Source organism: Ictidomys tridecemlineatus, chromosome 15 (genome assembly GCF_052094955.1).
Source record: "Ictidomys tridecemlineatus isolate mIctTri1 chromosome 15, mIctTri1.hap1, whole genome shotgun sequence".
Taxonomy (NCBI): domain Eukaryota; kingdom Metazoa; phylum Chordata; class Mammalia; order Rodentia; family Sciuridae; genus Ictidomys; species Ictidomys tridecemlineatus.
In genome coordinates, this window is record NC_135491.1 from 43,646,389 (window position 1) to 43,699,345 (window position 52,957).

General features: G+C 47.8%; 2 protein-coding genes across 2 annotated transcripts; both read left to right on the plus strand.

Moving 5' to 3' along the window:
* The first annotated feature begins 19,889 nt into the window (after positions 1-19,889).
* Positions 19,890-28,847, plus strand: LOC144364677 (cocaine esterase-like). The gene is made up of 12 exons (XM_005318280.4): positions 19,890-20,034; positions 22,441-22,645; positions 23,631-23,772; positions 24,492-24,625; positions 24,709-24,967; positions 25,371-25,469; positions 25,749-25,889; positions 25,999-26,079; positions 26,309-26,456; positions 26,839-26,976; positions 27,454-27,526; positions 27,963-28,847. The coding sequence occupies exons 1-12, from the start codon at positions 19,959-19,961 to the stop codon at positions 28,147-28,149; spliced, it is 1,683 nt and encodes a 560-aa protein (XP_005318337.1). The 5' UTR covers positions 19,890-19,958; the 3' UTR covers positions 28,150-28,847.
* A 2,628-nt stretch (positions 28,848-31,475) lies between these two features.
* On the plus strand, positions 31,476-40,294 carry LOC144370885 (cocaine esterase-like). Its single transcript, XM_078032448.1, has 12 exons — positions 31,476-31,587; positions 33,859-34,063; positions 35,053-35,194; positions 35,900-36,033; positions 36,114-36,372; positions 36,805-36,903; positions 37,175-37,315; positions 37,423-37,503; positions 37,734-37,881; positions 38,269-38,406; positions 38,873-38,945; positions 39,373-40,294. Exons 1-12 carry the CDS (start codon positions 31,512-31,514, stop codon positions 39,557-39,559), a joined length of 1,683 nt encoding a protein of 560 aa, XP_077888574.1. The 5' UTR covers positions 31,476-31,511; the 3' UTR covers positions 39,560-40,294.
* Positions 40,295-52,957: the final 12,663 nt, after the last annotated feature.

Sequence of the window (52,957 nt, forward strand, 5' to 3'; positions counted from 1 at the left end):
CTGCTTCCTGGTATGATGTCTTGAGCAACTCTCCTCCACTACACCCTTCCACCATGATAATCAGCCTCTCCATGAGACCTAAGCAATGGACCTGCTCTCTTTGGACTGAGCCCTCTGAAACCATGAGCCCCAAATGAACTTTTCCTTCTCTATGTTGTTCTTGTCAGGTCTTTGGTCACACAGCAAAAAGAAAAAGAACAAAAGAGCCAGTGGCTACTAGCACAGTAAACTAGTGACTCTAGGGGTGAGGAGTGGGTTCCTGAGATCTCAGAGCAGCTCAGAGGGGCACAGCCTTGTCCTGCCCAGTACCCTCTGGCTCTGGGACTTCTGCATGTTAAGAGTAGCTCTCCTGTAGTGCCCAGGTTGCAGGATATCACTCGTTGCTGTGCCTCCTCCCTGTAGGGTCCAAACTTTACCTGGGCCCAGGTCCTTTTCTGTGTGGACATCTGAAGCAGAACCACCACAACAGCACAGAAACAGCCCTGGGAGCTGACTATGTGGCTGCACAGACTTCATGGGTAGCTGGGCATCATGGCCTGGGGGGTCCTGCTGCTCCTCCTCCATAGCAGGGTGAGGCTTCAGTTTGAGTTTGGTGGGACCCAGTCTGAGTCCCATCAGCCATAGGGTGCAGAGGAAGAGACAGAGGCTGCAGGGGGGAGGCAACAGGGAGGAGGAGGCTGGTGGAAATAATAGAGAAGAGAGGGGAATGTGCAGCCACCCAAGGCTCCCCCAAATGTCCAAGGTGACTCCCCTGAATGACAGACAGGATCAGAATTTCTGATGTCAGCAGCACCAAGGAGAAGGCAGGGTATGAGGGGAGACTGAGGAACCCAGAAGAGCAGGGCCACCTTCCCTGTCTCTGGACGGGCATTCAGGACACTGAGTGCTGGCTGTGTGGAGCTCCAGCTGCCAATGGGAAAACAGCCACTTAGGAACCCCTTCCTGCTGCCATTTGGCTCTAGTTTATGCCTTGGCCAAAGGGGTGACCTGGCCCTCTCAAAGGGGCTCCAGGCAAGGTTACATATATTTGGGAGAAATACAGAAGGCCCAGGCACTGTGTCCTAAAGGGGATCTGGGATGTCACTGGGCTCCTGTCACTTTATGCACCTGAACTAAAAAGGATATGGTTTGGCCATTAGGGCAAAGGTGAAGAGGCTCTGAGCCTACAGGCAGCATCCAGGCCCTCATCAGAAGTTAGGCAAGGTTGGCAGGATGCCTGGGCTGTCCTTGGCCCTTGATACCCTCCATAAAAAGCTTCTACTATGGGGTCCCCTTATCTCCTGATACTCCTCCCCACTGTGCCCAGGAGGAGTTCACACTCACCTCTCCCCCATGGCACACCCACAGAGGGTCTTTCCCACTTCCCTCTGTTGACCAGGCTCCTCTCAAAAGTCACTAGGACTTTTTAGACAAGGAAAACTGTCCAGCATCAATGATAGCTGCCATTATAAAAATTGTCTTGGCTTCACCCATTCAGAAGAATTCATTAACAAGTTACAACAGAGCATGATTTGGGTTCCATTTTCTTCTGTCCCCACCAGTCCTGGCTCCTTCACAGGAACCATCAAGGTCTCAGGGTCTTACACACAATGTCCAGGACGTTGTGTGTGTGTGTGTGTGTGTGTGTGTGTGTGTGTGTGTGTGTGTGTGTGTGAGAGAGAGAGAGAGAGAGAGAGAGAGAGAGAGAGAGAGAGAGAGAGATTTTTCTCATGCCTAGTTTCCTCTAAATGACCACAGCTCACCCTCTGGGGCACCATGCTTTCCCCTTCCTAATACAGGAGGCACCTCACACTCTTACATGGTGCAGCTTCCTCCACCATCCAGTGGAAAGGATGATGTGCTGTTGACTTAACAAGTCTCTGATCAGGGACATTTTAGCAGACTTTGTCCATGGCTGTCACAATATAAACCTGAGGCATCTGGGATGCTGTCTGTGTACATTACATGAAAAGAAATTTCACCTAGTAAGGAATTCTGTGTAGGCAGCCTGTTCCTGGGAAGAGGTGCGTACCATTCATGCCTGCTTTTTGGTACTAAGTGAAACCCCAGGTTGCTTTACCACTGAGCCATGTCCCCAGCCCTTTTCATTGCATTTTGATACAGCATCTCACTAAGTTGCTTAGGGCCTTGCTAATATGCTGAGGCTGGCTTCAGCCTCCTGAGTCACTGGAATTACAGACATGCGTGTGCCTTTTGACTTGGAACATATCACAGTTCATTTTGGGGTGCTAAAACAATAGAACTGACCTGACACTGGATGATGTATAAAGAAAATAGATTTATTTACCTCTGCCCGGGTGACCCTCTCTGGTTTGGTCTTGGTTAACAACTTTTGGCTCTGTCATAACTTGGTAAAGGCATGATATCATAGGACTTTGTGGAAGACAGACCACATGATGAGAGAGGCAGCAATAGAAAGTGAAGAGGAAGACTTGCTTTTTTTAAAAAAAATTATTAGTTATTAATGGACTCTTATTTGTTTGTTTATATGTGGTGCTGAGAATCGAACCCAGTGCCTCAAACACACTAGGCAAGTGCTCAACACTGAGCCACAATCCCAGCCCCAGACTTGCTCTTTTAGAAAATACACACTCACCTCAAAGGAATTAATCCACTCAAAAGACTAGCATTGTCTCTTCACAGGGCAGTCCAGAGCCAATCACTAGGTCCTACTTCTGAAAGGTGCCACCTCACTGGGGACCAGTATTTCATGATAGGAACCTTTGGGGGGCAAGCCATACCCAAATCGTACCATTCTGACCCCCACACACACAAGGTTCAGGACCTTCTTTCAATGCAAAATGCAGTCATTCCATGCCCATAGTCCTCAAAGGCTGAAGTCTTGCCAGCATGGCTCCAAAGTACAAAGTCCCAAGTCCCATCTGAAACTCAAGGCAAATGATCTCCAACAAGTTACATGGTTTCAGGAAACAGCCTTGAAACAGGCACAGGGCAAATATTCCTGTTCCGAAAAGAAGGAATAGCAAATAGAAAGGGCTCCCAGACCCCCAGAAAGGCTGAAAACAACGAAAGAAGACACTAGCACTCCAAACTCCAAGTCCAGCCTCCTAGACACAGGGCAGGGTACTCCCCATGGCCTTGGGCAGTCCTGCCCCTCTGGTGATGCTGGTTGCAGCCCACATGGCAGCTCTCCTGGGCTGCATGCCATGGTCTGTGGCTTTCCTAGGCTGGCATTGACAATACCAGTGGCTCTACACTTCTGGGCTCTCAAGAACAGTGGTCCCACTCTCATGGCCTCACTAGGCAGTGAATCCACTCCAACAGCAGGGCCTCTAGAACTTTCCTTTGAAACTCCAGGAGAAGCTGTTGTGACAGCAGAACCCTTGGATTCTCTGAACCTGCAAAATAGCTCCACTTGGGCATCACCAAGGTCTGTTGCTTGCTCCCTTTGGAGCAGCATCAGGAGTCATGTCTGGGCTTACTTGAACCATGGTTGGAGAGACCCAGAGCATTTTGCTAGAAAACAAGGAGCAGAATCCTGAGACAATGCTGGGGCCCCTTCCTTGGTCTTCAGGGCTCCTGATGAAAGGGCACCTGGAATATTATGTGTAGGCCTCAGGCCTTCTCTCCCATGGTTTTGAAGCAGAGAGCCTGGCTCCTTCCCACCCATGGTACTCTCTTTCTCATCCCCTAAATTCTCACCCAATCTCCCATTTTGCTCTTTCTGTGGGCAGACTGTGCATTCCCAGTGTTTTAGGGTATGCTTGCCTTTGTCAAGTATCATTGTAAATCTCAATGAAAATGACCAAAAATAGCCACACAACTCCTTCCATATTTTACTTAGAAATGTTGTTCCCTGAATTCTCTAGGTCTTCAATCTTATATTTAGCCTTCCATGGCATCTTTAGGCATGAATACAGTGTAGTCAAGTGTTTGCAGTGATCAAAGGAAGCCTTTCTTCTAATTTCCACAGTTGGCTCCCACTTCCTCCTGAAGCCTCCTTAGGATGGCCTTTACTAAGCACATTGCTATCAGCATTCTGAAGATGACCACTTAACCAATCCCTAGGAGGTTCTAGCTCCTTCCTAGTCTCTTTGTCGTCTGAACTCTCACCAGGATTTCTGACAATTCTCCATGTACAGCAGAACAAGACTTTTCTTTCTTTTTCATTCTTCAACTTCTTTTGTTGTTGTTGTCCAGGGGATTTAACTCCAGGGCACTGAACCACTGAGCCAGATCCCCAATCCTTTTTATTTTTATTTTTTATTTATTTATGCTTTTTTTTTTAAAGAGAGAGTGAGAGAGCAGAGAGGGAGCAAGAGAGAGAGAGAGATAATTTTTTTTAATATTTATTTTTTAGTTCTCGGCAGACACAACATCTTTGTTGGTATGTGGTCCTGAGGATCGAACCCAGGCCGCACACATGCCAGGCGAGTGCGCTACCGCTTGAGCCAAATCCCCAGCCCTATTTATGCTTTTTCTAAAAATAATATGTTTGTTATATATGACCACAGAATGTGTTACAAGTCATATGACACATACAGAGCACAGTATTTCCTGTCTCTGGTTATACACAAAGTACAGTCACACATTGCTTTCCTAAATCAGGGAATTTTACTAATGCTCCTGCCGTCCTGGCCACTAGGCCTAACCAAATGGGTAGGTTAGGGTAAGGGTGATGGTAAGTCGGAGCTTAGCAGGGTTCAGAGTGACCCTCGCCCCACACTGCTGGAAAGGTGTGTGCATAGGAACCTCAATGGTGAAGGCCTGCACCACTGGCCACTGTCCAGCTGTATCTGCATCTGGCCATCCAGCCTGCTGTGGACCTGACCCTGAAGGCCTACAGATGGCTGTTCTGGACGAAGACCCTGCCACAGAAGATCCAGGAGCTAAAGGGGGCTGAGGACAAGCCCACAGAGCTCCTAGCTCCCTGTTCAGGGAGGAAGTGATGGGCTACGTGTAGGTGGGTCTGCCTGTGTTATCCTCTGTTTCTCACCCAGGAGCCAGGATTGGCCCTCTCGTTCCCAGAGCCATTCATCTATGCTTCATTTGTTCATTCAGTCAACACTGGTGAAGAACTAAGCTCATGATGTTCATTGCCCAGACTGCAATGTGTCTTCTCTCATTAGACACACTCAGTCAATCCCCCCAAAAAGCTGTGGATGAGTAAGCCCAGTGGATGCCCACCTTCCTCCACTGGACCTGAATATACTCCCAACCGGGCCTGAGTATAATCCTCCCTTCCTCACCTCACCTCCCCAGTACCTTCTGACTCCTCTCCTCCGACCACCTAGACACTCTTCAAAGGAAGGCTATGCTGTGAGATTGTTGCCCACACCTGAGTGTCAAAAATCCCACTTCTACTTCTCAGCAAGTCTCAGGTATTCTCATCTCTGACATTGACCACTAGACAGACTAGACTAGAAAATCTATTTACCTAAAGCCCAAGTATCTTCATACATTCAGACTGCTGTAACAAATAGCATCACAAAGTGGGTAGCTTATAAACCATAGAAAATTATTCAGAGTTTGCAAAGTTATTTCCAACTCAAGATGCCCAGCCTAACATGGTTACACACACCTGCATTCCCAGCAACTCAGGAGTCTGAGGAAGGAGGATCACGAGTACAAGGGCAGGTTCAGCAACTTAGTGAGACCCCCCCCCGCCCAAAAGGACACTTGCAAAGTCTAAGGACCATACCACACATCGGAATCCCACCTGAGAGATTTACTGTCAGTAGTATGGAGAAAAGACACAAGGCTGTCTTTCCTAGGACAGCAGCAACAAGAATGCTTAGGGGTTGCGTCATGGGCTAGGGTGGGGTTAAGTTTTGAGCAGGCACATTCAGAATCAAAGCCTGGGAATCCCTAGATAAAATGGCTCCTAAATCAAAACTCGGGAGTCCCTATGTAAAAATGACTCCTGATCTAAAGTGGCAGATTTGGTGTCAATATCTCATACCAATTATTCTTCCATTGTTATTTTCATAGATGTGGGGTTGTGGGGGGACACAATGGTGTTTCTTCTGTAGTTTCTTCAGCTGGTTAAGGGCACAGAGTCTCATTCCTATGAAGGGGATCAGGGAGGGTTTTAGGTGGAGCCAGAATTCCTGGAGTTGGAGCAATTGACCATGAGTCATAGGGCTCCATCTTGGGAGTCAGGGGCTGGTATTCTTGAAGGAGAAGATGTTGATTGACCAACTGTTGGTGAATTTGTGTATCTGATCTTGCAGGAACTTCTGTAGGCAACTTAACAGACATGGTCAGAAAGGAACATACAAAGGACTAATAGTGGTCCTGCAGGATGGAGAAGCCAAGACTGCACATTCCCCAAGAGGACTGTTGTCGTACTTGCTGTTTCCTCTTTTCTAGCTGCTCTTGTAGTTGTTTTTTTCTTCTTCTTCCTACCCCTGACTGGTGGACATAAAACAGCACTGCTCCTGTAGGAATAGGCAGAGGCCTCCTTTCTCTGCTCTTAATACGTCCAGTCCACAGTGGTTTTATAGGACCACAGAGGCTAAGGAGTCCAGTTGATTCTGGAGAGTTAGTATAGACTCAGCTACCTGCTGGTTATCCCCTTTCTGCTGATTGGAGAGCTGATGAAAGTGGGAGATGGATGTGGTTATTCCTGCCCTTCCTGTGGCTAGGCCTGCTGTAACCCCAGGCTGGCTGGTAGGGAAACAAATAGAATAGCCCATTTGTGTCAAGGGCTCATATGAGCACAGACTTACCAACTAGCTCTTTAGGCCTAGAAGACCTGCTATTAAATGATAGAAGCCAAAAAATCTCTCTCCAGGAAGTATGAGGGCTGAGAAATTGTCCCCATAACAAGGTTGGAGATGACAAGGCTTTTATTTGGGAATATAAATCTTTAACATAGCCAGAGTTATCAGAAATGTAAACGCAACATTTAAATTTTTTAAAAAACTTTTTTTAGTCCTAATTAGGCACAATATCTTTATTTCATTCATATATATTTTTTTATGTGATGCTGAGAATCGAACTCATATTATCGCACATGCTAGGCAAGCTCTCTACCACTGAGCCCAAGCCCCAACCCAACATTTAACTTTAATGTCATGGATGTCCATCCTCTCAAGATGTAGTTAAGCTATTTAATGTCATCTGATTCTGTAAAATATCTATGTTTTTTACTTAGGGCTGGATACTCACACTAGTGAACTTCAAGCCTACATGTTTAGGTTAAGAATACCTGTAGGCCTTAAAACTAAAAACTTGGGGCTTTGGAAGTTTCTCTAGATTTTTATTAGGCATTCTTGCCTAATGATCTCTCTTTTTCAACCTGCAGTCTTATATGTTCTTGGGGGCTAACAGAGGCGTATATCTTAGGTGAAGTGTTCTAGCTCTTAAACTGATCTTTGCCTCTTTCTTAAATATCATTTTACAAATTCAGCATACATTGTCTCTTTTTAAAGTCCATTTTGTAAGGTCAGACATCAGTGACCAATAGGAGGTAAATTTAAAAGGCTGCTGAAGGAGGATTTTTTGAGATTTCTGTGCAAGACCCTCAGATCAACTGGGCAGGTCCGAGCAGAAGTGAGCGGGGCTGGACAAGACTGAAATTATTATTGGGCTTATGGCAGGAAGGGAGGACTTGGGACAGGAAAAGGGGGTTTTTAGAGTCTCTTGTCCTGCTGGGGTTGGCTGAGGGAGCTTGCTAAGATCTAGGATTGGTCTGGAAAACTCGCTTATTGACAGTTCTGTCAGTGCCTGATTGGTGGTTCTTTGGTGCAAGCAGGTTGCTTAACCACCTCAAACTGACCTTACATCTTGGCCTTTTTGATGATATAGGGCATCAGTGTCCAATTAGCTACTTACTGCTAATTAGGGGCACTTGGGGGAAGGGGATGGTTCAGGTGTTGGTTCAGTAAAGAGGCTACTATAATGGTACAGGGGCATCAGGTTGTAGGTCACTCTGGCAATTTCACCCATGCACCTTGGGGAAAACCTGAGGAGGCAGGGAGCAATCATTAATAGAAGTCCTATTACTAATATAGGAGTGAGAATGGGAGTCAGCTACATAATGAGTGTTGAGTTTAGCCAACCTGGACAAGGGTCGTTTGATTGTTGCTGCTAAGCCTTTCACCCAAACGAAAGGAGGGTGTCGACATTCTTCTTGATCAATCCAGTTTCACTAATATCATATCAGCATTCTGCTTTCAGGAATAGACAGATTTCTCCTTTGTCTGCCATCAGGAGATCTAGGGCTCGAAGGTTCTGTAATGAAACTTGAGCAATAGATGTGATTTGACTTTGTAGGGAAGCGAGAGAGGCAAACGATACCTCTACCACTTCCCAAAGTTGTTGTTCAAGCTTCTGAGTAGCAGTTACTGCATAACCAAGTCCTCCTGCCCCCAGTCTGAAGGCAGTAAATGAGGAGGCAAGAGAGAGTCCAACAACTACTATTAGAAAGACAGCCCATCTTGTCCTGGAAAGGGAAATAGTAACAAGTCATATTAGTTCAGCCTCACTGTACAGAGTTAATTAAGGGACCAAGATGGAATGAACATTAAAAGCAAAGGGCATGTTGAAGATTAGATTTTTTTGTTAGGGTACCATTGCACCAGAAAAACAATGCCGTCAGAGGAAATATTGAAAAAGGGATTTGAATGATCTGGTCACAGGGTGTTGAACCAGAGGCAATGTAGCAGTTGGGGAAATTACCTGATGAGTTATGAAAAAGAGGGACTTCCTCAAAAGATGAAGAGGGGGCCCTTGGGGTATGGTTGAGGTATTGAGAGGAAGATGAATGAAGATCGCACTTAATGGAGTACAATGCAAACCTGTGCAGAGGAAACACTCTGAAATTTTATTAACTTTGGATAAATTGAGAAGCTGAAGGCCCTGACATATTAGGGCCATCCCTGAGAAAGGGTCACCTTTAGGATGGGCAACTGCATCCAGCTGGTGTTGGAGTTCCTTCTCTTGCTCCTGGATGGTTTTGTGAATTTGAGGAAACACTTGTATATAAGTTCTGCATATTCTGATAGAGGCTGAGGGGTGCTTGGAAAGCCCTAAGAATAAAATTTACCATCAAACCAGAAGCCCAATTTGGGTCCCATGGTTCCCAAAGAGTTAATTTGGTGTATGCTTGCTTCTCATAGCAAGGCTGATCTAGAAAGTGTTTCTTGCATGAATTATAAGGACACCCGCCATAGGTGTCAGGCCAGCCCTTACCAGATTCCTCAGTTTGGTCTGATATGAAGCATAGCATTGCTGCACATAGGTGGGACAAGGAGGCTCAGTTGAATCCAGTAATGTTAAAGGTGACCACTCTATTACAGCCAATGGAAGAACAATCACGTTGACCCATAAACTGAGAGTGGATGGTGCCATCCTGGTGCCATGTCTCTTGGATGTAGAAGAACCATCTATGGTTTATAGAAGCTTGAAAGGAGTAATAATTACTAAAAGAAAAAGAGAGTTGGCAAGAAATCTTGAGTTTGGGGGCCCCAGCGTGCTGGAAGTCCAGGAGTGAACAATTGGAACAGGCACTTTTTTTTAAGGCAGGAGACATGGTACCAGGGGGAGTGACTCAAAACCTTGGCCACCATTGGGGTAGTAAGTATGACTGTATGGGGTCCCGTCCAGCGAAGTTCCAACGATTGAGGATGCAGTTACCAAAGTAAGACTGTGTCATCCTGTAGAAGAGGGTTTGATTCAGTTTGTGGCTGTACTGGAATTGAGGCAATGGATGACCCAGGAAGGCACCAGTCTGCATGTTCCCTTAGGAGTTTGTGTAGAAGTATGAAATAGGGCAGGAAGGACACAAGGGGAGAAGGAATGAGTGGACAGCTTTGGTTGATTCAGAAAGGGCACCCACAATGTAGCTCAAAGGGGCTCAGACCTGAGGGGGCTCTAGGGCTACCCAAATTTGGGTGAGGGCCAATGGCAGGAGATTGGGCCAAGACAGCCTGAGTTCAATAGCAAGTTTAGTGAGATGATCCTTGAGAATGCCTTTAGTTCTCTCAACCTGACCCAAGAATTGGAGCCTCCAAGTGATGTTGAGGGCTTTGGAGACTAGTTGAACCACCTGAGAAGTGAAGGCTGGATTGTTGTCTGACTGGATGGAGGCGGGAAGTCTGAACCTGGGAATGATCTGCATGATGAGGATGGAGGAGATGGAGTCAGCTGTTTCCCTGGAGGTAGGGAAGGCTTCTATCCAACTATAAGAGAGTGCTATCCCCCAAGTGACAAGCAGTTAGATCCTGTGCCAAGGCTTGCCCAAAGAGGTGGGGACTATCTCTGAAGCTTTGGTGTAGGATTGTCCATGTCAGCTGTTGAGACCTAAAGGATGTAGGGTCTTCCCATATGAAGTCAAAGAGGTAATAAAAGTCAGGATGGAGAGGCACTGTAAAGAAGGCTTCTTTAAGATCCATGACAATATAGTGAGTGGTTGAAGGGGGAACATGCGAAAGAAGAGTGTGATGGTTGGGAACCACCGGGTGGATGGGAATAACTGCTTCATTAATTAGGCGGAGGTCCTGGACTAAGTGATAGGCTCCTGAGGGTTTGCGTACTGGCAATATGGGAGTGTTGCAGGGGGAGACAGAAGGGATGAGGAGTCCCTGGACAAGTCACCAGTCTATGATGGGTTTAAGTCCTTTCATGTGGGTTTTGGAGATGGTAATTTGGGAAAGCAAAGGAAATTTAATTTGGGGTTTCAGCTAGATATGGACTGGCCTGTGGTGGAAGGCTATGGCTGGCTTGGAGGTGACCCAGACCTGGGGATCCACTAGGTCAGTGGGAAATGATAAGGTAATGTCGGGTTATTAGAGAGGGTAAGGATTAAAGGCAGAAGAAGATGGGTGGTAGTACTCTAGGAGTATAGTTGGAGGGTGGCTCCTAGAAGTTGTAGAACATCTCTGTCTAGGAGAGAACCTGGACAGGCTGGAGTGACCAGAGAAGAGTGTGTGAAAGGGTGTCTGTCCCTCCAGGGCACAGATCAGCTTAGCAGTTCTGTTTGGGAATTAGGGTTTGCCGTCGATCCCCATAACCGAGACCTGGGAAGGAAACAGAGACCCAGTATGGGCAGGCAAGACAGAATAGGTAGTTCCTACGTCCACAATGAAGGTTATGGACTTACCCACTATCTGCAGTGTTACCCTGGGCTCAGGGACAGTGATAGGAGTCCTCGAGTCTGGGCTTCTTGAGTCTTCTGCGAACCCCAATAGTTCAAGAAAAGGGGCAGCCAGGCTGGTCATACCCATGCGTGGAGGTGCCAAGGAAATGCCAGCCATGGGGCACTTGCTCTTCCAGTGTCCTGTCTGCTTACTGGGGTACCAGGTCTGGAGTGGGGGGCCATGGGTTTGGGCATTGGCAAGCCCAGGGAGCATTGCATCTACATTTGAAGCAAGGCTCTGGTGGAGAGGAATCCTGGTTCCCCTGTGAAGCTCTCACTGGAGCCATAGTCCTCAGGGCCACCACCAAGATATAGGTTTGGAGTGTTACCTTTTCTACATTTAAGCCTGTCTGGCTACTTCAGCCAACTCTTCCCGGGCATTATAGACTTTAGAGGCCATTTTGACCAGATCTCAGGTAGGAGTCTGAGGGCCCTCCTCAGCTCCTTTGAGCCTTTTTCTAGTATCAAGGGCTGACTGAGTAATGAAACGGGTTGCTAACACTGTAGCCCCGGAGGGAGACTCAGGATCCAGCTTTAGTATATTTGGTGAGGGCCTCTGTAAGGCGCTTGAGAAATAAGGCTAGATTCTCTTCTGGGTCCTGGGTGATTTGTCTCAGCTTATCAAAGTTAACCACCTTATTGAAACTGCATGCATGACTGTATAAGATATTGGACCATGTGAGTGCTGTAACGGCGACCTCGTTGGCCATCTTGATAGTCCCAGGTGGTTTCAGTTAGGGGAGTAGTGCTTTACCTGTGGGGAGAGTCATATCTGTTAGGCAAATTTGATAGACATGATCTCATGTGTCCTTCTGGATGCTGGCTCACTCATCAGATAGGGTGGAGGAAAGAATGACATAAAGTCATGCCAGGTAAAATCATAAGTCTGAGAGAGTTATCAAAGTTTCTTAATATAAGTAAATGAGTCAGCAAATAAGGACCCAAGGTGCTATTGAATCTGGGAAAGATCTTGAAGTGATAATGGGACGTGTACTGGACAATCCCTTTGGTACCTGCCACTTCCCTGAGAGGACAAAGGAGCTTTGGGTTAGCTGGTGAGAAGGCCTGTTGAGACCAGGTGTGGGTACTGACAGGAGAAGAGAGGAGTGAGTGGGAAGAGAAGGGAGGGTTGTATCAGCAGTAGAGTTGGGTAGAGGATCCATGGCTGCAGGAGAGGAAGAGGGTCAGGAGGGGGAGAGGGATGGAGGGGGAGGTCCTGGAATGGGGGAGGAGGAACTGTGGTAGCAGCAGAAGAGGGAGGGGTACAGGTGCGGGAGGGGAGGGGGAAGACAGGAAGGTGGGGCTGAGAGCAGCTCCTGTGGATCTGAGAATGAGGAAGGGGCTGTAGAACAATGGGAAAGGGGTTTGGGATTTTCCCTAGCAAGGAAATCTTGAGCAGTAGAACAGGTAGAGCAGAAGGGAGGACAGGAGAGAGTCTCAAAGAGCCTGAATGTGCCTCCAGATGTAAGGGACTTCTGCCTACTTTCCTGACCAGTGACAGAAATTGTCCAATTCAGTGAGGATTTTTAAAGCAAAAGTTCCTTCTGGGGGTCATTGTGACTCACTGTCTAAGTCACCCTGGGGCCAGACAGTAAAGACGAGGGGTTTTTGGCATGGGTCTTGAGTGAGTCCAAATTTGGCAAAAGACATACCAAAGGAGATTTGGGGTCTAAGGAGGACTGGGTGTTTCCCATGATCTTCTGAAACCCTCAGGGGTGGGTGGGAGCAGAAAAAGGTGTCCCAAATTCTGATTGCACTCACCCAAGGAACAGATAAGATTGAGGCATTTCTGCAACCCACCAGGGGCCCAAATGAATCGGAAGGGGTAACACAGGACTGCGACATCTCCACAGTTCCTGGGGCCTTGAATGGAACCGGTGGAGGTCTATGGTATCTTCGGGACTTACCAATAGCCTCCTACCCCCAGATACAAAGGGGCTGGAAGGTCATGGGAAACAAGGGAACTTACTCCAATCCTGTTGGCCTGGATGAAGGGAGAGGGAAAGGAGCAGCTTAGGAATTTCCTGGTTCCTTTGAAGTGGGGAGAGTGGACCTCAATCCCTTAAGGGAGAGGCCAGAAAATCCCTCCCAGATTTCAGCTCCAGATGTAGGTTCAGACAGCAGCTACCAAAGGAGGCAGATTGAAAAGGCTGCTGAATAAGGCTTTATTGAGATTTTGCTCCCAAGTGAGACCCTCAGACCAACATGGCAGGCTGAGGAGAAGCGAAAAGGGCTGGACCAGCCTGAAATTTTTCTTGGGCTTAGGGCTGGAAGGGTGGACTTGGGACAGGAAAAGGGTTTTTGGAGTCCATTGTCCTACTGGGGTTGGTCAGGGAAGCTTGCTAAGATCCTGGATTGGTGAGGAGACCTCACTGATGGGCACCTGATTGGTGGTTCTTACAGGGACGCAGGTTGATTAATCACCTCAAACCCACTAACCCATATGAATGTTAGCTAATACAATATGATATTACATTTAAAACACGAGTTAAAGAAAGGCTGAGAGAATTTAGCTTTTTGGTGGAAAAGTAGAAAAATGCATTTGTGTTTTACAATAATAAACTCTTAATAGATTAGGCAATCATTAACTTAAAAATACATTTAAATTGTATCCCACTGTAAAAAGGAACAAAATACTTCACATATCTTATTGATAACAGGTCCAGTTGTCAAGCATTAAATGATATAAATAAATCCCCAATTAAATTTGTTATCCTTAAGAATCTAAAATTACCATACAACTTTAGTTTGGAGAATATCAGCTTGATATAATGTTCTTTTAAACCCTCTATCTTAAAGACTTGTATACCTGAAAGATATGAACACATTTAATATATAAAGAAGAGAAATAGCACCATAATTCCATTGATGTTTTTATATTAACCAAGTTTTGCTTTTAAAAGAAAATTTAGACTTTGGAACAGTTGTTGTTTAACACTTGTATAAACCTAAATTACTTCAAGATTATTTGCTCTAAAAAGTAAAACATAATAAACACAATGTTATCGGTAAATTAACGTTTTAAGAAATGCTTGTAATTTTAATATGTAGATTAAATTTTGGTTTATATTGGTACATTAATGTTTGACCTTAAGTAAAACCTTCAATAGCTTTCACTAATTCTTTTATATATATATATATATATATATATATATATATATATATAATAGATATCTTTAACCAGATATCTTTAACCTATACAGATCTCTTTATCACTTATTTTAACCCTCTCATTTGCTTCATCAAATAAAGTCTTTTTTATCCATAATCATTTTCTTTTCCTACTATTAAATATGGTCCCATGCCTAGAACCTTCTAATTTTCCTTTCCCATCTGTTATTCCCTTTTTTATTCACTTTTTGAAACAATCCTTGTAAATTTCTAAATTTAGTCAGATTACTCCATTTTAATGAGAAGAAATACTCTATGTAATTTAAAGTACTCTAATTAAAACACAGTTAAAACTTTTGGACCTCTTGTATAGAGAATCACATTTGTTTACAGTTTCATGAAAATATAATGCTCAAGTATATAGAATTATACATGTTGGAACTTTACATTTTTAGTAACCTTGTTTTCAGTGATAACAAAGCAATCTTAACCTCTTTTTTTATTAAAACAACAATAATTTTACCTAGTGGAATTTAAAGACTTAAGAGTACTTTATGTTATATTTAACAGTTAGCATTTTAACCTTATAAATTAATCAGATGTCTAATAAACACATTTATGAGCAATCCCATGTCAAATCTAATTTACTTATTTTTACCAAGTTATCAGACAAGCATATTGAACAGCATTAGCCATTTCTCCTTGTTGAAGAAAAGTCCTAGAAACAATGGGTATTAGACATTCTATAGACATCAATAGTTAATACTTCTTTGACCACCTGGAGATACTTGTGAGGGATTGGAGGGGAAGGACCCTAACCTCCTTTCCATTGGGGGGAGGTCACTAAGGGAGAAAGGGACATGTACCTGGACAACTCCCTCTGACCCTGCTACTTCTCAAAAGGGAAGCAAAGGTGCAGGCTGGGTAGAGGGCGCCGAGCAAGAAGGAGTAGCAGGTGGACAGAAAGTAGGTGAGGGAGGTCCCAGAGGGGTCAGAGCAGAAGGTGGAGAACGGTGGGAAGGGGGTCCATCAAGGGGGTCAAAGTCTGGGGTTTGGGGAGGGTCCTGACTCCCTCAGAAGAGATTTATTGTCAGTAGCACGGAGCAAACTGACAAGGCTGTCCTTCCTGGGACAGCAGCAACAAGCATGCTTAGGGGTTGTGTCCTGGGCTGGGGTGGGGTGAACTTCTAGCAGGCACATTCAGAATGGAAGCCTGGAGTCCCTAGATAAAATGGCTCTAAATCGAAGCCTGGGAGGCCCTGAATAAAATGGCTCTCGACCTAAAATGGCAGATCTGATGCCAATAGTGATCTCATGCCAATACTGTCTCAAAAATTAAAAATAAATAGAACTAGAGATGTAGTTCACTAGTAAAGTTCTCCTGGGTTCAAATCTCAGTCTGGAAAAAAAGTTAAAAAAAGAAGAAGGAGAAGGAGAAGGAGAAGGAGAGAGATGCCAGCAGATTGGGAGTCTGTGGAGAGCTTGCTTTTGGCTTTTTCACTCATGGACGGCACCTTCTCACTGAGTCATTACATGGTAAAAGGGGCAAATAATGCCTCCCATGACCATATTGAAGCCAGAATTAAAGACAGGCAGTCAATGTAGATAGGTAATAAGGTCAATAAAGAAAATGGAGGCCAGTTGGAGTCCAGAAAGTTGGAGGCCACCCCTGGGAGACTGGAATGGTAATGCCTCCTGAGCACTTGGACTACCAGGATTTCCTGCCTGTACTGCCCCTCCTAGAAGGGGGTTTATGAAGCACCCCCTGAACAGACAGGAAGCTGCTAATTAACGTCTCCTGGGATGCAGCTCCCTTCCTGCCCCACAACTCCATCTTGGCCCTTCCAGCCCACTTGCTTCTCACCTTTTGGCCATTCCACCAGCATCTCCTGGGCCTAGTCAGGAAGGAAGAGATAAGGGGGAAGAAAGCAGGAAAACAAAAAAAAAGTCTAAAATGTCTAAAAGGTGCAGGATGCTCTCACTTCTTGGGATACCAGGATACCACCAGCTATGGCCCTCTTCTTTCTCCAGGAAAAGCCTTTATTTAAAAAACGCTTTTAAATTCTTGCCTTGGCACTTCTCTAATGTTCAGAGTTGAACAATTGAGGAAGAAGAACTCATCAAGATAACCCGGTGATATCCTATTCATGCCCTAAGGACCCTAACTCTTTTTCTTTTGGTACCTGGGATTGAAATCAGGAGCACTCAACACTGAGCCACATCCACAGTCCTATTTTGTATGTATGTATATATGTATGTATTTTAAAGACAGTGTCTCCCTGAGTTGCTTAGCACCTCAAAATTGCTAAGGATGGCTTTGAATTCCCCATTCTCCATCCTCCTGTCTCAGCCTCCAGAGTCCCTGGGATTACAGGCATGCACCAACACGCCCAGCTAGGACCCTAACCCTTAATATTATCCCACTGGAGATCAGGTTTCAATGTGTGAATTGGGTGGACACAAATTCTCAGACTCTAGAACTACTGCCCAAGGTCTCAGCCACCAAGATTACAAAGTACTAGAAAATGTCTCTGCTTATTTAAAACAACCCACTCACCAATCTATTTCCATCCCCACACTTGTGAGGAGCAGGACTGGGTTTCTCCATTGATTCTTAAAGCCTGGGCCAGCTGAGCATGTCCAAGAGAGCCAGGTGGGGTCCTCAGGGTCCTGTTTCCTCAAATTGGCTCTTATTCCCTATGAATCTGCAGACACTGTGAGCCCCACACTGACATGATTATAACACATCTGAGAAGATGCTTCTCTGTGTGGTGTGTCCTGCAAGAGGTCTTGGAGGCTCAGGAGGTCCAGAGAAGAGATCCTTATCCCTCATCCCTGAGAACCTCTCTATCTAGGAAGGTGTCCTTCTGCCTTACAGAATTCCCCTGCAGCCTCCTGACCATCCCCCACTCACTATAACATCCACATCAGTGATTTTCCTTCTCCCCTCATTGCTGTCCCTAAATTTCTCTGGCCTCTCCTATAAAACCCTCTCATCTTTTTTCATTGTACAAAGGTAGCAAATAATGATCATTGTGCCTCTGGGTCCCCTCAAGTCTTATTGTATTAGACATTAAGAGGCTGATTTCTCATCCCAAAGACCTTGGGAGTCCCCCAATTCCCAACCTCTGACTGACATGCTCTCCTGGGGTAAAAGTTACCCAAGGGAAGATGACCCCCTCGTTTCCATTCATTATATTTAAGCCCAATCAAAGACTTCATGAATTTGGGCAAAAATGATGATTCCATTTGGCCATTTGGGCCACCATTGGACAGACAAGGTTAACATTAAGCCAGAAGGGACCCAGCACATGCAGGACTTTCCTTTTGGTGAAGACTGATAGGTGCAACCTTATAGCATTTAATGAGTTCCTGCGAGCAAGCTCCCATGTTTCAATTCTGCAGAAGCACACTCTATTACCCAAAGTGTTTCCCACAATATTTTTTAGATACTTAATAGATTTTTAAAATTCTTCAGTGTGGAGTGTGTGTGTGTGTGTGAGTGTGTACAGTGCTAGGGACCACACCTACCTCCTTGGCTTGCTAGGCAAGCACTATACCACTGAGCTACATCCATTCACAGCCCAGTGTGGAATAACTTATATGCAATTAAATTAATCTCTTCTGTGTACAATTTACTCACTCTGAGGTAACATGTAAGATAAGCAAACACCACCACCACTAGTTTTACCAGTTTCTTTCACTTCCTAAACTTTCTCATGCCCCTTTGTAGTCCTTCTTTGCCCTGAATCCTGCTCTAAGGCACTCACCTAATTGCTTGTTCCTCTAGTTGGCCTTGCCCCAAATATGATGCATATGGACACTTTTAGGAATGGCTCTGTCACTTCACATACTACTTTTGAGATGCAGCAGATCTCAGATTCCTTTTCCTGGGGAGTAGCATTCCTTGTAGGGACACACCACACTTTATCCACTGACCAATTAATATACATCTGAGTGTCTTCCATTTTTTGACCAATTCTAATGAAGCTCTTAGGAACATTGTCATAAATTATTTATAAGGACCCATGCTGTCATTCCTATTGAGGAAAGACCTGAGAGGAGAATTGCTGAGTCACATGGCAAGTATGTGTGGAATGTTTAAGGGAAATACCAAATTTACTAAACAAAGACTTTGTCAGTTTGCATCTCTACCAGCCATTTATGAGGGTACCAGTTGCTCCATATCCTCTTCAACACTTGGTCTGATGGTCTTAGATCAAATTGTATTTAAACCACGTGGGGGGATCTCACTGCAGATGTTTGTTTTCACTTTTAGACTCTGCTTCCATCTTCCATTCTCTCTCTCTCTCTCTCTCTCTCTCTCTCTCTCTCTCTCTCTCTCTCTCTCTCTCTCTCTCCTCTCCCATCTCTATATATGAATAAGGTATAATATATACAAACACATCCACAGATGCGCTCCTGAAACTCTTCATCATTTCTCATTATTACTATTATCTTGGTCATTGTCAAAGCCAAGGCCTCTGTAAGATGGTACCATAAAGGGCAGAGCCTATGGGGACCTCCACCCTAGCAGACTACAGATTAGGAAGAAGCACTTGTTGTCTGGTCGTCAAAAAGGAGCTTATAATAGGACTGAGCTGGGAGGAGCCCAAAGCCCAGCTGAGAACTAGGTGAGGAGAATCAGAGCAGAGAAAGCATCTGCCCAGGCTGGAGCTGGGGCGATGGCTTAGAGGAGAGTGTACTGGAAGGGGAACTGAATCCACAGCAGCCTTGCTGATTGGGTGGAGGTCAAGGAGAAGCAGTGCTCTCAGCATGATGGCTACTCACTTGTGGATAAAGCTGATTGCTCCCCAAAGGGGCTGAGAAGAACACAACACTGGGCTGTGAGAGCCTATGGTGGGTGGGGGTAGGCTAGCCAAGGATGGTTTGCAGGGGAACCTCTAGGCTGCCTGAAGTTGAGCCCCACAACCCTTCATCAGGGAAGTCAGGTTGAGCAGATCCTCCTAACCCACACTGGCTTCCATTCACCAACGCAGGGCTCTGGATGTTTCAGAATCTCCCAGAGGCACTTAACCTCTGGGAGTTCCCTGGACAGGCAGGCACTCATATTTCACATCTTTCCAGTGGATAAGTGACTGTAAACTGGACTTTGGTCTTGTGTTGATGGGGTATCTACAGAAATGCCTTCACAAAGAAGGGCCAGACTGAGAAGGGTGGAGCCTTCAGAGGATCTCAGAACATGGTCTATAAGAGATTAGGGACTATTGAAGGGCACCCAGTCAGCTAGGAAGGTCACAGTCACACCTCCCTGCCACTGTGTAAGCAGTTCCCCACACTCCAGCAAGGCCACCTGTATTTCTCCATCTCTGGAAGTCTTCATTCTGCCCCCTCAGAGAAGCCCTCCAGGTTCCTCCAGTTACATCCAGCTCTCTGCTCCCTCCTCTCCTCCCCAACACCGTCATAGGCCTGTGACAGCAAGGACAGGGAATTTGTAACTCCAGGTTTGAGGAGAGGGGTCCTGGGATCTCAGAGGGGCTGCAGAGGCTGTGTGGCACATTGGGAGGTGGCCAAGGGCAGAAGAGGAGTAGGGCCCTGCTCACTGCACAATGGCCCCATGACCTCTGAGAGTTCAGAGTGACTCTCCTGCAGCACACACCTTGCAGGGCACCACCCATTTCCCCGCCTCCTCCCTGTCAGGTTCAAATTCCACCTGGCAGAATGCTGCTCTGCATTTCCAGGTGAAGCCCTGGGAATACAGAAGCAGCCCTGGGAGCTGACCATGTCCCTGCATCGACTTCCTGCCTGGCTCATCCTCGTGGCCTATGGGCTCCTGATGCTCCTCATCCAGGGCCAGGGTGAGGCTGCCATGGGGAGGGTGGTAGAGACCAGGTTGGATCTGCACAGAGACAGAGCCTGAGCCTGGAGGGAAGGCACCAGGGCGGGGGAGTTGGTAGAGGAAACAGATGAAGGGGATGAGTGGCAGGAGGGTGAGCCAGAGAGGGTCAGAGCTGCCAGAAGACACCCCTATAGAGGACTGAGCTAGTATAAGGGGATTCTGAGGAGCACAGTATGGGCAAGTCAGAAGCCTCCTGGCAAAGGAACAGGGATAGGGGACCTTTCCCTCCTGTGTGTGGCTGTGGCTGTAGCTACTACTCACCCTTGGGTAATAACAACAGCAATATAAGAGCTCTCTGGTTACATTTGGCTCTGAGTGTGTTGACCCCTTGGCCAGAGAAGTGCTGGCACCTTCCATAAGCTCCACAGGCAAGGTTACTGGCCCTGGGCATTACAGTAGCCTGTGGTACCACTTCTTAATGCTGATCTGAGTGACTGCTGGGTTTCCTTCACTGGCAAACCAAAGCTGGCATGCCTTCGATTGTGTTCTGGAACAAAGGCAAAGTGCTCTGTACCTTCTAGACATCTCTAGGACGTTATCAGAAGGTGCTGGTAAGAGAGTACCATGCCCAGGGAGTGTCAGCAGCCCTGATCCCTCCCACGCCAAAGGCTCCTATTGTGGGTATTGGACATAGTCCCAACTTTCCCAGTCTAATCTGCACTGAGGAATCCATGTTCCCTGTCCCCCTTGGACCACCACTGATAGGCTTCCTCCCTTACCTGGGGCCTGAGAGAACCAGAATTTTCTCAGCAGAAAGATTTTTCTAGCTTCACTGAAAGATTATATTTTTTTATATTTATTTTTTTAGTTATAAGCGTACACAATATCTTTATTTTATATTTATGTTGTGCTGAGGATAGAACCCATTGCCTCAGGCATGTTAGGCGAACACTCTACCTCTGAGCCTCAACCCAAGCCCCTCCCCCGAAATATTCTATTTTCAACAATCTTTTTCTTGAACTCACATACAAAAAAAAAAAAAAAAAACACCTGAGTCCTGAGAGGGTATAGATTTGTGTTCCACAGTTTTGTGCCCACCCAGTCCTGGCTCCTCCACAGGCCCATCTAGGTCTTAACAGGGTCCAGGTCTTACACACTACTCATCTTTGTCTCTCACCTAAATGGTCACAAACTCAACTTTTCTGGTGTGACCATTTCCTCATCTGGACACAAGGAAACTTCACACCACTACATACATACATGGGTGAGATTCCTCCTGCTGGTTCATGCAGGGCTTCTCCTCAAGGAAGCAGCGACATTTTGTCATCAGGATTATTTAGCAGGCTTTCCCTTTGTAATTACAAGTATCAGGCATTAGTGGCCAGTCACCACATGAGTTACAAGGACCAAGATCCCTCTGGCAAGGCACTGTGTGGACACAGCATGTTGGTAGGGACAGGAGTGTGTCTTTGGACTTGGAGAGTTGCTGGCCAATTTCCTTCTCTGGTCCTGTGAGTGGCTGCTGCCCTGGCCTGACCTGTACCAGGGAGCATCAAACATGCAGATCCTAGGGGATCTGGTGGGAGAGAAGAGGAGATTTGGAGTTTTTAACTTTTTCTTATGGAAACCAGCTCAGATCTACCACATTCTAGAGTGAGATCTTGAGCCTGGGGGAGGGAAGGCTCCGGCGATGTGGGAGCTGGGGAGATGTCAACAATAGCAGGAGAACTCTGGACCTGACTGCCTCCTACCTGCACCCTGAGGCACAGAGTGAACTGGGACAGCCAGAGAGCTGCATAGCACCCAAGAGCGGGCCCATTCTAGGGTAGAGAGAAGATTTAACCCAGCATGACCCACATCAACCTTTACCAAATATCATGACTTGGACAAGCCACATATATCTAGCTTGACTTTCCACTGGCTCCTTGCCTTGATCCCCAAGCCCAAGCAGGACAAGATTTGTGTGGTCTGAACTCATAGCTCCCCTCCATACGTCCGTTTCTCCTTTTATGAATGGTGTTTCTTTATGTCATTTCTTGTCTTCTCAAGCATGAGATCCTTGAGGATGGGAAACTTTAGTTCCATTCCCACAGTCCTCCTAGTGTGTGACATGACCTGGCACAGTGAGTGCAATGGACACTCTTGCCCCATCAGTCCAAAAGGTATCTTGCTGGCAATTGCTAGGGCTGAAGGTTGGTGGCAAGGCACAGGGTTTGGGTGAGCCTAGAGGGATAGGCTGTGAGCTGTCAAGTGACAGTGGTGGTGGGGATAGGGACTAGGGATGGGCAGAGAGATTCTGAAGCGAATGTTGACAGATCAGGTTCCCTCCACAAGGCTGAGCTGAGGAGGGCCAACCAGGCCCAGTGCTGTAGGTCAGCAGCTGAGTGGGCAGACCTGAGCCTGAAGTGCGTCTCTCTGCCCACAGGCCAGGACTCAGTCAGCCCCATCCGGACCACCCACACCGGGCAGGTGCGGGGCAGCCATGTCCATGTGAAGGAAACCGATGTGGGGGTCCACACTTTCCTGGGAATTCCCTTTGCCAAGCCACCTGTAGGACCACTGCGCTTTGCAGCCCCTGAGCCCCCTGAACCTTGGAGTGGTGTGAGGGATGCGACCTCCCACCCGGCCATGTAAGTTCTCCTGGGATCTGGGGAACCTCAGGGCTGGAGTGGGGATGGGCAATCCGAGCCCTGGGCCAGGCTGCAGTGGCTCCTTCATCTAAACTGTACTACAAGGCCTGGGGCTGTAGACCAGTGGTAATGTGTTTTTTTGCAAACTAATGCACCATCTTTGAAACCCAGGCCCGAAATGAACAAATATATAAAAATATATCCCTCTGCATGAGGCAATTCCCACACTCATTCTTCCAATGCTGGAGTAACTTTGCCAGGCCCCTGCCTCAGGGTGTGGAACCCAAAAGGCATTATTAGCTCCAAGTGCTGAACACAGAGGAGAAAATAATGTATAGCTTACTCCAGGGGTTCTCTCCCACCAGGGGAGATGTGTCTGGGAGAGGGTCAGCTTGGCTCTCTGAACCTATAAAAGACCTTGACTCCAGCAGTCGATGCTGCAGATCCCTGAGGAGGGCAACAGTGGTGGCTCCTTGGGGACCCCACCCACAGGGCCAAGGGAAAGGGGCATGTGCTTACAGCTCGAGACTCAGTGGAGGGGTGAGGTTATCTGAGAGTCTCGAGTTGGGCTGTGGGATGCCCCATTACCCTTCATTGAGAACTAACCTCCATACACTCAGGCACCAGCTGTGTGGGGACACCTATGCTGTTCCAGGCCTGAGTGGGGATAGTAATAAATAGTGAATGTCAACAGGGGCAGCCAGTGTTTCCCAGATAGGGCCCTAGAGTCAGGATTGCCTAGCCTCAGAAGGAGTTGGAATCAAGTGCTCAACAATCTTGAGGCCTCCCTGGGTGTGGGGAATCCATCCCTGCTTCCCTCAAGCCTGTGGCCTGGAACTCAGTGGGAAATGACTTGAAAGAAGGATCATGTGAGGCCAGGCATCAGTTAAGGCAGGGAGTGAGGTTGTCTGGGATCGAGTCAGGACCTGAGGTCTGAATCGACCACTGCTCAGCCCCTGGAGTAATTGTATTCCATTGTCACCAGGTGTCTGCAAAATGCAGATGCATTGAATCTAGAGGCTCTGAACCTAGGGAGTACAAACTTGCCTCCCATCCCCGTGTCAGAGGACTGCCTGTACCTCAGCATCTACGCGCCTGCACATGCCCGTGAAGGCTCTAATCTGCCTGTGAGTGTCAAGTCATGGTCAGTTGAAGGGTGGGAGAACATTTTGGGGAGAACATTAGAAGTGGGCTTGGCACATGGTTCAAGGTAGAGAGCTAGCACAATGCTGTGAAGGCCTGGGATTGACCCCAAGTACTACATAACAATACCAATGACACTGGAAGACACAGGTCCAGCTGGCCACCACTGTGGAGTGAACTACCATGAAAAGTTTCTCACTATCAGCTCCAAGAAGGCCTCTTATGCAGGAAGAAAGCTGACCTAGGCATGGAATCCAAGAGCCCTGGATGCTCTCAGAGGCCAAATGTCCTAACCCACTGATCAACTCACCAGCTTGTACTCAGGAGATCCCATTCAGGTGCCCAAATCTGCACATTGAGATCACTAAATTCCATGACCATGGTCTATTTTGGGGCCAGAGATTAGATGACACTTTAAATTAATATTCAAGTGAGGTAATCACAGAAACATCCATTTTCTTTTACTTTCAGAGTACTTCTAAGAGGAATAGATCCATGTTCTGTTTCCTGGTTAGACTCCAAAGTATGAGAGGCCTGATTTTCCAAGTTGAACTTACTCTGTCACCAGTACCCTAGGTCATAAGGTCCTACTAGCGTTCTGTGTGGGTAGCTACACAAACCAAAGTGGTGTTCAGACTAGGGATTCAGCCAGAATGGAGTTGGGCACGGTGGCCACCACATGGTATATCTCCTGATTTCCCAGGTGATGGTCTGGATCCATGGTGGTGCCTTGGTGATGGGCTCAGCTTCCATGCTTGATGGTTCTATTCTGGCAGCCATTGAAAATGTACTGGTGGTCACTATCCAGTACCGCCTGGGAGTTCTGGGCTTCTTCAGGTGAGCCTGGGACAAGGATGATGGATGGGGACTGAGTCAACAGAGTCAACGATCTATTGATCATCATCCTTTCTATTTCTCAGCACTGGAGACCAGCATGCCACTGGCAACTGGGGCTTCCTGGACCAAGTGGCCGCCTTACGCTGGGTCCAGCAGAATATTGCCCACTTTGGAGGCAATCCTGATCGGGTCACTATTTTTGGCGAGTCTGCAGGTGGCACTAGTGTGTCCTCACTTGTGGTGTCTCCAATGTCCCAAGGACTCTTCCATGGTGCCATCATGGAGAGTGGGGTGGCCCTGCTACCTGACCTTATCACCAGCTCATCTAAAGTTGTCTCCACAGTGAGTATCCTTTACTACCCAAGGCCAAATCTGCAGACTCACCCTCCAACTTCAGAGCCTTTGCCACTCTGTCTGTTCCATGGGAACAGAGACCATGCAGGTGTCTCTGGAACCGCCCAAACTGCCCACCACCCCTGGGTGTTTTGAGGAGCTCAAAGGTCAGAATCCACACACCCCTGCCTCAAGTGGTTGATTTTGCTCTATGGTGTGCAAAGCTGCATCCAGGGGTCCTCATCCTCAGAAGACACATGGAAGCAGGTGTGATGTCTCCTCTGGATGATACCTGAGCTTCAGGGAAGATGGAAGAATTTCACACCTGCATCAGTATAATAGGGTACACTTTGAGAATTAAGGGCAACCCACACAAAGCTGAGATATAGGCAATACCACCCTTTCTTTACAGATGGTGGCCCACCTGTCTGCCTGTGGGCAAGTAGAGTCAGAGGCCCTGGTGAGCTGTCTGCGGGGCAAGAGTGAACAGGAAATGCTGGCTATTACCAAGGTAGGCTGAATGGAGGTTAGTGAGGAGACAGGGGTCATAGTATATGGAAAATAAAGTGCTTTCCACTGTGGAACAAAGATCTCATTTCCAAGGCTTGGTCTCCTTGTATCCTCATAGCCTTGATTGGGATTTGAGACAAAAATATTCTAAACCAGATAAGAATCTTTGAATGTTGGTGTGAGCATCATTGGTTGAGTTGGGATGGGTTGGAGGTAATTCCAGTGTCATTAGAAAACAAACTTTCCTTCCTATGATCATGTACCTTGAATGTCCCCTTAGGCTTTCAGTGTCATTCCTGCTGTGGTGGATGGGGCCTTCCTACCCAGGCACCCCCAGGAGCTTCTGGCCTCTGCTGATTTTCAACGTGTTCCGAGCATCATTGGTGTCAACAATGATGAGTATGGCTGGTTCCTTCCCATGGTGAGTCCCCTCTCAAAACCCCTACAATAGTGTCAAGTGTGAGCAGCTTTAGACCTCGTATATCCTGGTCATCACACCCCTAATTCTAAACTATTCCTTCACCACACAGCTCTTGGGCCCCCCTGAAATCCAGAAAGATCTAGACAGAGAGTCCACTCGAGCTGTTCTGCAGAAAATATCAACACAGATGGTAAGACTTCTGGCGTCCTGCACCAGGCAGAGTGCAGCCAGACACTCTTCCTTTTCAGTAATCCCCAGGAACAAAGATTGATCTATGTGCATTTGTGGGTGGGGCCACCGCCCAGCTTGACAGCATTGCCCTATTCCCTGACATTACAAACCCCAATCCCTACCCTCTAGCTCCTGCCTCACTGCCCCAGAGATTGCCTAACCTGACTCTCCCTGATCCCCTGGACTAGATGAAGTTGCCTGCCGAATGTGCTGACCTATTGATGGAGGAGTACATGGGAGACAACAAGGACCCCCACACCCTCCGACTCCAGTTCCAGGAGATGATGGCAGACTTCATGTTTGTGATGCCTGCACTCCAAGTAGCACAGTATCAGAGTGAGTGTATCTGAACCTGAATCCTGGCTTCCTAGGAGACAGCTGAGAGCTGTGGGTCCCAGGTGAGGTCTGGTGTCAGGTCCTGACACATGTCTTTATCCAGACTCTGGTCCCAGGCACCTGAAGGCTGTTGTCTCAGTAAATCCTTATGAGTAGGGTAAAAGATAGACATCACATTCATTTAACAGCGGAGAAAACTTAGGTAGTGGCACTCAAGGACTTCCCGTGACCACACAGCCATGAACTTTAAGACATGATTTAACAAAGAGCCTTCCAACTGCCTCTGAACCATTCTGGGCTTCCAAGCCACTGTGAAGATTCAAGCCAGCTTTGGACCTAGCAATCTTGCCAACAAAAGTGACACATCCTGTCCACCCTCCAGGTTCCCATGCTCCTGTCTACTTCTATGAGTTCCAGCATCGTCCCAGCATCTTCAAGAACATCAAGCCACCACATGTGAAGGCTGACCATGGTGATGAACTCATCTTTGTGTTTGGATCCTTCATCAATGGCATTAGAAGTGAGCACTCCTTGTTCCACAGGAGCATTCTCATGACTACAGGGTGGCAATTGCTCTCATTATACAATGAGAAACTGTGGCTTAGAGAGAACATGGGATCCAGTGTCTACCATCTTACATGGGTCATTCCAGGGTTAGACCTTTCCCAGTCCAATCTATACACCTTCTATGTGTTCCCACCCCAAAAAATGGTGTGTTGCATAGGAGAAGAGGGGGTTGGGTAAAAGCCTAATCATTTTTTAAATGACTTCACAGTGTCCAAAAGAAGGAAACTTTTAGGCCAAGGAGGAGCCCAGTGTTGATTCAGTTAAAGGCTGGGAGAAATAAAGGCAGGTTGGGCAAGCTGAGGGCCTGGCCCTGGGACTGTTGTGATAGGGAAGGGACACAAGCCTGTGGCTTGGTGGTGAGTGTGGCACAGGAGTGGACAGCTGGATGGGGTTGGCCAGGACCTGGACCCTTGCCTTCCTCCTCCCACAGTTGAGCTCACTGAGGAGGAGAAGCTGCTGAACAGGAGGATGATGAAGTACTGGGCCAACTTTGCTCGAAATGGGTGAGAAAACCTGCCAGGGGGCACGGGTCCTCCACTGCTCCCCTTGTCTGAAGTGACCCCATTAGCAATTGTGTGTCCTTCATCACATTCTAGCCCCCTCCACAACCAGAAGACCTACACTAAAAAAGGGTGCTTTATGGGAGCAGGTCATTGGTCTCTTCTCTTAGTGGTCTAGAGGGTGAGCCATAGTGCTGGGCTACCATGAGAGCCAGTCTCTCACAGGGAAGGGCAACACAGGCCAGGTTTCCCTGCCCTGTGTGGAATGACACAAGTGAGAAGTCAGTGCTTTCCTACATCAGGACGCACCTCCCCATTCTCAACACCCTTTTCTGCCTGGCTGGATGCCCTGTCCATAATTAGGGTTGAAGGTCAGATTTTAGTTCAACAGAGCTCAGACTGACCCTCACCCCTCCCTGCTGGGAGGGCATGTGCACAGGAACCCCAACAGAGAGGGCCTACCCCACTGGCCACTGTTCGACCAGGACCAACAGTACCTGCAGCTGGACATCCAGCCTGCTGTGGGCCAGGCCCTGAAGGCACACAGACTGCAGTTCTGGACCAAGACCCTGCCTCAGAAGATCCAGGAGCTAAAGGAGGCTGAGGACAAGCACACAGATCTCTAGCTTCCTTGTCAGGAAGAGAGGGGTGTGCTAGGTGTGATGGGGTCTTCCTGTGGTGCCCACACATGCCCACCCAAGAACCAGGGTTGACCCACTCATTCACATAGCTATTCGTCCATACACTCCTCCATGGGTCCTCTCCTGTTAGACACACTCAGTAATTCCCAATGCATGCCCACCTTCCTCCTCACCCCACTGTGCCTGAGTCCCTCCCTTCCTTCCTCCCCTCTCCTAGATGGATACAACCCCATCTATCCCCTCCTCCCAGTTGCCACACCCTCCCATGCTAACAGAGAAGTTTTAGGAAGCAGAACTGGTACTTTTCTGAACCCCTTGCCCACCTCTCAGCAAGTACCCCATGTCCTCATACCAGTGGGTCCTCTTAAGAAAAGCCCCAGTGTTTTACTCCATCAGGCTCCTGTGACAACAACAGCAACAACAACAACAACAACTCCAATAATAATCAAGCTCGGCCTGGTGGCACATGCCCATAATCTAAGCCACTCAAGAGGCTGAGGAAAAAGAATTATATGTGCAGCCCAGGCTGGCCACCTGTGGAGACCTGAGTGCAATATAAACTAATAAGTCTGGGAGAGTAGCTCAGTGGTGGAGTACTTGCCAAGCATGCACAAGGTCCTGGGTTTGATCACAATGCTACTACCAAAATATCAACAAATAAAAACTGGGTAGCTTATAAACAATGCAAATGTGTTGTCTTCTGTGTTGAATGTAAGTCCAGAATCAAATGTTAGCAGATTTGTTGTCTGGGAAGGTCTTACTTTGGTTTCTAGATGGCACCTTCCCACCATGTCCTCACTTGGCAGAAGGGGCAAACAAGTTCTCTTGAACCTATTTTACAGTTCCTAAACAGAGTCCCCTCCCAATGATTCATCACTTTCAGCCTGGATTTCTTTCTTTATTTCCTGCTTTCCATCTGCATGACCACAACTCACCCTCTGGGGCACCATGCTTTCCCCTTCCTAACACAGGAGACACCTCACATTCTTACATGGTGCAGCTTCCTGCACCATCGAGTGGAAAGGATGAAGTACTGTTTTTATAATGACTTTATTTTTAGTTATTTATGATTTTTATGTGGTGCTGAGGATCAAACCCAGTGTTTCACCTGTGCTAGGCGAGCACTCTACCACTGAGTCACAACTCCAGCCCACTACAGATGCACACTGTATTACCCAAAGGGACTCCCATGATATTTTGTAGATTTTTAATAGATTTTTAAACAGCCTTAGCATTGAGTCTAAGTGTGTGTGTGTGTGTGTGTGTGTGTGTGTGTGTGTGTATGAGTGCGTACAGTGACCACACCTACTGCCTTGGCCTGCTAGGCAAGCACTATACCACTAAGCTACATCCATTCACAGCCCAGTGTGGAATAACTTATATGCAATTAAATTAATCTTGAGTGTACAATTTACTCACTCTGAGGTAACATGTAAGATAAACAAACACCATCACCACAGTTTTACCAGTTTCTTTCACTTCCTAAACTTCCTCATGCCCCTTCCTTGCCCTGAATCCTGCTGTAAGGCAGTCACCTAATTGCTTGTTCCTCTAGTTGGCCTTGCCCCAAATATGATGCACATGGACACTTTTAGGAATGGCTCTGTCACTTCACATACTATTTTTGAGATGCAGCAGATCTCAGATTCCTTTTCCTGGGGAGTGGCATTCCTTGTAGAATGCTTTATCCATTGACCACTTGATATACATCTGAGTGTCTTCCATTTTTGACCAATTCTAATGAAGCTCTTAGAGACATTTTCAGAAATTATTTATATGGACCCATGCTGTCATTTCTCTTGAGGAAAGACCTGAGAGGAGAATTGCTGAGTCATATGGCAAATGTGTGTGGAACATTTAAGGGAAATAAAAAAACTCTACTCCAAAATGACTCTGTCACTTTGCATCCCTACCAGCCATTTATGAGGGTACCAGTTGCTCCATATCCTCTTCAACACTTGGTCTGATGGTCTTATCAAATTGTATTTAAACCACGTGTTGGGGGATCTCATTGCAGATGTTTGTTTTTACTTCTAGATTCTGCCTCCATCTCCCATTCCCTCCCTCCCCCCACCCTCATCTCTATATATGTATAGGTATAATATATGCAAATACTTACACAGATACGCTCCTGAAACTCTTTATCATTTCTCATTATTACTGTTATCTTGGTCATTGTCAAAGCCAAGGCCTCTGTAAGATGGTGCCATAAAGGACAGAGCCCATGGGGACCTTCACCCTAGCAGACTCCAGATTAGGAAGAAGCACTTGTTGTCCAGTTGACACAAAGGAGCTTATAATAGGACTGAGCTGGGAGGAGCCCAGAGCCCAGCTAAGAACTAGGTGAGGAGAATCAGAGCAGAGAAAGCATCTGCCCAGGAGGGGCTGGGGCCATGGCTTGGAGCAGAGTGCACTGCAAGAAGAATTGAACCCACAGCAGGCTTGCTGATTGGGTGGAGGTCAAAGAGAAGCAGTGCTCTCAGCATGCTGGCTACTCACTTGTGGATAAAGCTGATTGCTCTCCAAAGTGGCTGCGAAGGACACGACACTATGTTGTGAGAGCCTATGGGGGTGGGGGAAAGCTAGCCAAGAATGGTTTGCAGGGGAACTTCTAGGCTGCCTGGCCCCACACCCCTTCATCAGGGAAGTCTGGTTAAGCAGGTCCTCCTAACCCAGACTGGTTTGCATTCATACATGCAGGGTTCAGGAAGTTGAGCCCCACACCTCTTCATCAGAAAATTCAGGTTGACCAGGTACTCCTAACTCAGACTGGCTTCCATTCCTAGCCCATGCAGGGCTAAGGATCTTTCAGAATCTGTCAGAGGCACCTAAGGTCTGGGAGTTCCCTGGAACAGCAAGCACAGTCACACCTCCCTGCCACTGTGCAAGCAGTTCCCCTCACTCCAGCAAGGCCACCTGTATTTCTCCATCTCTGGAAACCTTCATTCTGCACCCCCCAGAGAAGCCCTCCAGGTTCCTCCAGTTACATCCAGCTCTCTGCTCCCTCCTCTCCTCCCCAACAACCTCATGGGCCTGTGACAGCAAGGACAGGGAATTAGTGACTCCAGGTGTGAGGAGAAGGGTCCTGGGATCTCAGAGGGACTGCAGAGGCTGTGTGGCAGCCTGGGAGGTGCCCAAGGGAAGAAGAGGGGTAGGGCCCTGCTCGCTGCACACTGGCCCCATGACCTCTGAGAGTTCAGAGTGACTCTCCTGCAGCACACACCTTGCAGGGCACCACCCATTTCCCAGACTCCTCACTGTCAGGTTCAAATTCCCCCTGGGCAGAATGCTGCTCTGCATTTCCAGGTGAAGCCCTGGGAATACAAAAGCAGCCCTGGGAGCCGACCATGTGCCTGCACAGACTTCCTGCCTGGCTCATCCTCGTGGCCTATGGGCTCCTGATGCTCCTCATCCAGGGCCAGGGTGAGGCTGCCATGGGGAGGGTGGTAGAGACCAGGTTGCAGCTTCCAAAGTGCACAGAGACAGAGCCTGAGCCTGGAGGGAAGGCACCAGGGCGGGGGAGTTGGTAGAGGAGACAGATGAGGGGGATGAGGGGCTGGAGGGAGAGCCAGAGAGGGTCAGAGCTGCCTGGGGACACCTCCATGGAGGAGTGAGCTAGTGTGAGGGGATTCTGAGGAACACGTATGGGCAAGTCAGAAGCCTCCTGGCAAAGGAACAAGGATAGGGACCTTTCCCTCCTGTGTGTGTCTGTGGCTGTAGCTACTACTCAACCTTGGGTAATAACAACAGCAATAAGAAGAGCTGGCTGGTTACATTTGGCTCTGAGTGTGTTGACCCCTTGGCCAGAGAAGTGCTGGCACATTTTGTAGGGTCCATAGGCAAGGTTACTGGTCCTGAGAGATACAGAAGTCCCTGGTACCACTTCTCAAAGCTGATCTGAATGACTGGTGATATCCTTTCACTCACAAACCCAAGCTAGCATGCCTTGGATTGTGTTCTGGGACAAAGGGGATGTACTATATACCTGCTAGAAGTCTCTAGGCCCTTATCAGAAGGTGCTGGCATAAGAGAACCATGCCCAGGGAGTGTCAGCAGCCCTGGATCTCTCCCACCCCAAAGGCTCCTATTGTGGGTGTTGGACATAGACCCAGCTTTCCCAGTCTAATCTGCACAGAGGAATCCATGCTCACCTGTCCCCCTTGGACCACCACTGATAGGCTTCCTCCCTTACCTGGGGCTGACAGAACCATAATTTTATCAGCAAGAAGATTGTTTTACCTTCACTGAAAGATTCTATTTTCAACAGTCTTTTTTCTTGAACTCACAACCAAAAAAAAAAAAAAAAACTCAGTCCTGAGAGGGTATAGAATTGAGTCCCACAGTCTTCTGATCACCAAGTCCTGGCTCCTCCACAAGCCCATCTAGGTCTTAAGTAGAGTCCAGATCTTTCACACTACTCATCTTTGTCTCTCACCTAAATGGTCACAAACCCATCTTTTCTGGTGTGACCTTTTCCTCATCTGGACACGGGGACACTTCCCACCACTACATACATACATGGGTGAGATTCCTCCTGCTGGTTCATGCAGGCCTTGTGCTCAAGGAAGCAGCGACATTATGTCATCAGACTGTGAGCAGGAATATTTAGCAGGCTTTGTCCTTTGTAGTAAGTAATATCAGGCATTAGTGTCCAGTGGCCATGTGAGTTACATGGACCACGATCCCTCTGGCATGGCATTATGTGGAGACAGCATGTTGGTAGGGACAGGAGTGTCTTTGGACTTGGAGGGATGCTGGCCAATTTCCTTCTCTGGTCCTGTGAGTGGATGCTGCCCTGGCCTGACCTGTACCAGGGAGCATCAAACATGCAGATCCTAGGGGATTTGGTGAGAGAGAGGAGGAGGTTTGGAGTTTTAAATTTTTTCTGATGGAAACAGCTCAGATCTACCACATTATAGAGTGAGAACTTGAACCTGGGGGAAGGAAGGCTCCAGTGATGTGGGAGCTGGGGAGATGTGAACAATAGCAGAAGAACTGTGGACCTGACTGCCAACTCTCTGCACCCTGAAGCACAGAGAGGACTGGGGCATCCTGAGGGCTGCACAGCACCCAAGTGTGGACCCATTCTGCAGAAGAGAGAAGAGTTAAATGCAACAGGCCCAACATCAACCTTTACCCAAATATCATGACTTGGACAAGCCAGATATATCTAGCTTGACTTTCGGTTGCCTCCTTGCCTTGATACCCAACACCAGGCAGGACAATTTTGTATGGTCTGAACTCATAGCTCCCTTCCTAATGTCTGTTTCTCTTTACATGAATGATTCTTCTTTATGTCATGTCTTGTCTTCTCAAGCATGAGATCCTTAAGAATGGGAAACTTTAGTTCCATTCCCACAGTCCTCCTAGTGCATGACATGACCTGGCACAGTGAGTGCAATGGACACTCCTGCCCCATCAGCCCAAAAGACATTCTTCTGGCAGTTGCTAGGGCTGAAGGATGGTGGCTAGTCACAGGGGCCTGGTGAGTCTGAAGGAATAGTCTGTGAGCCAGTCGAGTGATAGTGGTGGTGGCGATAGGGATTAGGGATGAGCAGAAAGATTCTGAAGCGAAGGTTGACAGATCAGGGTTCCTCTACAAGGCTCAGATAAAGAGAGCCAACAAGGCCCAGTGCTGCAGGTCAGCAGCTGAGTGGGCAAACGTGAGCCTGAAGTACATCTCTCTGCCCACAGGCCAGGACTCAGTCAGCCCCATCCGGATCACTCACACCGGGCAGTTGCGGGGCAGCCTTGTCCACGTAAAGGGGACCGGTGCGGAGGTCCACACCTTCCTGGGAATTCCCTTTGCCAAGCCACCTGTAGGGCCACTGCGCTTTGCAGCCCCTGAGCCCCCTGAACCTTGGAGTGGTGTGAGGGATGGGACCTCCCACCCGGCCATGTAAGTTCTCCTGGGGTCTGGGAAACCTCAGGGCTGGGGTTGGGGTGGGTAATCCGAGCCCTGGGCCAGGCTGCAGTGGCTCCTTCATCTAAACTGTACTGCAAGGCCTGGGGCTGTAGACCAGTGATAATGTGTTTTTAACAACCTAATGCACCATCTTTGAAACCCAGGCCCTAAATGAACAAATATATAAAAATATATCCCTCTGCATTGGGGCAATTCCACACTCATCCTTCCAATGCAAGAGTAACATTGCCAGGCCCCTGGCTCAGGGCTTGGAACCCAACAGGCATTAGCTCCAGGTGTTGAATATAAGAGCAGAAACACATGTCCCTGGATTTGACTTACTCCAGGTGTTCTATCCCACCAGGGGAGATGTGTCTGGGAGAGGGTCGGCTTGGCTCTCTGAACCTATAAAACCCCTTGACTCCAGCAGTCGATGCTGAAGATCTCTCAGGAGGGCAATAATGGTGGCTCCTTGGGGACCCCACCCACAGGGCCAAGGGGAAGAGGCATGTGCTTACAGCTGGAGACTCAGTGGAGGGGTGAGGTTTTCTGAGAGCCTCAAGTTGGGCTGTGGGAGGCCCCATTACCCTTCTGTGAGAATTAACCTCCATCCACTCAGGCATCAGCTGTGTGGGGACACCTATGCTGTTCCAGGCCTGAGTGGGGACAGAGATAAGTGGTGAATGTCAACAGGGGCAGCCAGTGTTTCCCAGACAGGGCCCTAGAGTCAGGATTGCCCAGCCTCAGAAGGAGTTGGAATGAAGTGCTCAACAATCTTGGGCCTCCCTAGGGGTCTGGAATCCATCCTTGCTTCCCTAGAGTCTGTGGCCTGGAACTCAGTGGGAAATGACTTGAAAGAAGGATCATGTGAGGCCAGGCATCAGTTAAGGCAGGGAGTGAGGTTGTCTGGGATCGAGTCAGGACCTGAGGTCTGGATTGATCACTGCTCAGCCCCTGGAGTGACTGTATTCCATTGTCACCAGGTGTCTGCAAAATGCAGATGCATTGAATCTAGAGGCTCTGAACCTACAAAGTATAAACTTGCCTCCCGTCCCCATGTCAGAGGACTGCCTGTACCTCAGCATCTACGCACCTGCACATGCCCGTGAGGGCTCTAACCTGCCTGTGAGTGTTAAGTCATGGTCAGTTGAAGGGTGGGAGAACATTTCTTTGAGAAAACGATTAGAAGTGGTCTTGGGACATGGTTCAAGGTAGAGAGCTAGCACAATGCTGTGAAGGCCTGGGATTGACCCCAAGTACTACATAACAATACCAATGACACTGGAAGACACAGGTTCAGCTGGCCACCACTGTGGAGTGAACTACCATGAAAAGTTTCTCACTATCAGCTCCAAGAAGGCCTCCTATGCAGGGAGGAAGCTGACCTAGGCATGGAGTCAAAGAGCCCTGGAAGCTCTCAGAGGCCAAATGATCTGACTCACTCTTCAACTCACCAGCTTCTACCCAGGAGATCCCATTCAGGTGCCTAAAAGCTGCACTTTGAGATCACTAAATTCCACGACCATCATTTACTTTGAGGGCCAGTGATTGGAAGACACTTTAAATTAATGTTCAAGTGAGGTAATCACAGAAACATCAATTTTCTTTTCTTTTCAGAGTAGTTCTGAGAGGAATAGATCCAGCTTCTGAATCCTGGTTAGACCCCGAAGTATAGGAGGCCTGATCTTCCAAATTGAACTTACTGTCACCAGTACCCTAGGTCATAAAGTTTGACTAGCTACACAAGCCAAAGTGGTGTTCAGACTCGGGCTTCAGCCAGGATAGAGTTGGGCACGGTGGCCACACATGGTATATCTCCTGATTTCCCAGGTGATGGTCTGGATCCATGGTGGTGCCTTGGTGATGGGCTCAGCTTCCATGTTTGATGGTTCTATTCTGGCAGCCATTGAAAATGTACTGGTGGTCACTATCCAGTACCGCCTGGGAGTTCTGGGCTTCTTCAGGTGAGCCTGGGACAGGGATGGTCCATGGGAGCTGAGTAGACAGAGGACCATCCAGTGATCATCATCCTTGCATTTCTCAGCACTGGAGACCAGCATGCCACTGGCAACTGGGGCTACCTGGACCAAGTGGCCGCCCTACGCTGGGTCCAGCAGAATATCGCTCACTTTGGAGGCAACCCTGATCGAGTCACCATTTTTGGCGGGTCTGCAGGTGGCACTAGTGTGTCCTCACTTGTGGTGTCTCCAATGTCCCAAGGACTCTTCCATGGTGCCATCATGGAGAGTGGGGTGGCCCTGCTGCCTGAACTTATCACCAGCTCATCTAAAGATGTCTCCACAGTGAGTATCCTTTACTACTCAAGACCAAATCTGCTGTCTCACCCTTCAACTTCAGAGCCTTTGCCACTCTGTCTGCTCCATGGGAATAAAGACCATGCAGGTGTCTCTGGAACTTGCCACCACAACAGGGATTCTGAGGAGCTCAAAGGTCAGAATCACACACCTCTGCCTCAAGTAGTTGATTTTGCTCCATTTTGATTTACAAAGCTGCACCCTGGGGGCCTCATCTTCAGAAGACCCATGTAAGCAGGTGTGATGGCTCCTCTGGCTGATACCTGAGCTTCAGGAAAGGTGGAAGGATTTCATACTTGCTGCAATACACACATGGCTCCCTTTGAGAATTATGGGTAACCTGCACACAGCTGAGACCTTAGGCTGCAACCCCTTCCCTGTCTGGAGGGATGATTCAGCCTCTTTTTGGTGCCTTTTCAGATGGTGGCCAACCTGTCTGCCTGTGGGCAAGTAGAGTCAGAGGCCCTGGTGAGCTGCCTGAGGGGCAAGAGTGAACAGGAAATGCTGGCTATTACCAAGGTAGGGCTGAATGGACGTCAGTGAGGAGACGGGGGTCATGGTGTAAGGAAAATACAGTGCTTTATACTGTAGAACTATGATCTCATTTCCAGGGCTTGGTCTTCTTGTATCCTCATAGTCCTGGATGGGAATTGAGATAAAAATATGCTGAACCAGGTGTAGAATCTCTGAATGCATCATGGGTTGAGTTAGGATGGGTTGGAGGTAACTCATGTGTTATTAAAAAAGAGACTTTCCTTCCCGTAATCATGGACTTTGAATGTCCCCTTAGGCCTTCATGATCATTCCTGGTCTGGTGGATGGGGCCTTCCTACCCAGGCACCCCCAGGAGCTTCTGGCCTCTGCTGATTTTCAACCTGTTCCAAGCATCATTGGTGTCACCAATGATGAGTATGGCTGGGGCATTCCCACGGTGAGTCCCCTCTCCAAACTGCCACAATGGTGTCAAGTGTGAGCGGCTTTAGACTTTGTAGGTCCTGTTCATCCCACCCCAACTATAAACTTCACTTCACCACACAGATCTTGGGCCCACCTGAAATCCAGAAAGACATAGACAGAGAGACCATGCGAGCTGTTCTGCAGAGAATATCAGCTCAGACGGTGAGACTCCTGGGGTTCTGGGCCAGGCAGAGTGCAGCCAGACATTCTTCCTTTTCAGCAATGCCCAGGAACCAAAATTGATCTATGTGATTTGTGGGTGGAACCACTACAAAGCTTGACAGCATTGCCCTATTCCTTGACACATCCCAAACCCCAATCCTTACCCTCTAAATCCTGCCTCCCTGCCCCAGAGATTGCTTAACATGATTCTCCCTGATCCCCTGGACTAGATGAAGTTGCCTGCCGAATGTGCTGACCTATTGATGGAGGAGTACATGGGAGACAATGAGGACCCTCACACCCTTCGACTCCAGTTCCAGGAGATGATGGCAGACTTCATGTTTGTGATGCCTGCACTCCAAGTAGCACATGATCAGAGTGAGTGTGTTTGAACCTGAATCCTGGCTTCCTAGGAGACAGCTCAGAGCTGTGGGTCCCAGGTGAGGTCTGGTGTCAGGTCCTGACACATGTCTTTATCCAGACCCTGGTCCCAGGCACCTACCTAACGGCCCTCATCTCAGTAAATTCTTATGGCTAGAGTAAGAGATAGACATCACACTCATTTTAGAGAAGAGAGAACAAAGGTAGTAGCAGTCAAGGACTTGCCTGTGACCACACTTCCAGGAAGTCCAATATATGACTTAACAAAGAGCCTTCCAACTGCCCCTGATCCATTCTGGGCTTCCAAGCCACTGTGAAGATTCAAGTCAGTGTTGGACCCAGCAATCTTGTCACCAAGAATGACACATCCTGTCCACCCTCCAGGTTCCCATGCTCCTGTCTACTTCTATGAGTTCCAGCATCCGCCCAGCATGTTTAAGGACATGAGGCCGCCACATGTGAAGGCTGACCATGGTGATGAGTTCATCTTTGTCTTTGGGTCCTACTTTAGTGGCATGAGAGGTGAGTTCTCCTTGTTCCATAGGAGCATTCTCCTGGTTATAGGGTGGCAATTACTCTCATTGTACAATGAGAATCTGTAGCTTAGAGAGAACATGAGATCCAGTGTCTTACCATCTTACAACAACAGATCATTAAGGATTAGACCTTTCCCAGTCCGATCTATGCTCCTTCCACCTGTTACCAGCTAACCTTGGTGTCTAGTATAGGAGAAGAGGGGGTTGGGTAAAAGCCAAATCATTTTTTAAATGATTTCACAGTGTCCAAAACAAGGAAACTTCTAGGCCAAGGAGAGCCCAGTGTTGGGCTGGGAGTAGTAAAGGCAGGTGGGGCAAGCTGAGGGCCTGGCCCCAGGACTATTGGGGGAGGGAAGGGAGATAAGCCTGGGACTAGGGTGGTGATGTGGCACAGGAGTGGACAACTGGATGGGTTGGCCAGGACCTGGAACCTTGCCTTCCTCCTCCCACAGTGGAGCTCACTGAAGAGGAGGAGCTGCTGAACAAGAGGATGATGAAGTACTGGGCCAACTTTGCTAGAAATGGGTGAGGACACCTGCACCCCTCAGGCTCCTAGAGGGCACGGGCCTTAGGTGACCCCATTAGCAAATGTGTGTCCTTCATCACATCCTAGCCCCCTCCCCAATGGGAAGACCCACACTAAAAGAGGGTGCTTTGTGGGTGCAGGTCACTGGTCTCTTCTCACAGTGGTACAAAGGGTGATCCATAGTGCTGGGCTATGGGAGCCAACCTCCCACAGGAAGGGCAACACAGGGCAGGATTTTCTGCCCTGTGTGGAATGACACAAGTGAGAGGTCCTTTCTTTCCTACATCGGGACACCTCTCCCCATTCTCAACACCTCTGTCTACCTGGCTGACTGCCCTGTCCATAATTGGGGTTGAAGGTCAGGTCTGAGTTCAACAGAGCTCAGACTGACCCTTGCCCTGCCCTGCTGGGAGGGCATGTGCACAGGAACCCCAACGGAGAGGGCCTACCCCACTGGCCACTGTTCGACCAGGACCAACAGTACCTGCAGCTGGACATCCAGCCTGCTGTGGGCCAGGCCCTGAAGGCACACAGGCTGCAGTTCTGGACCAAGACCCTGCCTCAGAAGATCCAGGAGTTAAAGGGGGCTGAGGACAAGCACACAGAGCTCTAGCTTTCTTGTCAGGAAGAGAGGGGTGTGCTAGGTGTGATGAGGTCTTCCTGTGGTGCCCACACATGGCCACCCAAGAACCATGGTTGACCCACTCATTCACATAGCTATCCGTCCATACACTCCACCATGGGTCCTCTCCTGTTAAACACACTCATAATTCCCAAGGAGGCTGTGGATGGGCAAGCCAGTTCATGCCCACCTTCCTCCTCACCCCACTGTGCCTGAGTCCCTCCCTCCCTTCCTCCCCTCTCCTTTCCTACAACCCCTGCCATCCCGTCCTCCCAGTTGCCACACCCTCCCATGCTGACAGAGAAGTTTCAGGAAGCAGAGCTGGTACTTTTCCAAATCCCTTGCCCACCTCTCAGCAAGTACCCTGTTCTCATACTGGTAGGACCTCTATAGAAAACCTGTACTCCAGAAGCCCCAGTTTTTCACTCCATCTGGCTCCTGTAACAACAACAGCAACAGCAACTGCAACAATAACAATAATAATGTAGTGAGGCACGGTGGCACATGCCCATAATCCAAGCCACTCAGAAGGCTGAGGGAGAAGAACTACATACTCTGCACAGGCTGGCCACTTGGGGAGACCCGAGTTCAAATTAAAATAACTAGTTCCAGGAGAGCAGCTCAGTGGTAGAGTACTTGAGAAGCAGGCACAAAGTCCTGGGTTTGATCACAGTGCTACCACCAAAATATCAACAAATAAACACAATAAACTGGGTAGCTCATAAAGAGTTTAAATATGTTGTCTTCTGTGTTGGACGTGACAAGTCCAGAATCAAGATGATAGCTGATTTGTTGTCTGGGGAGGTCTTGCTTTGGTTTCTAGATGGCACCTTCCCACCATGTCCTCACTTGGCAGAGGGGCAAACAAGTACTTTTGGGCCTATTTTACAGATCCTAAACACAGTCCTTTCCCAATAATTCATCACTTTCAGATGGGCTTTCTTTCTTTTTCAATCAAAGCCCAGGTAGTAGACTGATTTTATTAGTGATGTATTTTGTATGTGGTTGGGTTTGTTTGTTTGTGTGTGTGTGTGTGTGTGTGTGTGTGTGTGTGTGTGTGTGTGTTGGAGATTGAACTCAGTGCATTAGAACTTAACACACTAGAGTTTAGAGCTAGGCAAAGCACTCTACCAACTGAGCTCTATCCCCAGCCCATGGAGACTGGCTTTCAATGTATGAATTTGCAGCACACAAACTTTCAGGCCAAACACATAGAGTTCCAACATTTAACCCACCCAGGCTACAAACAAAACCAGAGTTTCATATCCCTGAGCCACCTGGAGATTAAATGTCATCCTTCATTAACATTTAAATTTACGTGCATACACATCTATTTCTGTCCCAAGGAGGTGACTGGCCCCATCCTTATGAGAAGCAGGACTGGGCTTTTCCATTGGCTTCTGGAGCCTGGGCCAGCTGGGTGCATCCTGGAGAGCCAGGTGGGGTCCTCAGGGTCCTGTCTCCTGAAGTTGCCTCTTATTCTCTGTGGCTCTGCAGACACTGTGAGCCCCACACTGACACAATCACAACACAGCTGTGAAAGTGTTTCTCTGTGGGGTGTGTCCTGGAAGAGGCCTTGACATGTCAGGAGGTCCAGACACACAGCAGAAGAGACTCTTGTCCCTGGCTCCCTGAGGACCTCTCCATCCAAAATCTTTCAGAATTCCCTCTGCAGCCTCCTGACCATCCCCCACTCACTATGGCATCCATGTGTTGACTTTCCCTCTCACCCCATTGTTGTCCCTAAACTTTTTTGGCCCCTCCAATAGAAACCCTCTCATCTTTTATCTCAGTAATCAAAAGTGCCAAATGAAGCTCAATATGCCCTTTTGTTCCTCCAAAGCATTTTCTCTCTGTCATAGAAGGGCTGTGTCCCTCACTCCATGAACTCTGGGACTCCCCCTATAACCTCCCTCTCACCAACTTGCCTCCATGGGGCACCAGTTTTCCCAGAAAAGAAAGTTCCCTCTTTCACCCAGTGCATTTAAGCCCCACCACCACAGGGCACCAAGGCCTTTAGGGTGGAAGATGAAAATTGCCTTGTTTCCCATCTTGGACACTAGGGGGCAGACGAGGATAGCGGTAAGCCTGGGTGACTGGATCTCTGCAGAGGTGAAAAGACCTTTTCCTTTTAGTTCCTTTTAGTGTACTGGGACTGGTGCATAATCCTTCCACTCTGTGCTGAAAACATTCATTGTGCTCCTGCTGCAAACATGCTCCTGTATGGTTTTTGGTTCTGAGCATGCACAGGATGCTTCCCAGAGTGGATCCTCAGAGTGTTTTTCAGACTTTCAATAGTTTCAGTAGCTCTTTTGAAGAGCATTTTTTTTTGGGGGGGGGGAGTGGTACTGGGGATTGAACTCAGAGGCACTTGACCACTGAGCCACATCCCTAGCCCTATTTTGTATTTTATTAGAGACAGGTCTCACTGAGTTGCTTAGCGTCTCGCTAAATTGCTGAGGCTGGCATTGAACTTGCAATTTCTTCTCTTTTGGGGGGAGTGGCCTTGCATGTACACATCTGCCACTCTTAATCCAGTTGCCAGTTGATGCACATCTGAGTGACTTCCATTTGTCCTCCTCCTCCTCCTCTTCCTTCTTCTTTTCTTCCCTCCTTATTAGTGAAGACTTAACCCATGGGCACTCTAAAACTGATCTACATATGCATCCCTGTTTATTTCATTTTGAGTTGGGTCTCACTAACTTGTCCAGGCTGGCCTCCATCTTCCAATCCTCGTCCTTTGACCTCCTGAGTACCTGAATTGCAATTAGTGTACCATCATGCCTGGCTTAGGCTATTTTACATAAAACTTGTGGTGGACATTTTCAGAAATCACTTTGTGGACATGTGCTCTTAATTTTTTTGTTTGTTTTTCAGTAAAGCCCTGAGATTAGAATCCTCTGGGTCAAAACACTGAGACTGAGTGAAACTTGTTTTTTTTTCTTTCTTTCTTTCTTTTTTCTTTCTTTCCTTCTTTCTTTCTTTCTTTCTTTCTTTCTGTCTATTTTTTTATGGGGAGGGTACTGTGGGTTTAACCCAGGGGTGCTTCACTACTGACTACAACCCAAATCCATTTCCTATTTATTTTTTTTTTTTATTTTGAGACTGGGTCTTCCGAAGATGCTGAGGGATTTACTAAGTTTCTAAAGCTCACCTTTAACTCAGAATCCTCCTGTGTCTTCACCCCCAGTTGCTGAGATTATAGGCATGTGATACTGCCAAGCTCGGGTTAAACTTTTAAGGACAATGTTTAGCTATCTCCCAAAATCACGACATCACTTTTTATCTCATCAACCAAATCTGAGTGTGACAGATGCTCCATATTCTAACCAAAACTTGCTTTTAGAGTAGGGGGTCTTAAACTTGATGAGATGGAATGGGCCTGTACAGGAATTTGTCATTGCAGATATTTTCCTGGATTTTTAGCTTTTGCTTCAATTTTCTCTGTTTGTCTCTCTCTCTCTCTCTCTCTCTCTCTCTCTCTCTCTCTCTCTCTCTCTCTCTCTGTTCTTCTTCTTCTTCTTCTTCTTCTTCTTCTTCTTCTTCTTCTTCTTCTTCTTCTTCTTCTTCTTCTTCTTCTTCTTCTTCTTCTCTTCTCTCAGACTTTCTCTAGATCATTACATATATGTCAGTTTTCCACCCCACCCCACCCACCACATGCCCTAATGCTCTGAAGACTCTTCTTCATTCCACAGTTTTACTGTTAACTTGGAGACCTTCACCAAGAGGTAGAGAGCAACTTCCAGGTTAGGAAGGAGCACTGTGTTGTCCAGTTGACATAAAGGAGCTTATAACATGACTATGAACCAGGAGGAGCTGGGAATATCTCAGCCTCCACAGCATCAGCTGTGAACCAGGTCTGGAGAATACAGAGAGAGCACCTGCCTGGACAGGACCTGGGACAGTGGCTTGGACCACAGTGCATTGATGGAAAACTTTGAATCAACAACAGACCTTGCTCTTTATGTAGAAGTCAAGGAGAAGCCAAGGACACAGCCACCTGGGAATATTGTCACCCCTAGAAAGACACCAGTAAAGACACTTGCTATCCTGGTGTGCAGAAATGAACCCAGGCTAGAATGAAGAAGTCAAGGCCTGTTAGGAGAAGGTACTGAAGGTCATCTGAGGTGGAGCCCACACCCCTTCCTCCAGGAAGTCAGGCAGAGCAGGCACTCCTGTCTCCTGCTGTATTCCCTATGTCCTTGCAGGATTCGAGAAGATTTGACATCTCCTGGTTATGGGCTGTCTCCCCAGCGGCCCCAGATGCCCAAGAGAGCCCTTCCAGGTCCACAGTGCTAGAACCAGAAAGTCCTCAGAATGTTTGTCAGGTGCATAAATGACAGTAAACTCAACCTCAGAGGGAGCTGTCCTTGGGGAAGCCACAGGGTAGGAGGAGAGACAGTGAAAGGGGGTGGGCTCTTAAGAAGTGTCACAGTTGCAGCCACCAGTGTATTTCAACAGAGCAGCCAGCACAGAATAGGGACAGGTTTACACAGACCCTCAGACCAGGACTACAAGGACCTTGGAGGGAACTCAGGAAACTATGAAGGCTGAGAAGAAGAAGGACTTCCCAGGACCAAGGGCACAGTCACACTGCCCAGTTTGCTCAGGCAGTCCCCTCATCCCCCAAGGTCATCATTTCTCACCTGTAGGGATCTTCATTTTGTGTCCCCTCAGAGAAGCCCTCCTGGCTCCTCCAATTACAGCCCACTGCTCCCTCCTCTCCATCCCAACACCCTCATGGGCCAGTGTTATGGTTTGGGGAGGGGTGTCCCCCAAAGCTCATGTGTGAGACAATTCCAGAAAGTTTAGAGGTGACATGATTGGGTTATGAGAGCCTTAACCCAATCATTGATTAATCCCCTGATGAGGGTTCACTGATGGTAACTGTAGCCCTGGAGGGTGGAGCTGGAGGAGGTGGGTCTCTGGGGCGGGCCTGGGGTATGTATTTTGTCTTTATTGAGTGGAGCTCTCTCTCTCTCTCTCTCTCTCTCTCTCTCTCTCTCTCTCTCTCTCTCTCTCTCTCCTTCCTGGTATGATGTCTTGAGCAGCTCTCCTCCACTACACCCTTCCACCGTGATATTCAGCTTCTCCTTGAGACCTAAGCAATGGACCCGCTGTCTATGGACTGAGAACTCTGAAACCATGAGCCCAAAATGAACTTTTCCTCTTCTATGTTGTTCTTGTCAGGTATTTTGAACACAGCATCAAAAAAAAAGTTGATTAAGTAGCCAGTGGCTGCTAGGATATTCAATTAGTAATTCCAGGGGTGACGAGTGGGCTTCTGAGATCTCAGAGCAGATCAGAGGGGCACAGCCCTGTCCTGCCAGTACCCACTGGCTCTGGGGTCTCTGTGGGTTAAGAGTGGCTCTCCCACTGTGCCCATGTTGCAGGACACCACTCGTTGCTCTTCCTCCTCCCTGTAGGGTCCAAACTCCACCTGGACCCAGGTCCTTCTCTGTGCTGACCTCTGAAGCGGAGCAACTGCAACAACACAGAAACAGCCCTGGGAGCCGACCTTGTGGCTCTATAGACTTCATGGGTAGCTGGGCATCATGGCCTGGGGGGTCCTGCTGCTCCTCCTCCATAGCAGGGTGAGGCTCCAGTTTGGGTTTGGCAGGACCCAGTCTGAGTCCCATCAGCCATAGGGTGCAGAGGAAGAGACAGAGGCTGCAGGGGGGAGGCACCAGGGAGGAGGAGGCTGGTGGAAATAATAGAGAACAGAGGGGAATGTGCAGCCACCCAAGGCTCCCCCAAATGTCCAAGGTGACTCCCCTGAATGACAGACAGGGTCAGGATTTCTGATGTCACCACCACCAAGGAGAAGGCAGGGTATGAGGGGAGACTGAGGAACCCAGAAGAGCAGGGCCACCTTCCCTGTCTCTGGACAGGCATTCAGGACACTGAGTGCTGGCTGTGCTGGAGCTCCAGCTGCCAATGGGAAAAACAGCCACTTAGGAACCCCTTCCTGCTGCCATTTGGCTCTAGGTCATGCCTTTGGCCAGAAGGTGACCTGGCCCTCTCAAAGGGGCTCCAGGCAAGATTACTTGTCTTTGGGGGAAATACAGAAGGCCCCAGGCACTGTGTCCTAAAGGGGATCTGGGATGTCACTGGGTTCCTGTCACTTTATGCACCTGAACTAAAAAAGGGTATGGCTTGGCCATTAGGGCAAAGGTGATGGGGCTCTGAGCCTATAGGCAGCATCCAGGCCCTCATCAGAAGTTAGGCGAGGTTGGCAGGATGCCTGGGCTGTCCTTGGCCCTTGATACCCTCCATAAAATGCTTCTACCATGGGGTCCCCTTATCTCCTGCTACTCCTCCCCACTGTGCCCAGGAGGAGTCCAGACTCACCTCTCCCCCAAGGCGCACCCACAGAGGGTCTTTCCCACTTCCCTGTTGTTGACCAGGCTCCTCTCAAAAGCCACTAGAACTTTCTAGACAAGGAAAGCTGCTGAACGTTACTGTTGGCTGCCATTATAAAAATTGTCTTGGCTTCACCCATCAGAAATAATCATTAACAAGTCACAAGCACAGATTTGGGTTCCATTTTCTTCTCTCCCCACCAGTCCTGGCTCCTTCACAGGCCTCAGGGTCTTACACTCAATGCCCACGATATTGTGTGTGTGTGTGTGTGTGTGTGTGTGTGTGTGTGTGTGTGTGTGTGAGAGAGAGAGAGAGAGAGAGAGAGAGAGAGAGAGAGAGAAAGAGAGAGAGAGAGAGAGATTTTTTTCTCATGCCTGGTCTCCATCTCCATGACCACAGCTCACCCTCTGGGGCACCATGCTTTCCCCTTCCTAACACAGGAGGCACCTCACACTCTTACATGGTGCAGCTTCCTCCACCATCAAGTGGAAAGGATGATGTGCTGTTGACTTAACAAGTCTCTAATCAGGGACATTTTATCAGACTTTGTCCATGGCTGTCACAACACACACCTGAGGCATTTGGGATGCTGTCTGTGTACATTACATGAAAAGAAATTTCACCCAGTAAGGAATTCTGTGTAGGCAGCCAGTTACTGGGAAGAGGTGCGTACCACCAATGCCCCCGTTTGAGTACTGAGTGAAACCCCAGGTTGCTTTACCACTGAGCCATGTCCCCAGCCCTTTTCATTGCATTTTGATACAGCGTCTCACTAAGTTGCTTAGGGCCTTGCTAATTTTCTGAAGCTGGCCTCAGCCTCCTGAGTCGCTGGGATTACAGACATGCGTGTGCCTTTTGACTTGGAACATATCTTAGTTCGATCTGGGGTGATAAAACAGTATTACTGACCCAAAGCTGGATGATGTAAAAAGGAAATAGATTTATTTAGCTCTGCCCAGGTGACCCTCTCTGGTTTGGTCTTAGTTAACGACATTCAGCTATGTCATAACATGGTAATGGCATGACATCATAGGACTTTGTGGGAGAAAGATCACATGGTGAGAGAGGAAGACTAAATAGACAGGGAAGAGGCAGACTTGCTTATTTTTTAAAAAATGTTTTTATTAGTCATTGATGGACCTTTATTTCTTTGTTTATATGTGGTGCTGGGAATCGAACCCAGTGCCTCACAAATGCTGGTCAAGAGCTCTACCACTGAGCCACAACACTGGCCCCAGACTTCCTCTTTTGGAAAAACTCACTCACCTGAAAGGAATTAACCCACTCCTGTGAGAGCTAATTCACTTTGGAAGACTAGCACTAATCCCTTCACAGGGCAGTCCTGAGCCAATCATTAAGTCCTACTTCTGAAAGGTACCATCTCACTGGAGACCTGTAATCCATGATAGGATCCTTTGCAGGGCAAACAATATCCAAACCATACCATTCTGCCCCCGCCCCCCAAGGTTCACTTCCTTTTTTCAATGCAAAATGCAGTCATTGCATGCAAAGGCTGAAGCTTTGCTAGCATGACTCCAAAGTGCAAAGTCCCAAGTCCCATCTGAAACTCAAGGCAAATGACTTCCAACAAGTTACATGGTTTCAGGATACAGCCTTGAAACAGGCTCAGGGCAAATAGTCCTGTTCCAAAAAGGAGGAATAGCGAGTAGAAAGTTGCTCCCAGACCCCCAGCAAGTCTGAAAACAACCAAAGAAGACACTAGATCTCCAAACCAAGTCCAGCCTCCTAGACACAGGGCAGTGGACTGGTCCCCAGGGCCTTGGGCAGCCCCGCCCCTGGGGTGATGCTGGTTGCAGCCCACATGGCTGCTCTCCTGGGCTGCATGCCATGGCCTGTGGCTTTCCTAGGCTGGCATTGACACTGCCAGTGACTCTACACTTCTGAGGTCTTAAGAGCAGTGGTCCCACTCTCATGGCCTCACTAGGCATTCTGGTGAAGAATCTTTGCCACGACTCCACCCCAACAGCAGGGCCTCCAGAACTGTCCTTTGAAACCCCAGGGGAGGCTGTTGTGACAGCAGAGCCCTTGGATTCTCTGCACCTGCAAAATAGCTCCACTTGGGCATCACCAAGGTCTGTTGCTTGCTCCCTTTGGAGCAGTATCAGGAGTCTTGCCTGGGCTTTCTTGAACCATGAATGGACAGACCCAGAGCATTTTGCTAGAACACAAGGAGCAGAATCCTGAGACAATGCTGGGCCCCCTTCCGTGGTCTTCCGGCTCTTGATGGAAGGGCACCTGGAAGATTATGTGTAGGCCTCAGGCCTTCTCTCCCATGGTTTTGAAGCAGAGAGCCTGGCTCCTTCCCACCCATGGTACTCTCTTTCCCATCCCCTATATTCTCACCCAATCTCTCATTTTGCTCTTTAGGTGGGCAGGCTGTGAATTTTCCAGTGTTTTAGGGTATGCTTGCCTTTGTCAAGTATCATTGTAAATCTCAATGGAAATGACCAAAAATAGCCACACAACTCCTTCCATATTTTACTTAGAAATGTTCCCTGAATCCTCTAGGTTTTCAATCTTACATTTGGCCTTCCATGGCATCTTTAGGCATGAATACAGTATAGCCAAGTGTTTGCAGTGATCAAAGGCAGCCTTTCTTCTAATTTCCACAGATGGCTCCCACTTCCTCCTGAAGCCTCCTTAGGATGGCCTTTACTAAGCACATTGCTATCAGCATTCTGAAGATGACCACTTAACCAATCCCTAGGAGGTTCTAGCTCCTTCCTAGTCTCTTTGTTGACTGAACTTTCACCAGGATTTCTGACAATTCTCCATTTATAGCAATACAAGACTTTTCTTTCTTTTTCATTCTTCAACTTCTTTTGTTGTTGTTGTACAGGGGCTTTAACCCGAGGGAATTAGACTACTGATCCATATCCTCAATCTTTTTTATTTTTATTTCATTCTTTAAAAATTTATTTATTTTTTTCTAATTTGTTACATATGACAGCAGAATGCATTATAATTCATATGACACATATAGAGCACAATATTTCCTATCTTTGATTGTAAAAAGAGTAGAGTCACACATTGCTTTCCTATATCAGGAAATTTTACCCGTGCTTAATGCCCCTGCCAGGCTGGTCACCTGGCCTGCTGAAATGGGAAGGTAAAGGTAAAGGTAAGGTAAGTCTGAGCTTAGCAGGGTTCAGAGTGACCCTCGCCCAACACTGCTGGAAGGGCATGTGCACTGGAACCCAATGGTGAGGGCCTGTCCCACTGGCCACTGGCTAGCTGTATCTGCGCCTGGACATCCAGCCTGCTGTGGGCATGGCCCTGAAGGCCTATAGATTGCAGTTCTGGACCAAGCCCCTGATGCAGAAGATCCAGGAGCTAAAGGGAGCTGAGGACAAGCACACAGAGCTCTAACTCCCTCTTCAGGGAGGTAGGGAAGGGCTACGTGCAGGTGGAGTCTGCTTGTGTTTTCCTCAGTTGCTCACCCTGGAGCCAGGGTTGGCCCTCTCATTCACAGAGCCATTCATCCACTCTTCATTTGTCCTTCAAGCAACACTGATGAAAACTCACCTCATGATGTTCATTGTCCAGGCTGCCATGGGTCCTCTCTTATTAGAAACACTCAATCAATCCCCCCGGGAAGCTTTGGATGGGTAAGCCCAGTGGATGCCCACCTTCCTCCACTGAGTCTGAATATACTCCCCACTGGGCCTGAGTATACTCCTCCCTTCCTCACCTCACCTCTCCATTACTTTCTGTCTCCTCTCCTCCAACCACCTAGACACTCTTCAAAGGAGGGCTATGCTGTGAGAATGTTGCCCACACATCCAATATTCCTCCAATTTTGTTTTCATAGATACAGGGTTTGGAGGGGCATGATGGTCTTTCTTCTGTTGTTTCTTTCTGCTGCTTAGGGGCACAGGATCTCATTCCTATAAAGGGGGTCAGGGAAGGTTTTAGGTGGGGCCAGAGTCTCTGGAGTTGGAGCAATTGACCATGAGTCATAAGGCTCCCTCTTGGGAGTCAGGGGCTGGTAGTCTTGAAGGAGAAGATGTTGATTGACCAACTGTTGGTGAATTTGTGTATCTGATCATGCAGAAACTTCTGTAGGCAACTTAGCAGTCATGGTCCTTAGAGGGAGAAACATATAGAGGACTTATAGGGGGCCTGTTGGGGAGAGAAGCCAAGGCCACACCAGATTACACACTCCCCAAGGGAACTGGTGGCCTACTTGCTATTTCCTCTTTTCTAGCCGCTCTTGTAGCTGTTGATTTTGTCCTTTTACCCCTGACTGGTGGACATAAAACAACACTACTCTGGTAGATATAGGTAAAGGCCTCCTTTTTCTGCTGTTAATAGGTTCAATCCATGGCAGTTTTGTAGGACCACAGAGGCTAAGGTGTCCAGTTGATTCTGGAGAGTTACTATAGACTTGGCTACCTATTGGATATCCCCTATCAGCTGATTGGAGAGCTGATGAAAGTGGGAAACAGATGTGGTTATTCCTGCCCTTCCTGTGGCTAGGCCTGCTGTAACCCCAGGCTGGCTTGTAGGGAGACAAATGGAATAGCCCATTTGTATCAAGGGCTCATATGAGCACAGACTTACCAAGGAGCTCTTTAGGCCTAGAAGACCTGATATTAAATGAGAGAAGCCAAAAATCTCTCTCCAGGAAGTGTGAGGGCTGAGAAATTGTCCCCATACCAAGAGTGGAGAGGACAAGGACTTTATTTGGGAATATAAATCTTTAACATAGCCAGAGTTATCAGGAATGTAAACACAACAATTTTTTAAATATTTTTTTTACTGGTATTTGGACACAATACTTTTATCCATTTATTTTATGTGGTGTTGAGGATCTAACCCAGGTCCTCGCACATGCTAGGCAAGTGCTTTACCGCTCAGCCCCAGCCCCAGCCCAATATTTAATTTTAATGTCACAGATGTCCATCTTCTCAAGATGTAGTTAAGCTATTTAATGTCATCTGATTCTGTAAAATATCTATTTTTGTTACTTAGGGCTGGATACTCACACTAGTGAATTTCAAGCCTACGTGTTTAGGTTAGGAATATCTGTAGGCCTTAAAACTAAAAACTTCTGGCTTTGGCAGTTTCTCTAGATTTTTATTGTGCATTCTGGCCTAATCATCTTTCTTTTTCAGCCTGCAGCCTTATATGTTCTTGGGGCGAACAGATGTGTATATCTTAGGTGAAGTATTCTAGCTCTTAAGCTGACCTTTGCCTCTTTCTTAAATATCATTTTACAAAGTCAGCATATATTGTCTCTTTTTAAAGTCCATTTTGTAAGGTAAGACAGCAGCGACCAATAGGAAGCAGATTTAAAAGGCTGCTGAAGGAGGATTTTTTGAGGTTTTGCTCCTGGGCAAGACCCTCAGATCAACTGGGCAGGTCCAAGGAGAAGTAAGTGGGGCTGGACCAGACTGAAATTTTTATTGGGCTTAGGGCAGGAAGGGAGGGCTTGGGACAGAAAAGGGGGTTTTTTTGAAGTCTCTTGTCCTACAGAGGTTGGCTGGGGGAGCTTGCTAAGATCCAGGATTTGTCTGGAAACCCCACTTATTGAAAGGTGGTTCTGTCAATGCCTGATTCGTGGTTCTTTCATGCATATGGGTTTAATCACCTCAAACTGACCTAACGTCCTGGCCTCCTTGATGATATATAGTGGCGACATCCATCTGGCTACTTACTGCTGCCTAGGGGCACCGGGGGGAAGGGGACGGTTCAGGTGTTGGCTCGGTAGAGAGGTGACTGTAGGGGTGTAGGGGCATCAGGCTGTAGGTCACTCTGGCAATTTCACCTTTGCGCTTTTGGGCAAAACTGAGGAGGCAGGGAGCAATCATTAATAGAAGTCCTATTACTAATATAGGAGTGAGAATGGGAGTCAGCCATGTAATGAGGGTTGAGTTTAGCCAGCCTGGACAAGGGTCATTTGATTGTTGCTGTTTAAGCCATTCATCCAAACGATGGAGGGTGTCAACATTCTTTTCGATTAAACCAGTTTCATTGATATAGTAGCAGCGTTCTTCCTTCAGGAATAGACAGGTTTCTCCTTTGTCTGCCATCAGGAAATCTAGGGCTCGAAGGTTCTGTAATGAAACTTGAGCAATAGATGTGATTTGCCTTTGTAAGGAAGTGAGGGAGGTGGCCAAAAGACGCGGCCAATGCCTCTACGGATTCCCAAAGTTGTTGTTCAAGCTTCTGAGTAGCGGTTATTGCATAATCAAGTCCTCCTGCCCCCAGTCTGGAGGCAGCGAGTGAGGAAGCCTGAGAGAGTCCAACTCCTAGAAAAAGACAGCCCATCTTGTCCTGTAAAGGGAGGTAGTAACAAGTCATATTCATTCAGCCTCACTGTACAGAGTTAATTGAGGGACCAAGGTGGAAGGAACATAAAAAGCAAAGGGCATGTTGAGGGTTAGAGTTTTTGTTAGGGTACCATTGCACCATAAAAAGAAACTCAGTGGAGCAAAGTTTGGGAAAGAGATTCAAATGATCTGGTCACAGGGTGCTGAACCTGAGGAAGTTGAGCAGCAGGGGAAATTCCCCGATGAGTTATGAAAAAGAGGGGCTTCCTTAAAAGCTGGAGAGAGGGCCATTGGAGTATGGTTGAGGTATTGAAAGGAAGATCAATTGGGATAGCAGTTAACGGAGTATGATCTAAACCTGCCAGAAGAAATGGTCTGAAATGTTATTAACTTTGGATAAATTGAGAAGCTGAAGGCCCTGAACATATTAGGGCCATCCCTGAGAAAGGGACAGCTTTAGGATGGGCAACTGCATCCAGCTGGTGTTGGAGTTCCTTCTCTTGCTCCTGGATGGTTTTGTGAATTTGAGGGAACACTTGTATGTAAGTTCTCCAGATTCTGATAGAGGCTTAGGGGTGCTTGGAGAATCCCAAGAATTAAATCTACCACCAATGCTGGAAGCACAACTTGGGTCCCATGGTTCCCAAAGAGTTAATTTGGTGTTTGCTCGTTTCTCATAGCAAGGCTGATCTAGGAACCATTTCTTGCATGAAATATATGGGCACCCGCC

Excerpts from the sequence above, each read along its gene's own strand:
- LOC144364677 (XM_005318280.4), top strand. The coding sequence starts at position 19,959 with ATGTCCCTGCATCGACTTCCTGCCTGGCTCATCCTCGTGGCCTATGGG. Across the intron at positions 26,457-26,838 it reads CCAAGTAGCACAGTATCAGA|GTTCCCATGCTCCTGTCTAC; the intron begins GTGAGTGTATCT and ends TCCACCCTCCAG. Across the intron at positions 27,527-27,962 it reads GCCAACTTTGCTCGAAATGG|GAACCCCAACAGAGAGGGCC; the intron begins GTGAGAAAACCT and ends GCATGTGCACAG.
- LOC144370885 (XM_078032448.1), top strand. The coding sequence starts at position 31,512 with ATGTGCCTGCACAGACTTCCTGCCTGGCTCATCCTCGTGGCCTATGGG. Across the intron at positions 36,904-37,174 it reads AAATGCTGGCTATTACCAAG|GCCTTCATGATCATTCCTGG; the intron begins GTAGGGCTGAAT and ends ATGTCCCCTTAG. Across the intron at positions 37,504-37,733 it reads AGAGAATATCAGCTCAGACG|ATGAAGTTGCCTGCCGAATG; the intron begins GTGAGACTCCTG and ends CCCCTGGACTAG.